Below are 67,050 nucleotides of genomic sequence, written 5' to 3'. Positions count from 1 at the left end.
ATGCAAAACGAATTCACTCAACCACTCCATTCAGCTGATAGAAAAAATGTCATACTGTTTTTTTCTAGGTTCTTTCTGGCTTGGTTAGTTTGAAATAAAAAAAAAAAAAATGCAGGAGCAAATTAGGCTTGGGAGCATGAACTTGAGTGACTGCAGACACTTACTGAAGTTTACTTACTCAACTGACCTGAGTGCTGCAGTGCGAGGGAAAAAGCATTACACTGTACAGGAGCTCCTTTTTGTGGTTCTGTAGGTTGGACATGAAAGAGTACCTTGGGCAGGTAAATCTCACAGAAAGGCTGTAGCCACCAGCTCTGCTCTCATCCCTTCATGGTGAGCACCATCAAGCCTGCTGGAGGGCTTTCCCAGTCCCCTCGCTCCAGCTCCCAGCCTTGTCCAGCCACAGACAGGTTGTTCCTCCTGTGCACTGGAGGAGTCATGTCTGTATTTGTTCCTGTGGAGGAACAAGTGGCACACTTACTGCAAACAGATCAATCAACAGTTGTCACTACATCTCAGTCTTCAGAAATTTGTCCCTCTATTTAAGCAGGACCAGCTGAAAGGTATGTAGTTTCATTTCTGCAATGTCCAGCTGAAGTGTTCTATGAGGACCTGTTAATTCATGCCTCGCATCTTACTCTGAACAACCTGGGAAGTATCATTCCCATACAGTAGATATGGAGACAGATTAAATAAGGGTGGAGGGTCAGGAAGGGATCTGAAAATGTTAGGTTCTTTTTCCAGGAGATACGTTATCTAACAGGAAGAAAAATGTACTCTGCTAAAATAAAAGAATGCGTGCAGGACTTTCGTTTCCAACTATTGTTCAAATGTGTGTTTGAAAGCTGGGAACCCTGTGTCCAACAGTGAGCTGGAAGGAGTTGAATGGACATGCTCTGCGAAGAACAATGTTAAGTCCATGCTAATAGCGTAGCGAGAGAGGAGACCAGTGCTGGAGGATACAGAAAGGCCCCCGAAGGAACAGAGATGAGCAAAGCAGATCTATTGCTGGATAGCTGTGGAGTGAGTGTCCTCTGTAAGAACATAGCTGGAATTCCTTCCGTTTGGGAGTAGCCCCTCCAGAGTACTAAATAACTTGGTGTGGAGTCATCCTAGACCCCTCATTGAGGACTCATGGTGTTTAAAAGAAAAATGAGCTATTAGGAGGCCAAAGGATGGTTGGAGTGCAAGGGGTGAAAGGAGCTGGCAGTCATGTGCTGGTCATCTGCTTGCTTCAGCATTGAAGGGAAATAAGAAAGTATGACTGGGATAATCAAAAGCATGGAGAAATCTCCTTTGAAGAGACATGAAAGCGAATGGGACTGTGGTAAAGCTGAGTAAGAGGTGATTTCGCAGACAGGTATCGGAGGAGGAGTATGCTAGACAAAGCTGAGCAAGAGCTGCTCTTCTTCCTGACCTGAAGTGTGTTTCTCTGAGACATGAACAAGAGGGGAAGGAGAGTCCATAAAAATTATTATTATCATCATCATCTTAATTTAACTGGTGTTTCATTATGGAACTTACTGTCCCAGGAAGTAATTTACTTTTAACAGTTTGGACAGTGGCTTGACGCATGTAATTATCAAGCATTACCATCATGTATGACCACAAATTTGCAAGAAAGAGAATTAAACCTCATGATTCAGAGCTTAAGTTAATCTCTGGCTTCTGAAGACTGGGTGAACGAGGGTGTATGGGGCCAGAGAGGCTCAGTCCATGGCTAGCTACCACAGGGGCACGTACTGCCTTGAAACCACAGTGCGCCCCACGTCTGGTACAACCCCGCAGGCTCCCTGCTCCTGCTGAAGAGCAGCAGCTCCCTTCCACCAGCAAACAGGCACACAAACTTCCCCCGGTGTGGTACGGTGCAGTGCGCCTCCTGACCCCTTTCTGTTGCCTAACTGTCCCTGTGGGACAGCTCTAGCCTTGCTAAGGTGGCCGTAACATCCCACAGCCTCCTGTCCCTACACCCTATCCATAGCTGCCAGCTTCTCTCCTGCTAATGGGGGAGCACTTCTTGTTCAGTTTTGGCTGGATCGGTGGCACTGTGAAAAGAAACGTGCTGTGCTAGAGAGATGCATTCTGCTGCTTTGTAAATATTTGTGATGAACACTTATCTCCTCGTGGATGGCTGCGTAGAGCAGTCAGGGTTGCATAAACACGGTGTGGAGCAGATTTCTGGGCACACATCATGGACACGAGGACATAGCCTGCAAATCAGGAGAGTAATCAAAGCATGGGACCCGGGCGGGTTCCTGGAGTCCTGCTGATGGATGGTGCAGGCAGGGAAGAAATCTTAGCATAGTTATCCCAAGTCTCACTGCCTGTGGAGTAGCGTGGAGAGGTTTCTCTACTTCCTTGCATCATTCGGGCCAAATTCTAGTCTTGATAAAGTCAGGGGATCACTCTGGGAAGTTGTATGGTCCTGCATCCCCTTTTCCTCACTATGGGTTTGGGAAATAGGCACAGTAGATGTTTTTAACTTTCAAGTGTAGTAGATGTTGCGTTGCACAGGGTATGTAATCCCTGCCCTGGCACCCAGGCAGGGGCCTGTGAATTTCTTTCTCTTCTTATCTCCTGCTCTGCTGCCTCAGGACATGACTGCAGCCTGGGTCATGCTCTGTGACTGCTCCCACCACTGTGAGCAAGAGGGCAGCGGAGACACCCCCGCAATAAAAAGCTTCCAGGCAATGGGGGCTGTAAATAACGCAGCTAAATTACTCCTTGCTTTCCAGGCTGGTTATGGGAAAGGTGGTTTTACCATTGCATATGGGGGGTGTTTATTAATAACGTCAGAGTTGAGACCTGGACCACCTTTCTCCTGGCTGCTGAGATGCTGAAGCAAGCCCAAAAGACGCGTTGTGCATCACCCCATGCAGGGAAAAGAAAGGGAAAGTTTTAACGTGCATCTGGAGCATGGCTACGGGCTGACAAGTGACTCAGCTCAAAAAAACTCAAACTGCCAAGAAGTTCTGACTCCTGCCTGAGTCAGGTCTCGTGAGAAGGAGGCCCTGGTCTGCTGCTCTAGGAAGCCCAGCCACCCTCCTTCTGCCGAGGACCTTGCTCTGAGAAGTGAGAGCATTTAGGAGATCAGCATGTGTGATAAAAAGATTTAGAAAACATGACCTGTAAGGAAGGGTGGGAGGAAATGCTGCTGTTTAGTCTAGGGGTGATGGAGGGGACGCAGAGAACTTGGGGTTTTAAAAATAAGCTCTGTGTTTTGGGAAGCTTTGTGGTGGGTGAAGCTCTATGGCAAGGCCATGAAGGAAAGCTCTCCATAGAGTTGGTCTCACCATGATGGTGTAGCCAGTCTCAGCTGGGGTCAGGGACAGGCAATGAAGTGTTGACCTTTCCATTTCCTCTTGTGCTACCTTTCCATGTCTCTGTAACAACTTGAAAATGCCTTTCTGTTGAAAACAGGACTTGAAAGTCTTTAAAATGGGCCAAGTGCTGAAGCCTGCTGTTCTTCCTGGGTTTCAGGGCAGGGTTAACAGCCCAGGAGCTAAGAGATACCCACCTTCCAAAACAGGTCCCTGTTCTTAAGCTGGGCACCCCATTGCACTTCTGAGAGTGAGCAGAGCCCTGTGGATCAGCACAGCAGGAGATCACAGCCCTTGGTCAGGCACTGAAGAAGAGAAAGGCCATCCTGGTTTGCTTTCTACTTTCCTCCTTGAAGCTGCTCAGCTGCTGTTGAACGTCAGGTCTCCATAAGGCTGCAATCGGGGATCACGTCTGCTTTCTCTCCCAGCCTTGTTAGTGAGCCAGTGCTCTTAATGCTGTAAAACATGCCCGGATTCCCGTTTCTCTATAACACAGCATGTGGAGGCAGGACCACGCAGCATCCTTTACCTTTGCTGTTGCTCAAGAGCATCCCACTAGGGAATCTATATTTACTTTGTAGTTTTGCAAATGCTTGAAGTCTAGGAAATGTTTCCCAATTCTGAAATTTTTGGCAGCAGAATTTGTTTCTCTTCTCTCCCAGCCTCACGGGGAAACTCCCTCTTTTTGGGCAATAACATAAATGGTTTATGCCTGTTGTTTACAGCTGATGGGATCTGGTTCTTGGGAAAAGAAACACATCACGAGTTGCTGTGGTGTGGCGAAGTGAGAGATGCCAGCTTCCCACACGCCTCAAGCCCAGCCCCTGTCTCCCACCTTTGCCCCGTGGCAGCAGTGGCAGGTGCAGCCAGCTTTTAAACCAGGGTCAGAGGGAGAGAAGAAATACATTCCCTTGGCCCCTCTCCCAGCAGGGACAGAGTAGTGTAGCCAAGGAATTCTTTCCTCTAAGAGAAAGCCCAGGCGTGAATCCATGTGAGGCTCAGAATAAGAGAAAATAATCTGCCTCCCACATGCTCGCAGACTGATGGCCTCTCTCCTGGTGTCTCCTTGCAGCAGAGTTCATAGTGGCTCCTCTGCAGCCAGGGTGGGTGTGACACCCTGGTGGGGCAGGAGAGTGGCTGAGAGCAGGGCAGCAGCCCAGGAGCAAGCGGGAAGGGACGGCGGATGGACCTGGAGGGAGAAGACAGGAGGACGTGCTACTGCTTCTCGCTTGGCCCTGGGCCTGTTCTCTGTCCCGGGGCTGGCTGAGGAACAGCAGCTTCTTCTGCTCCTCTTCTCTGCCTGAGACCCGGAGCCGCTGCACCCCTGCCCCTTCCCCTTCCCCGGGCCCCTCCTGCTGGCTTTCTCCTGCTGCAGGCATTTGGTCTCCTGAGTGTGAAGGGCTATTTGGGAGAGTCTCATCCTACATTCCTCGTGCTTGAGGCCTCTCAGAGAGCTCCAGCCAGTACAGTCACTTTAAAATGCAAACCAGACAAAATCTGCCTGAGTTTGCCAAAGGCTGAAGCATCCTATTTGTTTCAGGAGATGCTAATGCTGGTGATTTCACTGCTGAGCGACTTTGCAGCATTTTCTGCCACCCTGCACGCTGCCAAGAGCAGCGAGGAGCCCGGGAGCTGGGGGATGGGAAGCTGCAGGTGAAGCCATGGGGTTTAATTCGTTTGGGGGAGAAGGTGCGTCAGGGTGATGTGACACTTCGTGCAGGCTAAGCAGTGAACGCAGGTAGAGCACTTTTCTCTTTAATAAATAGCTAAAACCGCTCATGCCTTTACTTGAAAACGTAGCTGTGTTTGATGAGCCAGCACAGCGTAACCTCGCGTGGGCAGCCGGATTTCCCAGGGCTGGGTGCAGCCAAGGGCAAGTGATCACTGGGGCAGGGCATGTCTGCAGGCTCCGAGGCTTTGTGCTGGGAGCAGCAGGAAGAAATGGCAGGGAAGGAGGGCACCGGCGCCCACGGCAGCGTCAGAACAAGCCGGGAACGTGGCTCAGCACTGCTTGGAGCCGTGGGCTGAGCTGTGGGCCCCGGGCAGGCAAAACCCCAGCTGGGCTCTGCACTTTCTCCACCAGCACGTGGGAGCACGCTGGAGAAGTGCCACCCGCCTGCCTGTCTCCTCCAGGCTGGAGCGGTCCCCTCAGGCTCTTTGCCCAGCCCGGGCTGTGGGAGGTAATTGCTCCTTTGGGAAAATTTTGGGGAATCTGAGCTGTAATTGCCCCAAAGCCTCTGCTGCCTTTCGAGATCAGGTCGGGGCCCAGGCCATGCCACCCCAGCATATGTGTCTGTGCTCCATTGACGAGGATTTATTACACAACCAACCCTCTCATGTAGCTGCCACCAGGAAATTCCCCACCATAGCAATAGTGGAAAAACATGTACTTATAATACTGTAGTGTACTTCAGCTGGTCAAATAAATAATAACCCATATGGGAACTGAGTGTGATTTTTATTCCATAATCTTTCCAAAGCAGGATTGTTATTGGAAGCTTCTATTTTTAAGTACTTTTCTCAAGCATCTCCCATGAATTTTTCATTCCTTCTGCGTGCTGCAGGTCAGTTCCTCCTCCAGCAAACCCCTCCCTCTTTTCCCCACAGCTCCTGGGGTCAGCCTAACCTGATGACTAAATCTTTCAATGCCTGACCCTGATTCTTACTAATAATTTTTTTTTTTAAAAAAATGCAGTGTTTTTCGCTAGCGGTGTTGGTTTTGGGTGGGTTTTGTGCTGGGTTGAGACTTCTTGTGCTAAAGGCTTTAAGGCACATCTTGTCGTTTAAAGACATACTGCCCTTAGGACCTGGTGTCGTTCAAGCAATGGCTCCGTCCCAGCAGGATGTGATCTGTGGAGGAGGATCAAACTGTTAATATTAACAGCTTGCTTCCGCCCGGATTAATGGGATGGTTGAACATGCTCCTGAGAGCTGCGCTGCCTTGGGTCAGGAAAGCCAGGAAGGTGCGACTGTGGATGTGTCCTACCTAGTGTGGGAGCCCTAAACTTGAGAAATCAAGCGGGAACTGGGATCCAGGAAGACTTACACCTGCCTTTACAGGCAGCTTCTGCCCCTCGTCCCCATCCACATCGGTGCTGTGCTGACAGATGCTGGCCCTCCCCACTGGGGTTCAGCTCTGTGTAATGGTGAAAGGGTCTAAACCACATAAACACGTGGGAAAAACAACTTTCTTTGCCCACATGGTTTTTATACACCAAGGAGCTCGCCCGGCTCATACAACACCCAGGCCTGGGTGTGCCCCAGGGTCTTACGCTTAAACAAACTGTGCTTCTTGATCATTCCAGTCAATTTAAATTTGTGCCAGTTGCTGGTGCAAATTGTCCAGAGCTTCCTCCCAGAGCTTGAATAATGCTGAGAAGGAGAAAGTCTGGCTAGCAGGAGAAGTCCTGGCTTGTCTGCAGGTGGTACCAGGCTTGTGCATATTCCTGCTGCTCAGTGAGGCGTGCTGGCTGCCTTGGCAGGGAAAGAAGGTGCACGAAGAAAAAAGTTCTCGCTACCAAAGAGCCCATGGGCTGGTTCCTCAGCTGGTAAAAACTGGAGCAGCTCCATGGAGGGTGTGATGTGTTGGTGAAGGGTCTGCCTTCCTGCCCTAGCCCCAGGCTCCCGGGAGAGCTGGGGAAGGGGCTGCTGGAGAAAGTCTCATCCCTGCTGCAGGGCTGGTCTGGTGCTTGCATCACTCCGCTCCTTGGGCACCAAGGTCTTCTCCACTATGGATTTGCTCCCTATCAGTTGTGGAGAAGGGAGATGGGAGTGTTTGGGATGTGGCTTTGCCATCAACTTCTTATGCTTGGCGTTACGGGGTTTACAAAACTCTGCCGAGCTCCAGAAGACATGAGTGGGGTTGGATACAGTTTGGTGGCAGCACAGGGTGGGGTCCAGGGTGAACAGTGTTCTGCAGCGTTACTGCAGTGTTTGAATCCACATGGCTGCTGCGCGTCCTGGTGTCCCCATTCCCACCCCCGGGGAAGCAGCCTATCGGAGGCATTCACCACCCGCCTGTGGAGCTCCACGCCGGGCTGTGCTGGGACTTGTTCTGCAGCCGCCCTGACGCCAGGGTGGTGGTGACCAGCTGCAGGTACCTCTCCCTTGAAACCCAGTGTTTGGGGTTTTCAAAGGCTCAGCTCTCTGCACACTCGGGTGTCATGGGGCTGAGCCAGTGCATCGCAGTGAGCAGCGCGGCGTCTTCGGGTTTGCAGCGTCAGGGCAGAACAGCCGTGGCAAGGGAAACTCAGAGGCAAACGCAATTTGCAGATCTCCGTGCTGGGAGGGAGATTGTGTGCTTGAAGGGTCTTTCTGGCTCTGAGCTCTGCCCTGCCAGGCTGGGAGCAGCACAAGAGTCTGGACGCAGGCAGGCTGGGTTGGAAGGAAGGACGTCTGCTCTGAATGGGCACAGGAAGACCTCAGCCCTTGGCTGGCATGACCACAGCACACGTCTTGTGTCTGAGCTGAGCGTGGCAGGAGCAAAACCTCTTGCACAGCACTGATCCTGGCTGGAAAGCTGCCCTGGTGTGACTCTGCACTGCCCGTTTGCTGGGAATACAAGAAATGGTGTAACCCTCCCTTTTGCAGGGGCAGAGATGAGAGCTGGCATCCCTTGGCTTCTGATCAGGCTGGTGGGATAATGCTGCCCAGATGGAGGGGTGACTGTTTTCTTTCTTAGCTTGCTCCCCGAGCAGGAGCCAACCCTCCGGCTCTGCCCATATAACCTGACTTATGCTCGCATCGACGATGCTTCTCTATCACCTGGGCCCAGGGCCACTGTGCCCAGAGCATGAGGCTGCCTTAAATTCACACCAGCAACCCAGGAAAAAGGCCCCTGTAGCCCATTCTCTGCCACCAGCATCCCATTGCCAGGGACAAACCTGTCTATGTGCAACAGGGTCTGTAGCGATGGGACTGGAGCCTGGTCCTGGGCTGACTGCGATGCTCCTCTTGGGTTACTGTGAACCCTCTTGAGTTACTCTGAACCCTCTTGGAAAGGGCAGGATTAGTTTTGCTCAATGGCAGTTAAGAAGTTAAAAATCCTTGAAGAACAAAACCAGTCCTAGAGGCACGAATGCTTCGAAAGATGGTTTTATAGATGACAAACTGTTGTACTTCATTCACTGATTTTTGAGGCTTTTTTGTGGCTTGAAACAAATTTTTATTCCAACGTGTCAGTTAATTAAAAAGCTGCTTTCATCCTCAAAGCATTCATTTTCCACTCAACCTCCAAGAATTTTCATTTGCCTGAAATAAGTATTTCCTTTTTTTTTTTTTTTTTTTTTTCATTTGTAGAGCAACAGAACCCCAAATCCAGCCCTCCAACCCTTACAAACTCGGAGAGCTCCTGTCAGCCCCGACGCTGCCGGCTCACCAGAGGTTTGCTGCTGCCAGCACTGGGGCCAGGGCTGGAGAAGAAGGAGTTAAAGGTTTGCACTGGAAGAGCAGCCCAGCTGCCTGCAGAGGCTTAGATCCCTCTCCTTCTTCACCAGTGCCTGATGGCTGGGGAAAAGCCAGCTCCAAATTCAAATGCCACTTGCTAGACCGAAGACAACATTACACCCGACCGCCCTGATTCACCCTCTCGGAGAAAACCACGACGAGCTCTCTCTGGGGCCAGGCAGGCTGGTGTTTATTTCTATTTGCAGCTTTGGGGCTTTGCAGTCCACGACCTGCCCGGTTGTGCCTCCCGGCTGGTCACTCCGGGAGCTCCCTTCCCAGCCGGGGGAGTGCAGGAGCAGCCCAGACCCCCGGGTGATGGGCGCTGGTGGGGCAAGGGAGGGCTCTGTCCCCTTTGCCCCATCCCTCGGCAGGTGGCTGTGTAGGGGAGGGCTGGCTGCCTCTGCCAAGGGAGCGCTCAGCCCGCACTGGGCGGGACTGGGGAGTACTGGGAGCGCTGCCACGGAGGGGTGGGCTGTGGGATCGGGAACGGAGGGAGCGCAGGAGCACAGGGCTGGATGCGGCTGAGGTAGGTGCCTACCTTCTTCAGACCCCCTGCTTCTTCCCAGGGCTGATTGACTGGTGTCCGCGGGTGAGCAGCGCCCGGCTGGGTGAGGGATGCTCTGTGGAGCTCTGGGCACCAGCAGGAGGGGACAAGTGGCAGGGGGCTGGTGGTGGGCTCTTTTAGGGAGGCAGGAGGTCGAGCTGTGGCCACACTGAGCCTTGCTGTGGCCCACACGGTCGAGGGGGCTGCATCCCAGCTTGGGACATCCCATCCCCACGGAGCTGGTGGCGGCTGGTGGCAGCCTGCTCCGCGTCCCAGTCTGGGCTTCGCTCACCAGAAGCTCTGCCGCATCGGCCTGGAGGGCTGTACAGGGGCTGTGGGCTTTTGCTGAAGGAACAGTGGTGACTTGTGTTGTGTTTAAACGTGGCTCTTCCTGCCCCCTCTCCCGCAGAGTCCCCTCACAGCCCAAGCAAGATCTCCACTGGCTGCGAGTGCTGCAAGCAGCGAGCGGCACCTTCCCCCAAAATGATGGAAAACAAGGTGTTTATGTCATTTACGTTCTACAGCACAATCTTGATTTTAAAAATGTATGTTGTCGCCATCATTACGGGACAAGTGAGACTCAGAAAGAAGGTAAGATTCAGCTTCCTATTCCTTCTTCTCCCTTTCTGGCTTTTTCCTTGGGTTTCTGTGGTTTCTCTTTCTTCTTTTATTCCTGTAAAGGCCAACAAAATTTTCCTGAAGCAAGCTGAGTTTTCTTTGACTTAAGTTAAAAGCAAAACATGTTTCATAGCTGCAGCAGATAAATATCTCGCTTCTCTTTGGCTCTTTTTGTTTGTTTCTACCATCTGTAGCTTGCTGTTTATAATTTCTGAACACTAATCTAAACAGTAATTTCAGATCTAAAATGCCATGCAGGTGAGCTGCTTCTGGAAAGAGACTGTTTACAGTTAATTTGCCGTGACTGGAAGAAAAGAAGGGGGAAAAAAAGGGTTTAAGAAGAAATCATTGCAATGTGCTGTTTTCTTGCGATACAGCAGAAAGCTTTTGAGTTTTCGGAGGCTGAATGGTTATGTGAATGCTCCAGGAGAGCAGAAAGTCGTGGGGAATGAAAACAATAGCTGGAGGAAATGGTTCTTGGACATGGGGGAAAGTACAGGGAGGATTGGGAGCTCTGTATGCCATCAGGAGATGGGGTTAACTGGACATTTTATTGCCCACAACCTAAAATGAACTTGTGGCAAAACTCAGGTGTCTGTAAAACCTGTTATAAAGTATTTGAGGAGTTCCTGACTGCATCAGTGGAGCGGGAGGGAGAGATTTCTGCTCTCAGATAAAATACAGAGAGATATCCCTGTGCTGTAGCATCATTGCAAATGATGATTTGCCTTCTCCCCTTGTGTTTCCAAATGATGCTCCAGCCCTGGGACAGTCTGGGCTTGTAACATGATTAAATAAAGCACCAGAGTCCTTTCCAGGCTGCAAAGTGAAGCTGTCGCGTGTAACCAGGTCCCTGAGGAACAGCTTCTGAGCATAGGTGGGGAGGCTGTATAAATCATTTTTATTTGTAAATTTATTAGTGTAGGATCCGATTTCCCAGGGGCTGGTTTCAGTCACACAGTATTACTGCCAAAAAGCCAGCCAGGGAATATTCTTTCTCGGTAGGGTGAACTAATCTGTCAGTCCCGGTTATCTTTTGGATGCTGTATTCAGTGTCTGCAAGCTCTGTGCCAGCAGTGATCTCATTTAGTAGTTGGCAAAGTCTCCTTTAAACGGGTTTCACATGGAGAAGTGGACTGGGATCAGGCTGGATCCCTCAAAGCCCCCGTTTTGGGACCTGCTCGGCAGGCAGAGTTGGGTTTTTCAGAGGATAAGGAAGACCCTTTGGGAGGCGCAGGGTCTAACCCCTAGGACGATGCACAGGGAAGTGCAGTTGCTCTTGTGTTTGTGAAGGGTGCTGAGAAACCAGGGCAGGAAGAAACCCCCCCAGGTCTTAAAGATTAGGGGCAAAGCTTCTACCTGTGAAGTCCCTGAGAACGTTATAAGCGTATAGATTACAGGGACTCTCTCTTGCAGGCGTTTGCAAACCCAGAGGACGCGTTGCGCAACGGGGGGCTGCAGTACTACCGTGAGGACCCCGACGTGGAGCGGTGCCGCAGGCGAGTACCCGGCGGTGCTGGCATTCCCCCTGCGCTGCAGGGCTGTCCCTGGCAGCTGCCGGCAAAGCAGCAGTGGGAAGCTAAAGGGCTCATTAATTAAGTAATTACCTAGGTGGGTTGAAAGCCTGGAGCTCTGCTGTGGGACCCTGCACGCTTGTGCAGTTTAATCTTTAAAGGGAGCATGGTGTGCGCTGGAGCAAGGACACGTGGAAGGACCTGGGTTTGGGTCCAACAGCTAACTCTGGCACAACTAAACTCATTCCTAGATGCTCAAAGTCCCGCAAGCCCCTGAGGGTTTGTCCCATACCCACACCCAGAGGGTCCTCATGCCCTGCTCCAACAGGACCACGAATCCCGCCAGATTCCTGCACAGCTTGAACAGGGAACTGTGTGACTGGTCCCGGTGCTGTACGCAGCTGCCCTTTTGGGGGATTTGGGAAGAGGCTGGACATGACGGCAATAACTTCTGCCTCCCTAATTAGGAAAGCTCTGAATCTTCCCCCTCTCCCATGGTGCTCACAGTACTTCAGAGGTAAAACATTTGTTGATGCAGTCCCAGGCTTGGTTTGCCGGCCCCCTTACCCAGAAGGAAGTATCCTGAGTGTTGGTGACGCACAGGAAAGGGGCTGGAGCCATGCCCTGCTGTCACTGAGCCCTCAGCTGCCAGCTCTGCTGCGGGTGGGGGACTGCACCGCTCACTTCTCGCCGCCTGCAAGGTTTGCTTTAAAAAACACCCAGTGCCACCTAATCCCAAGGCTTCCAGAGGGAGGAGGATAGCAAATGAGCTGTTTTCTTGCTAGGGGAAGAAAAATAATAGTAGAAATAATAATCATAATCCTCTTTTGATTAGTCAGAAAAGACAAACTTCCATAAAAATAAATAACTGGAGCTGCAGCAAAGACCTGGGGAAGTCTGGGATCTGACTTGTGCAGTTAAAGGACTCGGAGTCAGTCCTTGCTGATCTGTTCACAGCCCTGGGGAAGACAGATTAAACCCAAGGTGTTTCCCCTGAAGAAGGGTGATGTTGGGTTTTCATCCCAGGCGTTATTGAGAGGGGAGCAGAGCCATGGCCAGGCTGTGGGGTCTGTGCAGGGCAGGGGCAGAGCACGAGGGAGGTTTCCCCCTCGCCTATTAGAGAGGCCCCCAGCTGCACCTCAGCTCTTTTCTTCCCTTCTTCCTCCCTGCTCTTCAGTTTGTCCTTCCAGCCCTGCTGAACCTCCGAGTCCTCAGGGCTTGTTCAGACGGGGCCAGTGCGGGGCAAGGCGGTGGGTGCCCGGCAGATGCCCCCTCCCAGCACGGCTCACACCAAATCAAACTGCTCATCACCGCTGGGGTGTGGGAGGGTTTTGTGGTGGTACCTGCAGAGGTGTCACTGGCTTGGGAAGGCAAGTAGGGCCCTGGACTGGGCTGGGAAGGGGCTACAAGAGGTTGAGCCTGTCCTTGTGCCTGGGAATGGGCTGGCTGTGCCCGGGACCATCCGGCCAGGAGGAGCAGAGGGCTCCCTGCAGCTTCCCTTCATGCTGCCGGGTTTGGCAGGGAAAATGTGTCCTCCATGTCCAGGCTCTGATCAGCTCATCCCCACCAAGTTCTTCTGGCATTGCTGCTACAACAGGAGGACTCATTTTAGTGTCCTTTCTAGACCAGTTCCTCCATACTGTCCCAAAATCGCACACAGAGCAGCTGAAATAGGGTTTCCAGCAGGCTCCTTGGCATGCTTATCCCCCCTTGCTTGGGAACGTGGTCCTTAAACTAGGGACTGCTCCCTATGGAGGTGGAAAGAGCAGGTAGGAGAAAACCCCTTGCTGTCCTGCCTGCTATGGGGATAATGGGATGCTGAAAGCCCTTGGGGTAGCTCTTTTCTGAGTACAACAGGCTGTGCCTCCCCTTCATGCTTCAGCAAAGCCGGGGCTGGGAACGGCTCAGGTGCAGTATTTACCTGCAGGTGCCCTGGCCCTGCTAAGCCGGTGCCTGGCCTGGGCTCTGATGTGGGAAGGAGGCAGCGAGGGATGCTGGTGGGGGCTGCGTTCAGCACACGGGTCATTTCATGTGGCGTGGTGATGGGAATCAGCTGCTGGACCCAGAGCTTCCATTCGTGGCCCCATCCTTGGGCATTGCAGTGAAGAGGAGGAGATTGGGGCAAGCTGGGTGACCAGAGCACTTCCCTGCCTCTCCTGCTCCATCGCTCAGAGACCAATCCTGCCTGGGAGCAGTCACCCTCCAAAAACCTGAGCTCTTGGTGTTGAAAATTCCTGATGGAGAAGCTTTTGGCAAAGCTTGGCCTGAAGAAATCAGTGTTTTGTGGGGCAGTTCAGAGGCAGACAGTGGGACATCTTCGCACACTATAGACCTGCCTCTGGGGGCAGGCAAGGGAGCTTCAAACACAGACCTCTTTCTTTTCCAAAGTCAATTTTCAGCCAGGTCTACCCCAGCCAGTGTCTGCACTTACGAGCTGTGACTGAGCATCGTAAAACTTCCCAGCCACTTCTCAGCTTGTGCAGAAGAGCGGCACAAGCATCTTGGCCTTTACTTCAGGGAAAAAAAAAATGCTTACAATTTTCTCTATGCTTTGTGAACATTTAAATGTCCTGGGGCACTGGAATGGGGAAGCAAGGATGGCTCTTATACAGGCTTATCACTGCCTCTCGAACCTTCAGGGAGTCACTCTCCAGCCTAGATCCATCCCCACTGACCAGGGTGTGACCTGAGAGTCCCCCCGTCAAAGCACGAGACAGAGCTCTGTGCTGCAGAAAGCGGCTCTTACATCGCAAGGGAACAAAAGAAGGAGAGGCAGAGGCGGTGGGAGGGCGAGGACAGCCTCGCTGCTTTGGGGACTGGTTTCCCTCCTCCTAAGGATGGTACCTGGGGGAGGAGGGACACAGCCTACGCTCATGGTATGGCTGGATCCCGTTTCGGTACTGGTGTGGGCGGTGGCAGGTGATGTTGTAACAGACAGGCGGGCGCACGTTCAGGTGGAGCACAGGGTTTGGCCCTGCCAGTGCCAGTGTGTCATCGCATGGCCACAGCGTCCCTCCAGCCTGACTACTGTGCAATTAAAGAGGCGCTGCTGGCACAGCGGGGGGGTGCAGGGGGTGCTCAGGGTGCTCCTCCCTGGTCCCCTTTGGATGCGCTTACGGAGAGGGGCGAAGGCACAAACCCTCCCGTCCTGGGAGTTTCTCCTGTGGAGAAACCGTGGTCTGGAAACTGCCTCGTTGTTGTGTCGTGTGGTCCCATCTGGGGACGGACCATGCTGGTGCTGCACCAGCTTTGAGCTTTTTGCAGCTTCATGGAGTCTTTGTTTTGCTTGGTTTATTTAAAAGCTCTGACCCTCAAGCTGTCCTCTGTTACAGCAAAGGTGTCCCAGTCACGGAGGTCAAGCTTCAGGAGCGCAGCATCCCAAGGGAGAGACCCCAGGTGCAAAATCCTGCTGCCTGTGTGTGTAGGGGGATCTGACTCTTTTGGGGGCTGTGTCTGCCCCGTCCAATGGAGGAGAGGGCCAGCAGCACCCAGGGATGGGCACTCTGGCTAGAAGGGATGGGAGACAGCTGGGAAGCCTGGTGGGAAGGAGCAACCTTATCTCCCTTTTCAGGGCCCACCGCAACGACATGGAGAACATCTTTCCCTTCCTCTTCCTTGGAGCCGTCTACTCCCTGCTGGATCCCAGTCCCGCAGTGGCCAGGATTCACTTCTTCATCTTCTGCGTGGGGCGCATTGTCCACACCATCGCCTACCTCCTGCAGCTGAAGGCGCCCACGCGCTCCGTGGCCTACAGCGTGGCACAGCTGCCCTGCTTCTCCATGGCTCTGCAGATCCTCCTCGCTGCCACCCCGTACTGGTAACGCCCAGCGAGACCGACCAGCCAAACCCCCTTGTCCTGTGCTCTGCTGGTTTCCCCGGCTGGACCGGGTGGTGCGTGTGCGAGTGTGAGTGTGCACGTGTGTGTGTGTGTGTGTGTGGGCACGTGGTGTGTCGCCAGGGAGGCCACCTGCACACCCAGGATGCTCAGTGCAGCCTTGATAGAGTCCTCATGCTATTGAAATTGGGTAGGGAAGTCACCAGAGAGAAGGGGCACGTCTCCCCATACAGCAGGAAAGTGAGGTGGAGGCAGGTTTCTCTTGCCCCTGCTAAGGGTGGGAGGGGGAAAGCACCCAGACTGCCCCTCGAGGAAGGGGTTCATTTAAAGAAAGAAGGTTTTCTGCCCCAACCGCATTCAGAACTGGGAAGGGGAAGATGTGCCCTTTCCTCTTGGTCACAAAATACCCCTTGAATCCGGAAGGGAAAATCATGAGGGTCCCACAAAGTCTCCTGGTCAGCAGATGTGGGTGGTAGCGCAGCGGGGCTATAAAACAGCCTCCCTCCTCCTGGCCAGCCCTGTGCGTCCGTGGCAAAGAGGGGTCCCTTATGTTCCCTTTCCCATGAGGACAGGAGGCAGGTGCCAACATGGAAGTTGGAATCTCCAGGGTGACATTATGAAGCCACCGAAGCATTCAGTGCTCCCAGCGCCACCTCGTCTTGCGCCGAGCCTCGCTGCAGGCAGGAGCCTGCCTGGCGCAGCAAGAACGCCCCGCAGCCGGCGTTCGGCAACTCCCGGCCAGCAGCAGCCATGGCTTTTCCATCTGTCTCGCCGTGGCAAGATGCAGAGGAGCAGCCGGCAGGAATTGCTTACTCTGTAGAGAGCAGGACACAAAGCTCTGGGACTTCTGGAAAGATTGAGATGCTCACACGAAACAGGGGGTTTGCAGTTTGCAGACAGAGCTTTCTCCCAAGGGCGATACCTGCGTTCACGTGCTGCTGGTGCCTGAAAACGCTCCCAGGGCAGCAAACCAAATTTCTCCCTCTCTGTAGCCTTTCTCTGGCCGCAGAATGGCCGTTGCTATTTGGGGAATGTTCCGTGACTGCTTTGGGGGTGTTTTCTTTCAGCTGTTTCCTGCTGTCTGCTGCTGCCAAGCCGTGCGCAGCCTGGATTAGCTGGTGTTTGCAGAAAGCTCTGGAAATGAGCAGAGTGGCTTTGAAGCACCCTGCGGGAGAACGCTGCTGCTCTGCGGTGTTGCCTGAAAGCCGGCGTGCTGGAGATGAGAGGCTGGGACCAGAGTGTCGCAGGATGACGAACCCTCGTGAGCTCCTTTGCCTTGCAGCTGGCCCGAAAGGCCGAGGGGCGACAGCAGCACCCAATGGAGCGCCCTTATGGAGGACAAGGCAGGAGGAAGCCTCTGCCGTTCAGTGCCTCCTCCCTCCTCGGAGGGCAACACAGAATTTTACTAAGATCACAGAGGGAAACCAGAATGAGCAGAAAATAAATTCCCCTTCCACCTGTCCTAAGCTCTAAAGCTGTTGCCTTAACCCCGCTGTCCTCGGAGCTGTTGTCACTGAAACCTCACTGAGCACCTGCATGCACAAAGCACAGGGTGAAACACCAGCTCTGAGCCCTTGCCCAGCTTGGGTAGCAGCTTCTGTACCAGTAACTCCTGACCCCAGTGCAGATGTGGCCTCAGGCTAAGCTGTTTGGTGAGGTTTGGAGTGCTTTGCGTTCCCGTGGCGGATGCAGGGCCCACCGCACGTGGAAGATGGGTAGGACTGCAGGTTCAGCAGTTTGCTCTTAGCCACTTCTCATTTACACAGCCTCGACAGATGTCTGGGTAATATGCAGCCCTCTTAACATGCCTTTCTGCCTCACATGGTGCACAAGGTCTCAAACCCCTGTACATTTCTCTGCTGCTGCACATGCATCCTGGTGGCAGGAAGCAAATATCCCCAATAAAAACAAATCATTGTGCTCTGATAGATCCTTCTTTTGGGAGCAGCAGTTGCATCTGGGTAGCAGCTGGATCCAGCCCCAGCAGGATAGCTCCCCAGCTGCAAAGCGCTTTGCTAAACCCCACTGCAGAGCCTGGAATGCCCTGGGACTCCTAAAGACATGCCCCTTTCCTCTCGACTCACCTGCCCTGCACAGGAAGGTCTTCTCCAGGTGTGCAGTATTTGTGCTGATCCTTTAAATTCAGAGCAGCCCTGCTCAGTTTTTCTCCCGAGAGTAGCAGGTTACTACAAAGCTGGGTGTTCACCCAAACCTCCTCCACCCCAGCTGCCCCCAAAGCAGGCTGGTGGTATGAGATGCTTTGTCCCAGCAAGCTTTCCTTGCACCCTGCCTGCGCTCAGCCAGGCGCTTCTTGCCTGCGGAGCCAAGCTGGTGTTTAAATCCTGGAGGGCTGGAGATGTTCAGGTAAGATGTGGTTGTTCTCATTTCTGTGATTAGGGCTTGCAAAGGAGCTGCCTGTATTTTTCAAGCTCAGCAATCCCTTCTTTTTGCCGGTAGGTTGCTGGGAAGCAAATGCCTTATATCCCTGGTTTTCCCCTATTTTCTTGAACTGTTGGTGTTTGGAAGGTGCTGCCCCGTTGGTGCCTGCATCAGCTGGTTGAGATGGACAAAATGGCTCCACTGGTAGTCTTTTTTTTCTTTCCCTCATGCTTTTTGCTTTCAAATAAGAAAGGCTGCAGCTTTATAAAATGGACTCCCTCCAATACATGTTGCCGTGGTTAGAGATGTGGCTGGGACTGAGATTTTGGCGTGGAAAGGAAGAGATGGCAACCCCCCTAGCCCCTGAGAGCTGCCAGCTCCTTCAGCCTCTTTGAAACTGCTTGTTTGGTGCCTGGGGCTGATGCCCTGCTCGAGGAAGCTGAGGTTACATGCAGAGCTCTGCTTTCTTCTTTTTTATTAAAAAAAAAAAAATAAACCCTGCTGTACTGGCTGCAGGGAAAAGCTTGGGAACGTGAACTCTCCTGGTTCCAAAAAAACAAACAGAAAAAGCCCACAAGGCAAACTTCAGAGAGGCCCAACCATTGTGCTTATTTTGAAATGCTGCGGAGGTTTGTGGGAGGCAGGACAGAGCCCGGCTCTCGGCTGCCTCGCCAGCCCAAGCCCCGTCACGGCTCTCCCAGGACCGAGGTGGCCAGAGCCACTGGCTCTCCCCTGGGCACAGCCAGTGGTGTTCGCTGTGAGCAGGGCAAGCGATGGGTTAAAGCATCCCCTGCCTTTTCCCAAATAATATCCTAAAGCCCAGAGCCCTCAGATTCCTGCTTGGCATCAGTGCAGGGGAAGGGTGTGCCCAGGGGCTCCCGCAGCTCCAGGAGAGCGGGGACAGTGGTTGCATCTACCAGTCTCCGGGTTTTTGGGGGGTGTGTTGTATGTGCCGACGATTTGGTTTTCACACCTGGCTCTGACCTGAAATGGTAACACCGCGAAACCCACCTGGGACTGCAGGACAACGGAGTTTGGTGCTTAAATATTTGACCATGATTCACACTGCCAGGATGTGTCCTCCCTCTGCCTTGCTGAGCCCAAGGTGTCTGGAGGTGGGGGAAACGCAAGCGGAAACCCAGCACAAGCCACTTCCCCTCCCACACGCTTCCAGGCAGTTCAGCCCCAGGATCCCTCCTACCCTGAGCTTTGGGATTTTAGCCCTTCCTTACCTGCCTGCGCCGCTTCCCGATATCTCCTGTTCATCCAGGCCTTCCCCCGGTGGGGTCTGGGACCAAGATCCCCCCCCCTTGGGCATCTCTCCTGTGGCACAGGTCGCTGCCTTCTCTGCCCTCCTAAAGTCCCCCTTTTCTTCTGGCAGACGTGGGGCTCTGCCGTCTCACGCTGCGGGGTTCTGCCACACAAATCCCGTTATTCCTCTTGAGGAACTGGGATTCCTGTGGCTTGTAGGGACAGCGAGAAGAGCCTGTTCTGCAGGTATGAACATCCCAGCGGTTCGTCCCCGCGGAAAAGATAACGGTGTTTCCATCCTCCTCTGCGGCATACACGAGGGCGAAGTTGGCACAAGGAAAACTTTATCCACCGGGTTTTTCCCTTCCCGGCTCCGGAGCCGAGCTGCGAGATGTCCCCTGTCCGCGACGTGGGTGCCCTGCGGGTGCGAGCACCGGGCAGGGAAGGAAGGTCCGGACGGGGGATCCCTGGCCCCGTGGGGGTGGCGAGGGGTATGGAGCAGAGGACCACGATGGGGTGGGGGGCTTCGCTCCGCACCCCGACCCCGCCGGGCTCCCGCGGGCGGCGCTGCGCTCCCCTGCGCGGGGTTGCAGCACCCTCGTGTGGCTGCGGGCACCCGCTGCGGGGGGGACCCTGCTCCCCCCCACCTTCTGCAGGGGTGCCACGGGCACCCCAGCCCCGGTGCTGGGCGACCAGGGAGCTGTCAGCAGGCCCCGGGGGGCGGTTTGAGATGTTTGGGGCGGAGAGAGGGAGGGATGCTGGTTGGCATCCCTCGGGGAGTGGGTTGAGGAGGAAACTTTCGCTTCCTCCCTCCTCCCCAAATTTACAGAGCGTTACACCCCCGGCAGATAGATACCATCCAGCTGCTCGAAAGCTCCTCTGCTGCCTCAGGTTGGGGTTTGGAAAGAAGAAGCATTGAGCAAAATATCAGGTGCAGGGAGGAGGTGCTGGAACGCAACGTTTGGGGTGACCATTGCATCCCCCAGGGCAGGAGCAGCTCACGTGCTGGGAGGTGACATGTCACTGTCATATGTCCATATATTTCTGCAGCTCGTAGGTGGTGCCAGCAGAATTTGGAGGGTCTCCGGACCTTCCCGTTGCCACCAGAGGGAGAAGGGCTGAGCGCAAGTGTAGCAGGAGCGGAGGATGCTGTAACCGCTAGATGTCTGTGTAATTCATTCTGGATGGGGATAACCAGGCTGTCATCCCTGCGAGCTGGAAAATGTGAGCTCTGTTTTGTCTCGCTGCTGTGGCAGCCGTTGCTGATGACAATATAAAATTGTTCTCATTAAAATATTGCAGGGGCAAACTTCAACTTTTCATCGGTCCGGAAAGCCACATGCAAGTGTCGGGCTGTGGGCTTAGAAACAGGGGAAGGGGGTACAGGGAGGTCCTTCTGTCAGCACTTTGGAAGTCAGCTGGCTGAAAACCAACTGTTTTGAGAAAGGAAACACAATTTGCAAATAATGTTCTTACAACCTTCACCCCCACCTGAAGTTGTACTCAGGGAGGGAGAAGGTGGTAAGAACATTAGGAGGGAGACCAGCTCTCCTGAAGAAATCAGTTCTGGTGATGGATGTGTCCGTGACACACTGCTTCCTAGGAGGAAAAATCCCCTTGTGCTGGAAGAGCAGGAGAGGTAGCACACTGCCTTTGAGCTCCTCTTCTTTGGCAGCCTTTCCCCTGGCACATCGCTCTCCTGTGGAGTGCAGGCCCTGCCAGGGGAGCAGCAGCTCTCCGTGCTTCTCTGTCTCCTGGTTTGCAGACCCCTCAGAAGTAGTCCATCAGGTCCTGGGAGCCGGCAGACCATGGGTTGAGACCTTCTGCTCTAGCGGGAGCTGACCTGAAGCTGGGACAGTTCAGGCAGGAAATAAGTGACATATTTCCAGCAGTTAGCAGTAATGAGTCACTGGAAGAATCTGCCCTGGGATGTGCAAGCTCTTCGCTTCCAAGGGTCTTTTGACTTGGGTCTGGATGCCCTCCAAAGGGATGCTCTGCATTGGCCACATGCTGAGGACATGAAGATGCTGCTTGGGTGATATTCTCTGCCTGGGGCTAGGCAGGAGGTGGGACAAATGACCTTAATGATCTAAAAGTCACTCATTGAATGAATAAGTGGTTACAAAGCAGCAGCAGAGCAGTATGATAGGGATGGTTAAGCTGCTGGTGTGTGGGACGATGGGTGCTGGAGCAGGCCAGCATGGCTTTGAGGGCTGCACATCCCACAGATCAGATCTGTAAATCGTGTGTGGGGTGCCCCGAGTCCCAGCAGCCAGTCATGGTTCTGGGCAGCAGCACGGCTCCAGGCGCTGAGATAAGATCTCTGTGTCTGCCTGGGGAGAAACCTGCTGCCTCCGGGATGGCACCAGGAGCTCTGCGGCTGCATTGTGGAGGATCCACGCTCCTTTCAAGCCGTTCAAGCCACCCCATGGTTCCCCTCTCCTAGAACTGAAAACAGGCTGGGAAGATGTGAAAGCTCAGGCAGTCAGTGGGCTTGGGGTGGTGTTGAACACAGCGACTTGCTCCCCTTCTACTGGGTGCTGCACTGAAGTGCTGGGATGAAACGGGATGAGCCTTGCTCCCCTCTGGGGAAAGCTGGGATGTGTTGCTGTAGGGGTCCTTCCCATGGGGTCCATGGGTCACAAAGGCCACTGGTGATGGGGGGCACAGTGGTTGCTGCTGGGAGGGAGCTGATCCTGTGGGCTTTTGTGGAGCTGAGCTCCTCTGGGTGAGTGGGAGGGAGCTGTGGTCCCCCTGGCTGTGTAGGGGTAATAGGGGATGGCTTGGGAAGAAGGAGGTGACACCAGCGTCCTGTAAGCAATACCACGGGAGCTGGCTTGAGAGGAGCCTGCTGCAATTCAGCAGATTAAGGCAGATAAAACAAGGCAAACCCAGGGTGTCCCTTCTCCACCCAGCCCTCCCTGCTCCTGGAAGTCATCAGGGCAGCAGTTTTCTGCACAGGCAGTTGAAACTCTGCCATGTTGCACTGACACAGACCCACCCACCATTAACTTTCTAACACTCGCTGAATAAACCTCATACCTTTGATCTCCACCATATCTTGGGGCGATGGATTTCAGGCTTTAGTTGTGCTGCAGGTTTCTACAACAGCCGTGGGGACGCTTTCTGCCTTGTTTCCTAATCCTTTCCTAGCAATTCCTGCCACTTGACTTGCTGCTTTTCAGTCTGAGTGCGCGCTCGGTGCTTTCCCCTGGGCACGGTTTCACACCTCTTGGCATTGCATTACCTCTGCTGCTTCACAGCTCAGCACCATGGGCTCCTGGAACTCTTTTTGGCTTCGGCTGCCCCAGATTATTTAGTATTGCCTTTGCCCGACCACTGCTTCCCCCTGCTTTTGGGTGCTCTGTGCCTACTCTGCACCTGTGGGCTTCTGCTCCCTGGGAAGTGCTCTGCCATCCAAGATGTGATGGTTTATTCCTACCCTTTTGTTTCTTATCTTTTAGCTAGTTGTCTGTGCAGAACTTGACCCTTCTTGCTGCTCAACCTCTGTAGACTTGGAGGAGAAAAGCCCCGGGTAGCCATGTGCTGCTCTGGTCCCTGTGTGCGTTTCCCAGCTCCCCTGCACTGGGCTGGTCAGGGGCTCTCCCCAGGAGCCCTCCTCACAGCATCTCCTACTGATCCTGGCTTCTTGCAAATCTGCTCAACTGCAAGGCTCTGAGTCCCCAGCAAGGCTGGGCTGCCCTTCAGGTCCCATATCTTCTCACTCCTGCAACCTGGCTCTTTGCCCCTGCAGCTCATCAGTGCCCAGCCTGCAGCTCACCGGGTTAATGCCCTCCTTGGGGCACAGGATGGAGTCTGGAAGAGCTGGATTTGGTGCTGATTTGGGCTCCCAGTGCTTGTGCTGCCCAGCCCTTCCTGAGCCTGTGCGCTTGACGGAGCAGCATCTGTCTGGTTGCCTGGATGTGCCTGCAGTGATGATGTGGGAGACAATCTCCTTACATCTCCGCTGCATCCAACTCTCTGAGCAGGTCCAGACCTTCATGTCGCCTGTTTCCGGATCCCAGGGCTGTGCGATGACTTTCTGGTGGTCTCTGCTGGGACCATGGATGAGTGCTTGTCCCAGGAGGGTGGGACATCTGTAGCAGATGCTCATCCCTGATGTCTGTGGAGCATCAATTAGTGTTTACAGGTTTCCACCCCCCATTTCCAATGCTGGATTTGACCCGATAACCTAGCAGCAAGGAGCTCTGCTGCCTCTCCTGGCTACATCCCATCTCAGCCCGTTCCCTTGCTGCTGGAGGGAAAGGTGGGTGCTGCTCCCAAGGCCGTGGGTGTGAATGGGGCCAGTGTTAACATGGGCTGCTGCTTTGTGGGGAATTTGTGAGCTGCCCAGGGTAGACTCTATAAGCTCTGCCACTCCCAGTGGTATTTTAAAGGGGGAAAGCAAACAGAGTCCTCTTCCCTGACACCCCCTCCTCAATAGCCCACACTCATTATCCCAGAATGAAATAAGGTGAATCTGGCAGGGCCCTGCAATTGGCTTTATGCAGGGACCTTCATTAGGCTGTTTTCTGTGCCCCTTGAGTTTCCACCCTCTCCAGGCATCAGCTTGGGGTTCCCCAAGCCAGAGGAAAGCCCAGCAGCTCTGCTGTAGCACCGTGGTCCCTCTGCCCTGTCCCAGGTCTGTGGGGCCTCAACATACTCCCCCCTTGCTCCTGCAGCTTTCCCAGGGCATGGGACATGTGGATCACATGCTGTTGGGGAGCCTGAGATGAAATCCAGGTCTCGGGGAGAAGCTGTGAGGTGCCACCATCACTCAAGATCATGGCTCTTGTCCCCTTGCCGAAGGCAGTCGGTCCCCTGACTGTGCTGCTTGTCCAGGGCAGGTGAGGAAATCCCAGTGGCAAACGAGGAAAGAGCCGTGTCCCCATCACGTGCACAGACACGTTTCTACTCAGTAAAATATTTATTCCTCCATTATTTCACAAGAGTTGTTTTTACAAAAACCTTACAAAAATTTCCAAAACACAGACATGCAGAAGAAAAAAAAAAATCCACCGTGGATCTTGTTACAAGTAATTGAAATGTACAAATAGAAAGGGCGAGAGGGAGCTTAGATTACAATAATCCCTCCGTCCTGCTACCCCTCCGTGGGTGCAATTTGTATCTCGTCTCGGTGAGGCTTCAGCGCTGACTGACAAGCTGCGATAAGCTGCCAAGAGCACGGCGAAGGAGGGGCCCTAAGATGAGGAGCGAATGTTTTCAAATATATATATACATATAGATATTTAGTGAAGAAATATTTATTCCCTGCTTTTTTTAGGTTTACAGAAACGGCATCTGCAAACTATTAAATGGGTTTATTTTCATTAATGCTCTCAAAGAGGCAGCGACATTTATATCCCTGTGGTTTCATCTTGTATAACTGAAAAAAGAGCCCTGTGCTTTCCATGGGAATAGGACCCCCCCGGCCCCCTCCTCCTGCCCCAAGTGATGTTTCTCATGGCTGATAATCTGATCCGCAGGGGATCCCTCTTCCCCCCTGGCCTGGCATGTCTTGGCTTTTGTAAGGTCCTTGTGCGGTGTCTTGCTGTGGTCTGGGGAGCGGTGTGCTCCCCTTCTGGCATGGCAAACGGGGGATGCCAGTCTGGAAGTAGGGATAGGGGGCACAGGGTGGGTATTTCGGGTGACTTTGCTCCCTGGGTGAGGTGGGCAGTGTTGGTCATGCTGTGCTTCTTCCCTGCCCACCGTGCTTGAGGAGGAGGAGGTGGTGGCTGTTCCCAACTGGGGGGGCTTCACTGGGTGGAGCAGAGAAAGCCAGGGCTGGGGGCAGGCTGGGGGGTGCTGGTTCACCCCCAGCCAGAGGAGATGTGCTCCTCTCCTGGTTCTCCCATCAGGCCTCCAGCTCGGGGTGCTGGGTGAGCACCCCCCTGGGGTGAAGCCGAGGGTCCTGGTGTCACAGTCACTGGGTACCACGTGCGGCTGCAGTGAGAGCCCCAGTGGGAAAGGGAGAGGATGCTTCTGGGAGCAGTGGGGACTTGAGTGGGCACACGTGTAGTTGGGATGCGCTTGGCCTTGGTGTCACGCACCGGAGGACGTTTATCTGGAGGAAGTACCTCAGCAACTGCTGTATTCATCCTCAGATCTCCTGCTATGGTCCCCAGCAGGGCTAAGCCCTTCTAGGCAAGCAGGGCTGGTGCCTTCTCTGTTCAGGCCACCCGTTCGAGGTGGTGGTGTCCCTGCACTTGGCTGGTGGCTCTTTGCAGTGCGTGAGGAAAGGGCGATCTGGTTTCCAAAGAGTTTTGTCCACAGGGTAAAACCACCATCACTCCGGCTCATCCCCCATCGCTGCAATATTGGCAGGGGAAGGTGGCGGGTGCGTCCCTCTGCAGCTGAAGGACTGGGGTGGTGTAAGCCTGCAGCAGGGCTGCTCACCCTGCGTCCATCCCCCTGCACATCCCACCTTGCAACTTCATTAGGCTGCACGGCAGGGTGGGACGAGGGGGAAAACCATTTCCTTTCTGCAAAACCAAAAAAGCCCACCCCCATGGAGTCACCAGCCCCAGACCCCCCCCCACATCTGCAGAGCTGCCGACGGGGAGGCTGTGCCTCCGGAAGGCAAAGCCTGCTTTGCCGTTGGCACGAAGTGCTGGGAGCCGCCTACTCAGCTGAAACCAAACAGCTTTTTCCAATTTTCTCTTTCCCTGGGATGGTTCAATGACCTGGGGCTCTGCGGAATTGCTGGCAAACCCACCGAGGCAGGGCAGCGGTGCCTGCTGGGGGACCAGCAATGCTCCCCCCAAGCTTGCAGGAGAGCTCACAGGCTCTGAGCGGGTCTGTCAAGATGCTCCAACCCTCCTTGCCCTTCTGGGAAGGGGCAAAGCCTGATGCCATCGACATAGGCAGCTCCTAAACGCAAGCAGCGCGGTACAGGGGATCAGCTGGGACCAGCCACAGTAGGGGCGAGCCGTCGGCTTCCCAAAAAGTCTTTCCCAAGCACCACAGCTGGGGATGCACAAAGAGGTGAACGCGCGGGTCAGCTTCGGCGCATGCGGTTGGGCACCGCGAGTCGCAGCCCGGCAGAAAGGGGGGCTCGTGATCCTCCCACCACTGCGTGCTGTCCCTGCGGGAGGAGAAGACCCAATAACTCTTTGGCTCTCTGGGCGAGATACCCAAATTGGTCAAATCCAATAGTCCAAGATCCTTCCATGTTTGGAAGCAAATTCTTGTTCCCTTGGCAAGTCTGTTTGTCCTCGAAGAGCGCGTGGGGGGTATGTGTGTGTATATATAGCCTTTATTATAAGGGTGTGCGGAAAAGCAAGTTTCTAACCAAGTTTGCTCCATATGTGGCTATAATTATGTGCCACTTCGGCCTGGGACTGACTCTACCTTCAAAAGGGAAGAGAAGAGGGGAGGAGAGGTGCTGAGACGTTGGATGAGTGGCATGTGGGTTGCGCGGGTGGCAGATTTGTCCTGGACCGGCACAGGAGCTCCACGCTGTATCCTGGATGAGGCCATGGGGTGGGCTTTGCCCTGGTCAGTTCACGGTCGGCACCTGGTTCTGATGGAGGCTGAACTCTTTGGCTTTGAGGCGCAGGCTGGCGATGCTGTTGGCCATGTTCACCCCTTGGGTGGGGGTCGCGGTCCCGCTGGAGCTGTAGGAGGGCACAGTGCTGCAGGGAGGGAGCAGGGGAGGAATGAGGCATGGCCCACGGAGGAGTCCCCGTGCCCTGCACAGTCTTGCCGGCTTCCCGGGCCAGACTGGCGGTTCCCTCTTAGACATCTCCCACAAGAGCAGTCAAGGCTTCAGCATTTTTATGTGGCTGGATGCATGTGGGAACCCCTCAAACTATGCGCCAGGAGGCCCTGCCTTGAGCTTTTGGATGAGATGGCTGGATGCGGAGAGCTGGGAACCAGAAGGGACCCATGCCACCTCCCGTGCCGAGATGTGGGAAGGGTCAGCACGAGGCCAAGCGAATCCCTCGCGAGGACCAGGGCCCCCGCTCCGGCCCCTAAAATGCAAGGAGGCAGGGAAGGCTTGCTCAGCAGCGGGCAGGGGATGCTCAGACGGGGCTGAAACGGATTCCCAAAGCAAAGCTGGACGAGCTCCTTTCGGCCCTGTGAAACTCCCCGTGTCCTCAGCAGCGGCACAGGGCTGCGCTCCTGCGGCGGTGGGGCAGTCCCTAGGCAGCCTGTCCCATGGCCACCTCCTCCCCAGCTCCTCCAGCACCTGCACCTACCTGTACGGGGAGGTGCTGGTCCAGGAGAGATACTCCGGGGTCAGCGCAGTGGGCCGTGGCGCCATGGGCTGCTCGATGGCTGCTTCTTGGCTGTAGGATTTGAGGAGTGATGCCGATCTGTTGGCCAGCATCGCCCTCTCGTTACGGCGAAACTTGGCTCTCCGGTTCTGAAACCAGACCTGTGCAGGAAGGGAAGGTGGTCAGTGAGGGCCGGGTGTGAGCAAGGATGTCCCAAGCACCCGTCCTACCAATCGCAGTCACGTACAGGATGAAAGGAGCGAGGGGACAGTCCCTGCTCCCGCCTGGGGACAAGGCAGAAGGTGTTGGTTTCTCCCACACAAACCTTTGCTCACCTGGACTCTCGCCTCGCTGAGGTTGACCCTTCTTGCCAGCTCCTCCCGCACGAAGGCGTCGGGGTAGTGCGTCCTCTCAAAGACCCTCTCCAGAGCCTGCAGCTGGCTGCTGTTAAAGGTGGTGCGGTTCCTCCTCTGCTTCTTCTTCCTCTTGGCCGCCCCGCGGCTCGGGCTCAGGCTCTCGCCTGGGGGGAAATCACAGAAGAGGCCACATGAGAGCCAGACCCGTGCAAGACCCCACAGACCCCACATGGGGACCCAGCCGGGCTCCAGCCCTCCTGGGGGTCTGCACTGCCCTGCTCCATACCAGCCGTGCTCCCTGCAGGCACCTGGGACTCTGCGGGGAGCGGCACACTTGCAACCCTGTGGTGTCCATGAGAATCAAAACCTGTTTCAGGAGCTGCTGGAGCTTAGGGTTAAGCCCAACATTTGCAAAGATCTGTGGTGGTTTTGCATCTGGCTAAAACCACCCAGACCTGATCTCGAATACCAGTATCACTGGGTTCTGGGGCAGGACTTGACCTCAGCTGCTGGGACTGCATCTCACAGCGCCCCCGCTGCAACGGGGACACTTCCACAGGGTGTCTTGGGCTTGGCTCTTGCTAAGGGTTTAAGTCAAGCTGTCATGGACAGCGATGGAAATTCAGCACCAAAACACCTCTGAGATGTGGGTCTCAGCTGCCACCTCGAGCACCCCCTGAAGCCCTGGCTGTGGCACATCCCCAAGGTGACGCAGGATGGCAGCCAAGCAGCTATCTGCTCATCCAACCCTGGTGTTCAGAGCTAGGAACAAACGCCACCACGTCTCGCAGAGCTCAGCCTCCGCAGTGTTTATTTCTGGCTTTGCTGGCTCATGGAAACATGAAGCTGAGGGTGTAGTTTGGTTTCTCAGTATTGATCCTGGGCTTTCAGCCAGGCTGAGATTAATCTCCTCTTTGTTACTAATATCATCAGGTTTAGGCAAGCTTATGAAGTCTTTTTTGTGAGATACCCAGTCAGCTGCCTGCAACGGCTTCATGGGGAACACGTCTCGCTGTCGTTCTTCCTTATGGAGGTACTGGTTAATTATTCTTACTGTTAATAAAGCATCTGGATCCAATCTGTACCTACTGGTGGGAAAGTATTTTGGAATTATTTGAAATGTTAATGGTTTTATGACATTCTGATTCATAGCAGGGTTATATTGGGGTTTTCTGCTCTATATCATTGCAGAGGCCATGATGGCAGGAATTACCACTCCCTGAATAAGCTCAAGAAATAAATACTTGCTAATAAGCTATCTTGATACTTATTAAATAGATGTGCAGTGTTTTCAGATGATACTTGAGCAAGTAACAAAATCTACTGGAAGGGATATTAACTCTCCTGCTTCAAGACACTACCAAGCTGTTGAGCAGGAGGAAAGTAAAGGTTCCAAAATCTTTAAGGCCAGAAATTCCTTCTTGGAGCTTAATTTTGAATAATTCAAGCCATGAATCCTCCACCAACAAGTTCTCCATCAAGTCGCTAAGGTCCCTTTGGACCTGACCATACCACTCTCAAAGGCTGTCCCATCCCAAGAGGAGCCATGAGGACCAGACAAACCCCAATATCTTCTAGCAGATTGTCCCTGGGACTAATTGCCTTCTGCCCAAAGCAGGGTCCAAACTTAGAGCTACTGCAGAGTTTCCTCACACCCTTCTCTGAAAACCATGCTGCTGGCTGATACCACCAAGAGTGTCCCAGTGCCAAACGCGAGCCATGCCAGGGGATGTGGCAGAGGAGAAAGGGTTAAATTTATTTCCATTGCTGGCAGTGGCCTCCTGGAAGAGCAGATGGCTTCTCTGGTGCTTTGCTATAACGAGGACCAGTGCCAGGGCCTGGGAGCGCTGGGTGTCTCCAACTCCCCAACACATTAAGGGATGAAGCGTTGGGCTGGGAGGGGGTGCAGGGGTGGGACCTGGGCACCACCACCAGGCCCATTCCCAATCTCGCAGGCACGTGTGGGGATGCTGCACCATTTTGACCATGATGGGGCCAAACTGCTGGGACTGTGAGGCGAGGAGAGCATCCCTGGATGGGAAGGGGAGGAAAAGGAGCTCCACCCATCTCCTTACTGCAGCCACCGGCATTTCTCTGGGTCTTTTCTTGTATCCTAGGTGCACTTGGACCTTGGTTGAACATCCGTTGGGCTGGAAACAGCCTGTGTTCTTTGGGACATGGCCTTCTTGGTTGGGTAAATACACGATGGACAGCATGGTGCCTGAAATACGTGCGGGTTTGAGGCCCTTTCCCGGGCCAGGAAATCGCAGGCTGCCCTTCACCGCCGTTCGTGTTTAAAGGCTCACAAATAAAATTCTCCAGATTCCCTCCAGCCCTTGTTCCTGCAGCTTCAAATGTTCTGCCAGTCTCTGCTTTCCAGTTGCCCCTTTTAGTTAAACTCCTTTTTTGGTCCTGTTTTCCTTCAGCGAGCTAACGAGCCGATGGATTAAAATACATGAAGTCCAGCCATGGTTGCCCCTGAGTTTTCGAGGAGCCTGGGACCAAAATGGGAACCATCAGGCTGGGAAGGAGCTATAGGATGTAACAGGGTGAGAGATGTTTCCTTGCGGGTTTATGACCACCCCGTAGGGCTTCTGGAGAAATTATAGACCAGGGCTTGGTTCAAAAAGTGCCATCACCAAGGGCACCCACTGCCCATCACCAAACCAGCAATGACTTCAACAGAACCCTAGTAAAATGTATAAATAAAATTTACAACCCCGCTTGGGTTTTGTCCCCGATTTAAAATCTGGCTATAGGACTTTTCCATAAGTGATAGCTTCTCTCACCCACTCTAATTTGGCTGAAAGCAAGGAGGAGGAGGAAAGGTTTCTTAAATTAACTCTCAAACCAGCACCACAGGATCTGGCCCCGTTTCTGGCTGGTTTCTATCTCCGCAAACCCGTGGAGGCAAGAGCTAAACAGCTGCGGGAGCCAGGCAGTGCTGAGCGATTCCCTCAGGGCTGGCAGGCATACTGGGATGGAGATTTAAGACTGGAGCTGGGTCAGGATGTGTCCAGGTGCTGGTGGTGCCTGGATGGTTGAAGGGCTGCACGCCCTTGGCTCTGTCTGGATTGGGCCATTTTATTCAGTTCTTATTGCTGGTTTTAATGGAGGGAGCTTCTCCTGCACCACAAAACCCTGTGGGATGCTCCAGGGAGCTTATTGGAGGATGCTGGTGGTCAGACCCCCTTCCCCACCTACTGACACCTCTTCTAAAACACGCTGCCACCCCAGTGTAGCTCAGAGCTCCCCGACTCCCCATGGAAACCTTTGCTTTCCAGCTCAACTCTCTGCTATGTTCATTTTCCATCTCCTCTCCATGCTGCAGGGAGGCAGCTCCACGCCTGGGGCGCCTGCCGCAGTCCCCTTCTCTGCTCAAGGATGCCTTGGTAACGGATCAACATCTTTTCCCCATTAGCTCAGGCATCGCAAGCTTGTGGGTCCACATAAATGCCACCCTAATTGCTGGCGGCGCGCATCTGACAGGTTCACAGCGTGCAAAGTCGGGCCGGATCGCTTCTATCAAAGATGCTTTAACAACCCCAAATCAGCTTTCCAAAAACGGGCACCACTAAGTGCTCTGTGGCATTGGTGAAGGAACAGGGAAGGGGATGGGTTGGGTCCCCTGAAGACCCCCTGCCATCTCACTGCCACCCGCCCGCGGGAATTGGATTTAACCAGGTTCACTGACACCTTGAGGGAGGAATCGGAAACTGGTTCCCTGCCCCGATGGGCTCCCAGGAATAAGAGTTTGTAATTGCACAAAGTTAAAAACCAGCTCCCCGCTGCCGTGCGCAGGGAGGTTACGGAGAAAGCCGAACCCTTGCCTTTGTCAGTTATAATTTGGGGGTTCTCTTGCAGAATGGCTGGAGGCATCGGCTTGATTGTCCAACCCCGAGGTCAGAGGGGACTCCTGAGCCATCCCCCCCCCCCACCTCCGCCTTCGGTCTATTTATCTTCCACTGATTACAATTTCCTCTAAAGGGAAGAAAAATGCAGGGGAAGGGGAAAACGGGAGGGGATAACGTTACCGAGTAACGAAAGATGACATGGGGGGGAGGATGGGGAGAGGGAGGCGCAGGGCTTTGCGCAGAGCAGGACGGGCCTGGTGTGCTTCACCAAAAAAGCCTTAAATTGCCCCAGTGTGTTAGGAAAGACACGAGTCTTTCCGCCCATGATGGGGATGAGTTTTGGCGTGCTGGATGCAGCCTGGGTGACCCCCAGCCTCCTCTCTGTGATGCCCAACCTCAGGCCACGCTGCCTGCCCGAGAGGCAGCACTCTGCCCTACGGATGCCATGGGGTGCTGGGAGTTACCCCAAAACCCTTCATCAGGCGGGAACACCGACACTGGCAAGCCTGGACCGTGCCATGGCGGTGAGCCTCCCTGCCGCCGGGAACTGGGGAGCAACTGGTCCTGCCCCGTTTGCAAAGCCAACGGCCCCAGTGCCACCGGGTCAGAGCTGCGCTGGTTCAGCTGAGCGCCAACCAAGCCCGCTATTCCGGCTCTTGCTTTTCCCCCCTGTGTTTCCCTTAGTTTTCCATAGGAAGGACTCGGCGGGTGTCAGCTGCCGAAGCCTGGGCGCTGGCCTTGCCAAGGGGGGCCCCCACGCTGGCAGGGCCCCCAGCCTCCCGCACAGCAGCCGCCGAGTGCTGTAAAGAGGTAATTTTCACTAGATTTCCACCGAGGCTTCGGCTTTGACTTACGACCTCCATTAGCGAGCGATAAACGCCCCCCGTGCAGCTGTGATCCAGACCTAACCAGCGTTTAGCATCCCAGCCGCTCGCACGCTGGAGCCCTGGGGAACGCGACGTCCCCAGGCAGGGATGCTCCGGCGGGGCAGCTCAACCCTCGGGGTGGCTTTTGGTGATGGGCACCATCGCCAACCACGCTCACTCTCCCGCCGCGGGGTGACTCCCCTCTGGGCAAGCGGTTTGGGGGGTTTCTTTGCAAAATGCTCATCCCAGAGCATGGTGTTCGCCCAGCACCATCCCCGCGACCCGGGATGGTGCCCTCGGCCAACTGCAAGCCTGTTTCTCCCCCAGATGATGCTGCAAAATCCACCACGTGCGCCGCCACACCCTGGGACAGGTTTGGGGCGCAAAGACCCCCCTTTTTCAGACACCATGCCAGGAGGCAGCGAGTTCAACCCTCTCCTGCAAAAAACCCAGGCTACATCTCCTCCAACGTGTTTCATTTTCCATTGCGCCGCAGACCCCGGAGCCCCGAACAGTTTTCTGCCGTTAAATTATTTCACGCGTTCCATTTATTTGCGAGCAGTTTGCCAAAGACCTTTTAAGCTTTAAATTTTTCAACCCCCCCCCCCCAGCCAAATGATCAAATCTGCCATAACATTTACTTCCCTTCTCTGCCTGGAATGGCATTTTTTTTCCCCCTTTTTTTCTTCTTGGGTATAATTTAAGGGTTGAAATAGCCTGGAGGGAATTAGCTGTAAATTCTTCCTAAGACAAATAAATTCAGCCCTCTAAGTTTCTACGTTTTTCAAACTGTTGAGAGACATTTTGGGTTTGTTTTACTTGAAATAATGATCGTGGCATATCTGACCCTCAGGCTGCGGCCGGCTCTAACCAAATAAATAGCTTTTATTAATTAAGGTTTATCCTTAACAAATAAAACCCCAATTTGATCTCGGCCGGCTGAATTAGCAAAAATAAACAACGGGTTCTCCGGGCACTTGATGTGGATTTAACAAATTAACGCTGGGCCTTCATCAGGGAAGCCGCAGGGTGGTGGAGGCCTTTTACAGCCAAGAAATCCTTTGGAAAAACAATGTCTTTCATTTCTCCCATGGTCTCTCTCGGTAAACATGTGGACTCCCTTCATCCCTTTATATACTCGAGGGAAGCGAGGAGAGCTCCGGCGATGACGTCCGCCACAGTTTCATGTGCAATTGTTTAACTTGTTCCTCTAAATCATGCGATGGAGAGGAAGCATTTCCCTTCGGATGGCAGTGAGCAGCGCTGGAGAAAAGCTCTCTGGTTTGGGAATTGCCCCCCCGTGGTGTCTGCCCACTCCAGCTCCTTTTTATCCCTGAGCCTGGGGCAATTCGGAGGTGCACAGGCAGCCAAGTGTGGCTGAATCCCCTTTCCAGAGGCTACTGCTGGCACTGCCCTGTCTTGGGACATGGCTGGGGACAGCCTGGGAGCCCTCAGGGTTTTTACCTGCCCACATTAGGGCTTTGCAGCGAGGAGGGCTGGCAGGAGGGATGCTCTACGGGCCAAAGGGGACCCTGGGGCTTGTCCACGCTTGCGGGCGCAGGTGGCACAGGGTTTGTCACGGAAGCGATGGTGGGAGCTGCCTACGATGCTACAGGTCTTTAATCTCCCCGAATCATCTTGGGAAGCCCGGGGGGCTGAGAAGCAGCTGGGAATTTGCCCCTCCATGTGTGCTGGGTTGCCCAGCTGCGGTGCCTTTCCTGCACCCACCAGTGAGCCCAGCCTGGTTGTATGGGGCCAAGTGGGGGCAAATCCATATCGGTGCAACTCTGTTTTCTGGATGGTTTCACCCCACTGCCCAGAGGAGAAGCCCCTTGGGGCCACCAACCCCTGCTCACTGGGTTCCAGCTCCAGCTTTGCTCAGCACCATGCTGCGAGGTCCAAACCCATCCCGGGAACAACCTGTGGGCACGGGGGGGAACGGGTTATTCCTGGGGAACTGGGGCTGCCAGCCCCTCCCCGGGCTCCCTGCTGCCAGGAGCAGGCTCCGACCTCCTTGTCCTGACCTACCTCCGCTCCCTGCTCCCCCTTCAGCATCGGGAAGACCCTGGGAATGCCGGAGGGTCTGGGGTGGGGGGATTGAAGCTGGGGGGGTCCAAATGTGCTGAGTCCGTAGGAAACTTTCTCAGCTCAAGTGGCGTACATGAAAAATTTAAGAGAGGGGCAAGTCTCAGCTACTGGAGAAACATTACAGCGAAATGTTTCCGAGGATGTTTCACCTCATTAATTGTGAAAAAACTGAAACGCTGACACGTTTTTACAGGCTGCCAGTTTTGCTGGGGGAAAAGTGTCTCTGTTAAAAAGGAGCAGCAAAAGCCTGGACCAAGAAAGAGGCCAAGGCTGTCCCGGGAGGGCCTTAGCCTGCGCTCACTGACAGGCAGCAGCAGACTGTTTTATGGTTATAGAGCTGACGCTGCACCAGCTAGAAACCACCCAACGCCGCACGGACACCCAGTTTTTGGGAGGATCCTGCCGGGTGGTGCTGCGGCCCCGGGGATGCTCCATGCGCAGCCTGCACCCCCTGAGCCCAGGAGGCTTTTCCCCTTTCACCCCCAGAAGCCGCAATCGCTGCTCGGAGGTGGTGCCGGGGACGGCGTGCGGTGTCTGAGTGCTCATCGCAGCGTGTCCAGCTGAAAGCCCGAGCGAGCCTGGAAGGTCCTGGAGGGCTGGCTGAACCAGCAGCATCCCTGCATCCCAGCGGGGATGTTTCCAACCTGTGCTCGTAACCTGATGGTGGCACCGAAGCCTTTTTCGGGCTCATCCCCATCTTTGGTGCATGTGGTGGGAACATGATGCTTAGCTAGGTTTCGGGACAAGAAGGAACCTGGAAAGGAGGAGCCCCATGTCACGGGACGCTGCCTCTCTTAGGGATGATCCCAGCCCAGCAGCAGCCACCAAATTTACTGGCGAGAGCCATGAGTGGATTCAAAGCCGGCTCTCCAGCAAGGGCGGCGGTGATTTATCTGCTGCAAAACCCAAGGGCGCAAGAGGGACAAGATCAGGTCACAGTGAGGAGGGGAGGAAGAGAGGACATGAAAGGGATGAAGGAAGAAGGAGATAAAAAGAGGGGAACCAGATGCTGGAGAAGGCAGGTGAGGACCCAGCTAGCTGTCGTATGCTGTGATTCAGAGAGGATGCCCTGAAAGTTGAAAGCTGGCGAAATCCATGGGGCTGTAGTTGTCTGCCACAGGTAAATCTGACATGCCCAGCGCTCCCCGAACACTTCACAGCCTTTCCCACCACACCAGAGGCTCCTGCCTCAGCCAGAGGCTCGTACACAGCCCAGCACGGTGCTCGCCCAGCTGGGGCAAGGCCCTGGGAATGGTGTTTTGGCACGACCAGCTCCTGCGTCAGCGGAAGTATTTAATGAATTAATTGCAGCCGCATTCCCCGAAAGAAGAGGCAGGGTTGGTGGGATGCTGTCAAGCCTCGGGAAGGGGCTGGGGAACATCTTTGGCCACAAAGCTCTGGTGGGAGAGGGCTGAGCAGCACAAGACATTCCCCCCACCCTCCCAGGTGGCTGGGGGAGATGGTGCCATCATCTGCCTTTTAACTGGGGTGGGAACTGCTTGCCTGGGGTCAGATCTTTGGAGAAAAGGACACGAACGGATCTCACTGACAGGCTTACAAGCTCCAGGATGCACCTCAGCACCCTGGCCCTGACGCTGCACCAGGATCCAGACCCCAGCACCACCCAGAGCACCATCCAGAGCCTGGCACCATCGGCATCCCCAGAAACAACTGCTCCAGAAATAGCCTTTAAAGCCGTGCGACGGTGTTGGCGCCCGGCGCGGGGCTCGGTGAAGATTCTTGCTGTGCTTTCCCAGCCGCCTGGCTCCCACACGCCCCGGGAACCGAGACTGGGGCCATTGTGCAGGGCCGCAGGGCTGAGACTCCCTGGCTGCACCCGCCGACGGGTGGCACCGGCCCAGGGCATCCAGCCTGGGACCTGAGGTGCCGAGCACATCCCTCGGTCTCGGTGATCTGCGAGCGAAAAAATTCCCTCCCAGGACCGTGCCCGTGCGGCGGGTGACCCCAGCCTGGCGAAGGGCTTTCAGGAGCTGCCAAGAGCATCCCGTGCACTCGGGGGGGGCTGCAACCGCAGCCCGACACAATGGGCTGTCCCGGCTCCAGCGCCGCCATCGCCTCCATTGTGTCAGGTCTCCACAGGGACAGAGCCGCAGAGGAGCCGAGCGGGGGATGTGCCAGGGTGCTGCTCCCCACTGGGTACCCCGATTTTCCCCCCACGGGATGGCAGAGCAAGGAGGAAAGCCTCCCAGGAATGGTCTGTCGTCTGCCTGAGTTTGCCAAGGATGGTGGCCCTGTGGAGGTCGCTGCCGGGCGCCTCGGTGGGATTTGTGTGGTCGGGGTCTGGCCAGGGTCTGGCATCTTCCCTGCTTGTGGCAGGCGAACATGCAGCTCAAGGGGGTTCACTCCCCTCTGCGGTCCCCCTTTGCCTAGATGGGCTTGGGGTCACACAGGGCCTCCAAAAACTTGGGGATGATGGTGCTGGTCTGGGATGCCCGCTGCAAATGCCAAAGAGAGAGAAGGGGAGACAGGAAAGATCCAAGGATGTGGTGCCACGGCTTCCAGCTTCGCCCAGGGATGCTCGGAGAGGCCGTGTCACACCAAAGGGCTCCCCGGCAGATGCTCGTGGCAGGAGCCACTCGGACGGGCGAGCCGAAGCCCTCACGGCACAGCCAAGCGCCTCGGGAAAAGGCACCGCGGCGGGTTTGAAGCGCCGAGACGGGCCAAGTACAGAGCAGCACCGACCGACGGGGGAGCAGGAATTTTAATTTTGTTCTCCCGCGAATCTGCCAGCCCCTGCGGTGGAGGCCCGGGGACCAACAAAAGGCGCTGGCTCTCCCCCAGCTGCCGGCGACTGGGAGCCTCCCCAGCGAGGAGGCATTCACTGGGGGGGGGGGGGGGGGGTTTGCTTTCATCTCCCAGCCAGGAGAGCGTCTTGGGGTGGGACGAGACCAGCACTCGGGCTGGCCTGCCCCTCGCACCGCTGTAGCACCCCGGGATGCCCCTGGGGATGAAGCCCCCCAGTACCCACCCGGGATACGGGCTCCCCGCTTTGCCAGCACCGGTTATGCCGTGCGTTGAAATAGCTGAGCGCGGAGAGGGGCAGCGCCGGTGATGGTTAACAGATGTGCGGACGGGCTTCTGCGGCGCGGGGAAATGGCCGGCCCGGGCCCCCGCTGCCAAAATGCTGGGGTTTGGGTCAGCCCCAGACACCACAGTGAGGGGCTCTGGGCAGAGGAGACAGCCACGGTGGCTCCCCGCAGCCATTGGTGAGCGGGATGCTGGGACGGATGATGCCAGGATGGATGATGCCGGGACAGACAGACCCCACTGTCCTACGTCGGGGCTGAGCACGGCCAATGCTGCTTCTCTCCCCGTCCTGAAAATATTTAGGCGCCATTTGGTGCATCCATGATGCAGCCACGGAGGTGCCAACATCCCTCACGCCTGACACAACAGGTTACACAGTTTCCCAGCAGGGCATGGGGCACGTGTAATTAATTAACGTTAATGAGACTTGTGTAAGCGCCGGCCCTGAGAGCAGCACCCGCCTGCGCCTGCAAAGCTCCGCCAAAACCTCGGCTTTAACTGCAAAGGGGGTTTCCCCAGGGGGCTGGGAAGGGAACGGGATGGCGGGTGTCTCGGACCATCACGGTGTCGAGAGCTTGCTGGGAACTTTTGCGTGGTGTTCAAGCAATAAAACTAATCAGCCAGGGCTGCATAGCAGGAGCGCTGCGTAGAGGGCTGGCTCCCAGCCACGGACCCCTGGCATAGCGATCCCAGCCTTCCTTTCCCCCCGCCCCTTGCCCCCCAAAAAAGGTGGTTTCTTGAAATTTAATAAGCAAAAGCCCGTAGCGAGCCAGCCCCAATGGCATCTGGCACTGAAACCCAACACCAGCCCACCAGGTTAAAGCACAGACCCCATTCCATCAGGGCCATTGCCAAGGGGGAGGGAAGAGGATGGGCAGGGACTGGGGGGGAACGGTGGGAACCCCCATGGTGTCCCCTCCCGCCGCCTCCTCCCACCGTCCTGGCTCCCCAGTTTTTGAGGCCAATTGGGCGTTTTTCACACCCAGGCCAAGATGCCACCAAGCGCCCATTTCGTCAGCGAGCGCTGGCACCTGCTGTGAGCCCGACCCACAGCTGCTGACCAGTGTCCCTGGACTGGGGACACCAGCATGCTTGGCCAGGGCATGGGATGGGCGCGAGCCCCCGGCCGGGACCCCATCCCACCACCGCTCCGAGGAGGACCCTGGTGGGTGCCTGCACGCACAGACAGCCCGGAAACCCTTGCCAGTGAGCAGCATCGCTGTCCTCCAGTCTGGTTTTCATTTGAGGTCGGTGGCCTCTCGCCAAATTTATTGTAAAACATTCATTTTAATAAGTGGCTCGTATCTTTTTTTTTTTTAAACCCAGCCCGGTTAACCGTTTCCAGGTTAAAGCAGAGCTGTGCGTGGCGGGGACGGTGGGGATGGCAGGGATGGTGGGGATGGCAGGGATGGTGGGGACAGTGGGGATAGGACAGCAGGCGGGTTGCTGGGGGCAGGTGCCAGCCGTGGGGAGGACACCAGTGACGCCAAGGCCCCCAAAACCCAGACAGGAGCAAAGTAGGGCACACGCTGGCACTGGTGGTTGGGGTCCAAGGGTGCAGGTCTCCAGGCACTCTCATACAAATCCCGTTAAAACTTAACCCCCGATGTGTAACAGGGTCGTGTTGAACATGCGAAGGGCTTCGCGAACTGGACGGTGCCTGGTAGTTTAGTTTTGACATTTGTTTTAGGTTTTATAAACCTCTAATACTAATAGAAACGCTTCAGTGTCTTTTAATTTAAATGAAAACAGTTATTTTTTTAATTTAAAAATTCCCCTGAGGTATTTACAACCCCCAAATTACAGCCATGTGGCCTGCCCAGCTGAGAAAGTGAAAACGGTGAGGAAGGAGCGTGGCGGCCGCCCCAGCCCAAGCCGAGCCCAGCGTGGCCCCAAGCAGCACCGAAACAGTGGCCATCCCCACGTCACCCATGTCCCCTCCACAGCACCCCATGGACGGGCTCTGCTTCGCACCTTTGCTGGGGACATGGGACCCCAGTTCTTGGGGCAACCAGCCCCCCCGAGCTGCTGGCCACAGCTGTCCCTGGCAGGATGGCATCCTTCTGTCTTTCTGCCTTCTTTCTGTCCTCCCTTTTTCATCCTTCCCTCTCCCCCCTCTCCCTTCCTTCCCTCCCTCCCTCTCCTCGCCCCACGTCAGGCTGCAGCGGGCAGAGGCAGGAGCAGCCTCACAGCACCGCTGGGTTTGGAGACAGGAGCTGCCCCTGCCCGTTGCCCCGTCCTGCGCCCTCCTCGGCCGCGCTGCTGCCGCACCAGGCTCTTTGCTCCCCAGCACCCGCCCAGCGCTGTGTGCGGGGTCCCCCGCGTGCTCCCCTGCAGCACCACTGCTACTCGCACCCCCTCACACCCCTGCAGCAATGCAACCCCCCCCCCCCCAAGCCATGCCCTGCATGTCCTGGGGTACAACACAATTCCCCTGCATGACTCGGGGTACACTGCCACACTCCCTCCTGCTGCTATGCCCTGTACAGCTTGGGGGGGTCAATGCAATCCCCACCCCACCCAAGCGACACACTGCATGACTTGTGGTACAACACCGTCCCCCTGCGCGACTCGGGGTGCGACGCAACCCACACACACACACACCCCCTGCAGCGCCCTGTACACCTTGGGGTGCAATGCAACACCTCCCCCAAACGCACCCACACCCACTGCGATGCCCTGCACAGCTCGAGCTGCAGCACAACACCCCCCCACCACCACCATCGCCCTGCACGACTTGGGGTGCAGCCCACAGCGCGGGGCGGCACAACCTGCTGCCCCAACCCCTCTGCTCCGGCTCCGTACCTGGGCTGCTCCCCGCAGCCCCCCAGGTTGGGCTCCCACGCCTGCGAGAAGCGCCCGGGCTCCGTCCCCTCCCCGGTGCCCCGCTCTCGCCAGCGCTGCCATGTGCTCCCCGCCGCTCCCCCGGCTCCCCTGCCATGTGCACTCCAGTTTCCTTGCGTGTGAAGCCTGCAGCCTCTCAGATTCAGTGGCTGGAAAGGATGGCGCCTCTCCACATCTGGTTCAATGCGCGAGCCTGGCGCCTGGCTTAGCCACAGTCTCCATTCAGAGACACACAGACTTTAATAGACTCATACAATTCTTCCTGATCTATCACTGCAGCCGCAGCTGAAAAGCTGCTTTATTATACGCACTCCAAAGGGGGATGAGGAGGGAAAGGGGAGGGGGCCAGCGGCTGGCGCTGCAGCTCTCTGAAGGCTCCCAGCCCGCCCAGAGTCCCCCCTGGGACCTGAGCTGCCCCCCACAAACACACCCCGGCCCTGCCCTGGCTCCTGGGGGGCTGTTCACACCCACCCACCCACCCCCCTCCCCCCCAAGTCCCGGGGGTGAAGGAGCGGTGCTGCGGCCTCGTTACGCCTCCTGCTCAATTAACGCCGGTGGCCCCCCCCGAGCTGCCGTTCGCACCCCGGCAGCGTGCATGGCCAGGCCAGTCCCCAGCAGAGCTGCAGGGGAGGGGGGTGGCAAAGCGGACCCCTTCTGTCCCCCTTAATGTCCCCAGAGGGGTGTCACTGCCCCTCCAAGCTGGGACAATTTCTGCCAACCCCCTCCACCACCAGCATCCCATTTACCTCCCAGCTCCCTCTAAGGGATCCACAGCCAGAGCTGCCCGTGGGCGAGGGGCTGCCCCACGGGCAGGCACCGGATGCCCTCCACACCCCCCCGCAATGCCCCCAGCAGGTCCCAGTGCTGGGACTGGTTTTCCCAGGGGATGCGCAGGGCAGGGCAGTGTCCGGCGAGGGATGCTGAGCATGGATGGGGCTTTCCGTTACACCGTGGGAAGGCTGGAAAGCATCGCCCACAGCCATGTGTCCCTCGGGTGAACGCAAACGTTGGGAACGCCTCAGGGGTGAGGGTGGGATTTTTTTTCTTTTAATTCTCAGATATTTGGGGGCACCCAGTGAAAAAACAACCCAGTTCTGCAGTGCCGGAGCAGCATTGGCCAACAAACGTTGGAAAACCACCTTGAGACCCCAAATCAGTCCTTCCTCCTCAAGAGGGCTTGCTTCCCCCATCCTCCCTGACCTGGCTTGGCATCACTGGCCCAGTGCAGGCACCAGGACCGGACAGGGGGTGGCTGCCTCTGCCCACCGCGCTTTCACCCTCTTCCCAGTTGCTTTTTCCAGCCAGGAAAAAAAAACTGATCTGCGATAACCCTGGTCTAAATCCTTGCCCGGTCCCAGCTCAGCCTGGCCACAACCCGCTGCCCCAGCATTATAAAGGATGCTCTGAGCCTGCTCCGTGGCTCAGGGTTCCCATCCTGGGAGGATAACTCCTTCCAGCTGCTGCTCATGCTGCGGGGAGGGGACGAGGTGCCAGCCTGGGGACACCAAGCCTCTGCCAGCCCCAAAGCACCCAGGTCCCATCCTGCTTCAAACCTCATCCCTTCAGCTCAACGATTTTACGGCTCTGGGGGGAGTAATTCCCTGTGGCTGGAGGAAATCAGATCCGAGAGAAGGGGTGATCAGCCCCACTCCCTGGGAGAGAGGAGGGTTTCTAACGAGGCAGCCTCAAAGCCCCAAATCATTTCATCAGCCTCCCAGCTACAGACACACGCCCAGGCTCTCTTAAAATGCTGATTCGTTGAAATTCGCCCATCTTGGCTGCACGGAGTCGAAATTTCATATTTTTCCTGTGAATCAGCCCCGTTCCCTGAAATAACAGCCCAAAAGGAGAGGGGAAATAGTCTTGCACTGAGCTGTTCCTGGTCAAGCTAGACATAACAGCCCAGGGGGGCACGGGCAAGGTGTCCTCTGCACCCCAGCACCCTCCCGGGCTGGGCATGGCTCTATCACGGGGTGTTTGAGCCGCTGCTGAGGCTTAAAGCACATCAGTAGGTGCTGCTGGAGCTGCCAAGGGAGTGGGGCAAAGCCCCACATCCCCACCACAGGCAGGACCCTCTTGCTGTCCCCTCTGGACCCTGTCGAGGGGTGGCTTTTGCAGCTCTGCCCCATGCTCCTGCACCCTTTCCTGGCTGGAAAGGGGGGTGGGAAGGAGCATCCCCTGCAGCAATGCCTGTGAAAACCCAGCTCACTGTGAGTGCCAAAGGGAGAAGAATCCCAGCAGCAAGAAGTGGGGGGGGGGAAGTGATTTTCCTGCTCTCCTGGCCCCGCCAAGGCTGCTGTGGCTCTCAGGGTCCCCCAGCAAGAGGTGACCCATCTCCCCAGACCGTGCTTTTAATTTTTTTTTTTCTCTTTTCCCTCTGGCAGCAGCTCCCCCGGTGCAGATGCGAGTGTGTGTGTGGACCCCGCAGAGCCCTGCAGAAAACGTGCTGGTATGTATTTCCCTGTGCCCCTGGGGAGGGATCGGAGCAAGCAGGGCTGCTTCCCGGGGCTGCAAAAGCCCCCACTCCAACCCAAAGCCCCCCGAGCTGGGGTGGGGGGAGCTTGGAGCCCAGGTGGGGGTGTTCAGCCCATTCAGGGACAGATTTTCCCCAAATTGGAGCCCAGGTGCCACCAGTCAGTAAGAGCCTGACTGCGCCCAAGGGCACAGAGCATCCTCCCGGCGCACAGGGAGGAGCGGGATGGTGTGAGCGGGTGTCACGGCAGGAGGAGCGGGACGGTGAGCCGGTGTCACCCTTCAGGGCTGGAAGGGACAGGGAAGCAGTGGTACCAGGGTGGGCCCCATGCCAGAACCCCCATGAGACCTGGGGTCTCCCAGCCATGACCTCCACTCCCGAGTCCCTCCCTGCCTGCGCCTGGCAGCGGTTTGTGCTGCTCTGTCTGGTTTTGGCAGGGCTGTGACCTAACTCAGCCTCTCGTCCTGCCCGCGCCACGGGAAAAACATCGCTCCCATCCCCTCTATGTTTTTTGGATGGGTGAGACCTGGGGAACAAGTTTCCCCTCGTCCATGGGACAGAGGACCACGTGAAGGACAGTGGGTCCTGCAGCAGCGACACTGGTGGGGTCTCCAGTTAGGGAGGTGGAAGCCTGGCTGCAGGGGTCACACTGCAGGCTGGGGCTGTCCCCTGTCCCCTGCGGCACCCCTGCAGAGTGGGTTTCTCCCCACAGCCCCTTTTTTTTTTTTCCCTGACTGGGATATGCTGGGCTCCCTGCAAGCGGCTGGAAACCGTCTGGGCGAGCTGGGACACGTCAGGCTCCCCATCCATCCCTCGCCTGTCGCCAGCCTCGCACTAAGCGCAAACAAATGTGGAGGGCTGGGAGGAGGGCTGGGGCGGGGAGCTCCCGCCTGGATTAATTGACGCTTACTCAATACGCGCGGACGGATGCTGCGCCGGGGAGCTGCCAGCATCGGGCACTGGGGAAGTGCTGGTCTTGGGCGCAAGGTCCTGCTGTGATGTCCCCTCCCTGAGGACCATCTGCCTCCAGCACCCCCATGGGCACCATCCCTGCGTGGAGAAAACCCCCTTGTCTTGGGGTCTGCAGCCCTCAAAGCCCTGCAGGCAGGGAGATATCCCCAAGTAGGCGCTGGGGACAGTGAAGGCGATGAAGGAGTCGCTGGAAGTCATGGCCGTGCAAGGACGGCTCCTGTCCCGGTGCCACCCATCCCGGCTGCGCTGGCCTTACAAGGACCGAAACGGCTGGCCTCCCTCCCTGCTTCGGATGTCACCATTCCAGGCTCTGCTGCGCAGGGACTGTCCCCACCAAGGGCCCTGCGGGAGGTCCGCCAGCCTGGGACGATGCCACAGACAGGGGCTCCTCTGCCCAGGCACCCTCAGCTCCTGCTGTTTTGGGGAGCAGCAGGGGACCATGGGTGCTGTAAATCCTGTGTCCCACCCTTGCTGCCCAACGGCGGGTCATGTCCCACCCCGGTGCATCCCAACCTCGTCCCCAAGCTGGGGCACACAGGTCCCTGAGCAGCTGGGACCTCTGCTGTCCCTCCCTTCGGGGAAGAAAAGCACAAGAGCCTTTCCTTAGAGAGCTGCAGCCATGTCCATCAGACACTTCTAAGCTTCTTCCTCCACCATACGGGCTGAGTTGGGGTCCCGACACTCCCGTCCCTCCCTGAGCAGTCACCCAGAAATCACGGAAAGCCTCCCAGCAGAGGGGCTTGGGAGATTTCCAGCGCTTTTGGGGCCGTGGAAAGCAGATGGGTGCTGGAGAAAGGGGTTTGGTGGGTCTGGGGTTATGGGGCAGAGGGACTTCGGCTGGCTCCCCATGCCTGCGTCCCAACCGCGCTGGCCCCAGGGGTCTGTGTTGCCCTGAGCCAGGCACAGGGGGTTGGCCAGGAGTTAATGACACTGATTTTAATTTCAGCCGAGCCACGTACGTGCATGGATGTCCCAGGGAAGGCAGATCCCCACAGGCAAATCCCAGCCCTTTTTCAGCAGCATTATGTTACAGGGCTGCCTCCTGTCCCCGCAGCTGGAGGGGCTGAGGTGTCCCCCACGCGGCAGGGACAAGAGGCATTTGGGAAAGCAGAGAAGCGCAGCTGAAATGTCTGCTGCGAGCCAGGACCAGCACCGCCCCTGGGCTGGGCCACCATGGGGACATCAGCCGGGATGGCTCTGCCTCTGAGAAGGTGCCCAAGCCCTGGGAACACCTCAGGGCTGCTTAGGGCAATCAGCCACCACTTGACCCCAAAAGCAAGCCCCTTCCCCTTTCCCACTGTGTAACCAGGTCTCTGCCCCTCCCTGCCTCGCTTCTCCCTTTTCAACTGCCCTGGTTTATGTAATTAAAACCAATTTGTTGTAACATCATCTTAATCTCCTCTGCCCCCTCGGGTGCAGCCTCTTCTCTCGCTTCATCACTGCTCTGCTCAGCATCTGCACAGCCCCAGCACAGGTTGGAGGGTCCCGGCTGCCCCAGCGGTGAGGAAGGGGCCTCAGGAGCTGTTCCCCAAATGGGATGCCCGGGGGCTACCACATCTCCCCATTCCATCGCTCATTCCCGCAGGCTGCAGCCAAATGGGCAACATGCGTCTGCCCCGTGCCGGGGGATTCCCTTGGAGCGGTCGCGGTCCTTCCTCCAAGCTCGGCCGCGACAAAAGTGGCTCTTTCTGAGTTTTCAGCCCCAAAGCGGCCGCCAGAGCCAGCGCCCGACTCCCTCTCCCATCCCCAGGCGGCACCAAAAGTAAGTTCATTGTTTGAAAAGCCATCAGTCAAGGCCTGCTGGCTAAAATTACCCTCCTGCTTTATCATCTTGAGAACATTAAGGGCTGTTGTTAACAGATGTTTCGCGTTACACATTATTTGTTAGTCTAATGAAAGGAGGTGAACAAGCTTTCAAGACCTCAGAAGTTGTGCGGAAGGTTTTCGAAGGGAGGCTGCCGCATTGCTCCAGGGGAGAATGAAGATGAAGATGAGGATGGGGATGGGGATGAGCCCTTGCCACCCTGTTGCTGTTTCCTCACTCTTGCCTGGCTTGTGGGATTTCTGCCTCTTAATTTTTGGGTGCCGTGAGAGCAACGTGTTTACTTGTTTTATTTATTTATACTCGTCCACCCATGAGGATGTGCTGGGTGCCCTCAGGGCCAGTTTGGGGCTGGGGTCAAAGCGGGGCTAAGCAGCCCCCTCGGCTGGAAAGGGAGGGATAGCTCTGGTCCTCGGTGCCAGCGGGAAGGGACATGCCAGCCCTGCAAGGGACTAATGGAGGGGCTGCTCCTGGAGAGTAGACGTGCCCATGGCCGCGGACAGGGGGCTACCCCCAACCACACTCCCCAGCTGGCAGGGCTGTGGGACCAGGGGTGGTAGGTGAGGGCAAGGAGAAGTTGAATCTCTCTCCGCAAAGAATAAAACCCTGCCCTGAGCTTCTCCGGCTCTGCCAGGCTCAGGAACAGAAGCCTCCTCCTGCTGTGACCACCTGGGGAAGGGGGAGAAGGTTTTGTTGAGGTCACAGTCTGCTGAGCACAGCCTGGGGCTGCCTAAATCACCCCCGCACCAGCTCTGCCAGCACAGCCCCCCAGACCATGGCAAGCCCTGCCCGGTGGAGGGGGTGCCAGCAGCTTTGCAGCAGGCTCGGGGCTGCTCTTCCTTCAACCCGCTGCTGCGATGACCCTGATAACGGCTTCCCGGCCGGAGTGCAGAGCCGCGTCCTGCAGAGAGACCCTCGGGTACTGGGATCCATTTGCACTGATAACAAACCCACGGCCACCGACCTGTGGGGATCCAAACTTGCAGCCGGCAGAAAAAAACCCACGGTGGTGAAGAGGAAGACGAGAGAAAGCGCTGAGAGGCTGTTTGACTTTAGGATGCCAATAAAAGATAACGTTACCAGTAAAAGTTCCTCTGCTGTCATCACGCTGATGCCAAAAGCATCGCAGATGTGTAGCAAAAGGCTGATGCTCGCAAAGGCAGGGCATTTGCCTGGTATTTCAAGTCTCTCCATCTTGATTTAGGAAATTGCTTCGGCAGCGGCAGTGGGTAACAGCTCTCACAAGTCAATGTTTGCAGGCAAACAGGTTTTCTTCTCCGTTTCCTTGTTCTCTTCTTGCTCGCTGCTCTCATCTCCCATTGCTCAGGTATTTCTCTCTCCGGGTGAGATCAGGGAGAGAAATGCTGCTACTCCTGGACGGGTGGTTGGAACATCCCAGATGTTGACGATGTCTTCATCCCTGCAACCTCACCGAAACAGGTGCTAATGGGAAAAATCCCCCGTGGTCCAGTGGTGCTGGGATGAGCGGCCCAAACCCCACAGGTCTTCTGCTCCAGAAGGAATGGGCTTTTAGGGTGAAAAATGGGCTTACGGGGATCAGCCAGCCCCCTTGCTTCTCTCTCTCTGGTATTTGCACCACTCCCAGTTACCACTGAGCCTCTCTGGGGTGCATTAGGAGCTCAGCAGGGTGGAAGTTTCTTTGCTGTTTTGCAAATAGCCCTGTGAGACGAGCCGGCTGCTGCAGGCTGGGCTGGGTTTTCAAAAGCTGCGCTGCCCGCACACGGCATCCTGTCCTCCGTACAGTCCCATCAGTGAGCAAAGACCCCCCGACAGTCCCAAAGGCAATGCAAGAAGTACAAACAAAACCCAAGGGAAGGGGAGGGAGGATGGAAAATAACACCAAAAATACCAGATACCATCCCAGAAAGCAGCGCCCAGCCTCACCCAGCCCTCAGCACCCCAGGCAGAGGCAGGTTGGGGGTTCGGGGGGATTTCTCCGTGGAGGAAGGAGGCTGCGCAGGGAGTGAGGTGTGGGCGAGAGAAAAATGCTTCAGACCTGCACGGAGCGTGGAGCTGTGGGAGCGGACAGAGGGAGCACCCTGCATGGAAGGAGGGGTTCCCACTGGGAGCCCCTCACCGTAGGTCTGGGCAGCCTCCGGGGTGGGCTAAGCCCCCTTCACCGGCTCAGCTTCCCCGGGTGGGCTCTGCGCTCCTGGCCAGACACAGCTCAGGCCCTTGGCAGGGCTGTCAGCACCCCAGGGCTGTGCTCCAGGGGCTGTAGGAGACAAGCCTGGGGCACCTAAGCCCAGCGGGGGGGCAGCTTTGGGGCATGCCGCCCCCAGGGTCCCCTCGGGGTGGGCACCCCACTGGCCGTGGGGAGGCGGCAGGGCTGCACCTCCATGCCATGCTCTGCCTCCCTTCTCCTTCTCCATCCTCGTCTCCCCAGGGGGGACACCGAGCTCCGCGGGGGGACTCTGGGAGCCACAGAGACTTGAGGAATCCTCCTCGCCATCGCACCCGGGTACCGGAGCCGGGATGCGCCGGGGCCGGCGGAGCGGCGCGGAGGGATGCGCGCAGCCCGGGGCGGGCGACAACTGCGGAGCACCCGGGCAGGCGGAGCTGTCCCGTTAAAAAAGCGCCTCCTGCCAGGACCGAGTGCCACGAAGCCGGGTCCCGGGTCGGTCCCCGTCCCCTCTCCCAGCCCCGGCTCTGTCCCCGCCGGCCGCCGCTGCCGGTGCTACCGGCCCGGAGACGCGCTGCGGCGGGAGCCGGGAGAGGGACCCGCTGCTTCCCAGTCCCCACCGGCCCCACCGGGGCGCCTCCACTCCCCGGGCCCGGAAACCGAGGCGGGGAACCCCGGGGGAAGGGGGGGGGACCCCGCAGGCCGCGCAGCCCCGGGACGCACCGGCTGTCCGAGACCGTCCCGTACGAGGCACCGCCGGTGGCGGCGGGGAGTCAGCCGGTTCCTCCCCTCGGTGCGGTGGCCCCGGGCCCCCCCCTTCGGTGCGGTGTCCCTCTCCGCTAGTGTGGTGCCCCTGAGCCCCCTCTCCCCCGGTGCGGGGTCCCTGTTCCCCGGTACGATGTCTCTGTCCTCCGGTGCGGGGTCCCTCTGCCCCCACCGTCGGGGTGTCGGCACCCCCGCAGCTCACCCCGACGGGGTCACCCCTCGCCTCCAACCGTCCCTCCGGTCCCCCCTACCCCGCCGCGGGGGGACACCGACCCCCTTTGTCCGCCGAGCCCAGCGCTGCGCACCGGCCGCCGGCTCCGCAGCCCGGCCCGGGGCAGGGCGGGGAGGGAACGACGGCGGCACCCCATCCCCAAAAGCTGCCCCAAATCGGGGGGGACCGATCCCGGGGCGGCGGGACTCACCGTCCTGGGGCGCTGCCTCGCTGCCGCTGCTGCCTCCCGACGGCTCCGGCACGGCCTTGCCGCCACCGGCGGGCGGGGGACCGGCCGGGGGGGTCCCGTTCATACCGGCCGCCACCTCCTCCAGGTCGAGGAGGTGGCTCACGCTGAAGTTTTTCCGGCTTTGAGGATTTTCGGGCGGCTCCGGGCCGCGCACGGCGCTGGGGGCGAACGGCTTGTCCATGGCGAAGGCTGGCGCCGAGTCCATGGCTCCCACCCCCAGCCCGCAGCCCACCCCGAGGTGCCAGGCCGCTGCCCGGCCCCCTTCCCCTTCCCCACCCCCCCCCACCCCCCCCCCCCAAAAAAAAAAAAAAAAAAAAGGAGAAAAAACTATAATAATAATTTTTTTTAAAAATGAGGGGAAAAAAAAAAAAAATCACGGCTGCCCTGTGAGTCCGGCTCCCTCCCCAGCCCCTGTTCCGCCTTGTGCTGACGTCTGGGGAAAAAACCACGCTCCCAGCCCAAACTTTCTTCCCCTGCTCTTTGCTCTGGAGCTGTTCAAACAAACGCCCCTGCTCCGAGCCGAGCGGGGCGGCCCCTCGCCCCCCCACCCCGGCACGGCGACCTGCCCCCCTGCCAGGGGCCGAGCACCGCCGGCAGCCAAGCCGCGGAAAAAGGGGGGGACACCTCGCTTTTCCCCCCCCTCTTACCCCATCCACATCATCCCACCCCCCTCCCCAACCCCTGCTTTAAGTGCTTCTATCAACAAGTGTAAGTGGCTGCGCTCCGTGGGGAGGGGAGTGGGCGGGTGGGGGGTGGGGGGAGAGGGGCCGGGTTTCCCCAGCCCCAAATGAGGCTGGAGGGAGAGGTGACCCGCAGGTTAGCGGGGGACACGGCCCCCCTCCACCTCCAGCCCTCCCGCCCCGCCCTGGTCCCCATCAACCCCGGAGCAAGGTCACCTCTCCTGGGAAAAGCCTGGCTCTCTCGTCTTAATGAGATAATTACGTCCTGCACCACAGTTAAAAACTCATAGGCTGCTTCCCTTGGGGTTAGAAAGAAACCTCCCTAATGAAAACCAGCCACCGGGAGAGGAAAAAGGAGTTTTTCCTCTTTAAAAATTATATGTATATATTTTTATATATATATATATATATATATATATATATATATATATATATATACGGAGGAAGCGGTGGGAGGGAGGGGGGCAGACCCAGCGGCCAGGGCTGGTTGCTGGTGTCCAGCGAGGGCTGGGCAGCGATGGAAGAGGTGAACGAGTGTGATTCCTTCCCCTTGATCCCAGCGGGGTCCCCTGCCCACCGCTGCGGGCCCACATGGACGGGGCTTGGGCGCGACACCGGGTTCGACGCGACATCTCCGAGCCGAGATCGGCCGCCGCAGCCCAGCTCGGAGTTCACAAACATCCCTGCTCCGGCCCAGCCAAGGGAGGCAAACCCCTGGCTGAGTTATTTTAACATTTGTCGAAAGCTTTTCTTGCGCTCCCTTCCCCTTCAAGTCGGAGGCGTGCAAGATTTTCAAGCCAGCCAGTGCTGCCAAATCTGATCTTCCTGACGGGGAAGCAGCTTCCCAGAGCTCTCCAGCTTGGAAGGGGTGTAGCTGAAGGCAGATTTTGGCTCTCTCTGACTCCGCGGGGGGCTCCTCAAGTGTGCAAACAAGCCAACCTCCCTTCCCCCCTCCTTTTTTTTTTTTTTGGGGGGGGGGGGGGGTTGTCCATTTATTGGCTCTATTGGCCCAATTTATTGGCCCTAGAGGCACTTTGGGAGTCAGCTCTGGCGCCTGGTCCTGCCCCCCTTGGCCATGTAAATCATGGGCTGGTGTCACACCGCTTTCTGCTCCCGCTTCCCTGGGGACTGCTCCCCATGGGTGGGTGTTTCACCTCTGCTCAGCACCCAGCTGGATGGGTCCCCAGAGGTACAGGGTGCCAGGGCAGTGCCGTGCGCTGCACTTACGCACTCAATGCGTGTATTAGAATATAGGCTGCATATATTGCCATCAGCCCTCCCAGCTGCCCCGTGCTCTCGAGGAGGAGACGCCTGCATCACCCCTGGGACTACCAGGCCCTGGGGGACCCCGCACAGCCCCGTGTCACCCCTCCTCACCCAGGTACCCTCTTAATCCTGCTTTTTTTCCACCATGGTTGCAGGGACAGACCCTTCCCAAGATGGGGATGACACCATGTCCCGGAAAAGCTGCTCAAGGACCAACCTGGGGGACAGAGACACCCCCTTGGAAGACAGTGACCCGTGGGAGATGCTTCCTGGCCAGTTCGGGCCAGCAGGGGCACTGGGCCAGCGAGGGTCCCCACCCTTCCCCCAGCATGTCCCCCTTGGCCCCGGAGTCTGGGAACATCTTGCTGTGATTATTTTTGGGGGGGGGGGGGCTGCAGGGCGGCTGGTCTTGGCCCATGAAGCAGCCCCAGCCCCATTTATAACCCTCTTCCTCCTCCTTGTTCAGGGCCAGACCTTATTCTTGAACTGTCTGGCTTTTCCAGGGGAGACAGCTTTCCCTCAGTTCGTGGCATTAAATAATTAAATGGAGGGAATAATCGTCGGTGAAACCCCCTTGGGTTCGCACTTCCTCGGGCCCTGTGATTGCTGATATTTTTTGGGTGAAATATGACCTTTTTTATGATCAAAGGGGATCAGAGTTCCAAAGGAAAGTAAAAAAAAAGAAAAAAAAAAGGAAAAAAAAAAAAGAGGGCAAGCATTTTCTTTTTTCCCAATCCTAGCGGTCTGGTAAAGTTTCTTTAGACATGCAAAGATTTACACACCTTTCTGCAGGGTGCCTTAAATTACCCTCCAACTCTTTACACATTTCCATGAGCAGAGCAAGAACAGTAAGTCATTGAGAAATTAACTGGCCTTTCAGTAATATCCCCTGTCGGCCTTTCAGAAGGAGAATGTCTAATGACTTTTTTGAAGTAGAGGTCAGGGTTTGCTTTTTTTAAATAAAACAATCTGTATTAATGCAATTTCCTTTTTAGCTGTAGGATTTGCCTTTTTTTTTTTTTTCAACATCTTTTTTTTTTAACTCCACCAGCCACACAAGGCATCTGAAGCAAGACCCGAGTGTTTGAAACCCACTCTCCTGGCATTTCCTAACTCTCTTGTGCAAACTCTCTATTTTTTTTGTAAAAAGTATGTTTTAAGTGATTAAAACTGGACCTTGGAGCTGGCAAGGTGACTCTCAGCCATGTTTAGGGCAAAGCACGGGTGGTTTGGAGACGAAGCCAAGCAGGTTGGCTTTGCCTGACGATGGGCGCCTGGGTTTTGCTGAGCTGGGTGTGTGCTCAGAGCCCGGCTTTGCCGAGCCACAGCTGTTGGGCTGATGGACCAGAGTGGCACCAAGTTTGCAGGGCCATGCCAGGCTCCTTGGGGTGAGGATCCATCTGGCCAGAGCCTGCCAGGTGTGCAGTTTGCAGCCCTTGGGGTGAAAGGGGCTCTTTTTTGCCAGTCCTTCACCCTCCTCTCTCTTAAAAGAAAAAGAAAAAGGTATTTTTTGGTGATCTCGCTTTGTGTCCTCCTAGGGGTTTCCTGATATTTCTCTCATGCTGTGATAACATCTCACGCTTCCACAGCGCTCGCTGTGGCACGGGTCCGGGCGTGCTCTGCCAGCCCAGCCCCCCTCCTCCTCACCCCCCGACGGTGGCAGTGACTGGAGTGGGACAGCGCAGCATCCCTGGAGCACGGCTTGGGCCGGCGCTGCTCCCTTCGGTACCCGGCTGCTCATTCTCCTTAATATTCCCAAAATCGTGCCCTATGGATATTATCACACAGAGAAACTGGGCTGCCTTGCCCACATCCCCCACGGGTGGAAGGGTTTTACTTACCATGGAGCTGCACCCCTGCCCCACCGTGAGGAGGAGGTTCGGAGTAAAGAGCAGAGTATGGGAGATGGTGGGGGCTTGATGGTTCCTGGCCAGGACCCAGTGACTGGCTTTTGGGGCCATGCCCAGCCCCGGGTCCTACCCGGGGCTGGGGACCAGAGCATCCCCATCCTGCCCCCGGCACTGAGGGCATGGGGCCGGGCAGGGGTCAGGACAGCCCTGCCCGCAGGGGTGACGGCTGGGGGCTCTTGCTGGAGGACTCCCCCCATGCCCAGCCCTGCCGCTCCCGGCACGAATGGCATTTCTGTGTCTGCTGAGCAATTCTTCTCTCTCCCTCCATCCCTGCCAGACCCTGAAGGCGCAGCATGCCCTGGGCTAACTCCTCTCCTCCTCCTCTCCCCTTCAGCTCCCACAGCTCCCCCCGCTCCCTCTCAGCTCCTTGTCTCTGCGGTCTGTGGCATTACAGAACACCCCGGCCAGGCCCTTGGTGAAGGTTTTTCTCCCAGCTTTCTTATTCCCTCTGCTTCTGCCTCTTTCTTTTGCTCTTTCTTTCTCTCCCTCTCTTTCTTTCCCTGCCAGAAATCCCAGTCCCAGATGAACCAATACTCTGTGGCTCTGCTATTTCCCTTTTATTCCCCCCCCCCCTTCAACAGCGAGATGGGAAAAGAGTGAACTAAAAAAAAAAAAAAAAAAAGAAAGAAAGAAAGAAAGAAAAAAATCAAAGCTGCACATATTGGATCCAGATGTGCTTACAGCCCTTTCCAGCAATTTAATTAAATTCCCCCAGACAGCCAGGAGGATTTCTTAATGATCAAATTTCCCTGGCTTTCCTCCTAAAATGCCCCTCTTTCTTCGGCTGGCTGTTGCTCTGTCTCCCTGATGGATAGCCAACTCGCATTCTTCCTAGTCCGCCCCGCCAAGGCGATGGGGAGGAATGGGGCAGATCTCGACACTGTTATTTTGGCTGGGCACTCAAACGCCCCGGCTGACCTCACCAGCGATGTCCCTATTTGCAAAATGGATTTTTTCACTCAAGAAATGTGGGGACGGGGAGTCACCTCCCCAGAGGCCATGGCTTGTGGCATGATCATGGCAAGCCCAGGGCAGGGATGCTCCCGGGAAGGGGTCCCATGTGCCCGATGCCTCACCAGCCTCACCAACAGCCAGAGAAGGATTTCAGCCCTTGGGTGTCTGGGCTTGATACCTCCCAGGGCTGGGTTTGGGGTGGGTTTAGCCCCACACTGCACCTCCAAAGCCTCCTTTCCAGCCAGGAGGCAGGGTACTGGGGTGGGGGCAAAGCCTCTGTGGGGCTCATGGGGGCTCAGCTGGGCTGATGGGGCACGTTGGGGCAGCCCGGGGTTGCCTCTCATGCCCAGGGCCAAAACGGCTGGGGTCAGAGGCGGCTGGCAATGGGGTGACCCACGCTTGCCAGCCCTCCTTTCCCAGACCATGGTGGAGAACGCAAGGGGGAGAGTTTCCCCCAAAACAGTGTCTGATGGAGGGCTGGACCCTGCACGGTCCCCACCAGTGCCACACAGCTGAGGACAGTGACTGTGCCCAGCACTGCCACCCCAGCTGCGGAGGGTCCAGGTTTTACTGGACCATGGAGGGTTTGGGCTTTACTGGAACCATGGAGGGTCCAGGCTTTGCCCAGATGCTGGTGGCAGCAAGGAGGCACTCAGGACCAGAAGGAGGGTCTCAGCTGCCCGGCCCACCAGACCTGGGGTCCCCCTCACTGGGCTGTGCTAGTTTGAAGCTGGTTGACACGGGCATAAAGCATCCTTCATGTGGAGGGAGAAATTCTCACTCCCTGTTCCTCCTCCTGCTGCTTTTCCTGCCCAGGGCACTTGGACGGGGTTATTTCCACCTCCACTCAGGACGGCGTGGGGATCATCCACGCCATCTGCCCAGCGAGGTGCCACTGCATGGTACCAAGTCCCCGTGGCACCGGAGCCAGCAGCCGCTCTGCCAAGGGCTTGGGACACGCTGCCCTGCCACGAAGGTGGGCTCAGGGCTGGGGCGCCTCACCCTGGCACCCCACTTTGTGTGGGGAAGGGAAGGGTGAGAAACGGGGGGGGGGGGGGGGGGGGGGAGTGTGACAGCATGTCAGAAAAATGCCCAACTGGCGAGGCCTCCTCGCCCCCTCTGCCCCCGGGCCACAGCTGCCTGCTGAAATCTGGAAGCGCTCCGCCAGAATAAAATAAATACGTAAATAGGAAACCCAAGGCGGCTTCAGTTATTGCCGGCCCTCCGGAGCTCCCCACGCCTGGAAATTCCACCAGAATAACAATAAAAATAATGATGATGACAATAATGCTGATAAATCCCGGCCTAACGCTTCCCCCACCGGCTTTTGCAGCAGGAGAGGGTCTGAAGGTGCCGCGGGCAGCAGCCCCCAAGCCCCCCTCCCCAGGACCCCCAGTTCCATGGAGGTGGCAACTGCTTGGTGCCAGCTCCGTAGCACCCTGAGCTTGCCCTGGGTGGGTGTGAGCAGCCCCGGCGGTGGGTGCTCCCCGGGGTGCTGGGTGGGGGACTGGGCTGGTGCATGGGGTTGCACGACCGCATCACACCCCCCCCCCCCCCCGCCCCAAAACCACCCCCACGCCCCCCACCCCCGCCACTCCCACGGGTGGCACAGCCGGACCTAAAGCCATCGCAGGCCCTGGGAGGGGATGGAGCTGCGTGCGTGTGCGTGTGCATGTGCGTGTGCACACCTCGCCCGCGCACCAGCTTGTGCGGGTGTGTGCGCGCCCCCGCGCTTGCAGGTGTGCACCGTGCGCGTGCGAGCAGCCGTGCACATCTGCGGGGCTGCGCTGGTGCGCCTTAAAGGGGGGGTGTCCGTGCACGGGGGGGGTGTCCGTGCAAGAGGGGGTGCCCCGGGGGCACCCAGGCCGTGCCCGCGCACGCCCCCCCCCCCCCACCCGGGCGCGCTCCCGCTGCGCCGCTCCCAGCCGCGTGCTGCCCCCTGCCGGCCCCGCCGCAGCCCCGCCCCCGTGAGGCCCCGCCCCCTCGCGGGACTCCGCCCCCACAAGACCCCGCCCCCATCGAGGCTCCGCCCCACCCGCCGCCGCAGCCGGCTTCCGCTTCCGGCGGCGGGGCCGGGGAAGGTGAGGGGCGGCGGGTCTCGGCTCCCGGGTGACCCCCGTGAGGGGCGGGTGGCTGCTGGGGCCTCCGGTTCCGCCCCACCGGCGAGCGTGGGGGCCCTGCGGGCACTCCCGGGCTCGCCCCGCGGCTCCGGGGACTGCCCCCCGCGGGGTGCGGCGGCGTTCGGGGCCGTCTCGGAGTGGTCCCGGGGGCCCCTGGCGTTGGCCCCCCTGGGGTCCCGGGGGTTTTACGGGCCTCTGCGCTTGCCCCCGTGGGGCGCAGTGAGGTTTAGAGGCCTCTCGGTCGCTTCCTTGGGCTTGCCGCCCGGTGCGCTGGGGGTTGGAGGCCACGGGGCTGGTCCCTGTGGGTCGCAGGGGGTGATGAAGCCCCCGGTCTTGCAGGGGCTGCTCGCCCCCCCCCAAAAACAGGCAGGGGTTTGCCCGTCGCAGGCGTCCCGCTCTGGCCGCCCTCCCCCTGGCACCCTCAGCGTATGGGGGTTTATGGCCGAGCCTCCGCAAGTGGGGTTTGGCCGGAGCCTGGGCTCCGCCTGGCGTGTTTTCTTCCTGCGCCCAGATAGCGCCAATTTACGGCTCTGCGTGCTGGAGATAATTTGAATCCACCTCCGTGGTGTGTGGGAGGAGATCCCTGTGCTGGTCTCTTTTTGAAACACTTAAGGAGGGAGGGGAGAAGGCTGTGGGTTGTGGTTTTTTTTAAAATGCAAAACTGGTAGAAAGTCTTGTTTGTTTTAAAAGGAGGGAAGAGTCCTTTGGAAACCAGGCAGCGCTGGAGTCCTGCGGGGGGGGAAGACACCACTGCCATGCTGGAGGCCCCTGGACAGCCTGTGTTCAGAGCAGAGCACGATGCCTTTCCTGCACGGCTTCCGCAGGATCATCTTCGAGTATCAGCCCCTGGTAGACGAGATCTTGGGGCTGCTGGCGATACAGGACGCGGAACGGCAGAGCGCCCTGGAGAGGTAACTGGGGCAGAGCTTTGGGGCTAAACGCCCACGTGGTGCTTTAGGGAGTGATGGCTGGAGCTCCGTGGTACGGCCGAGGTCAGACACAGCACTGGCTGAGAGCAAACCCCAGTCCTGGTGAGCAGCTCATCCCATGGGCCCTCCTCTTGGCGCTGTTCTTTGGGAGCGGGGCGGGTGGAGCAGAGCAAACACAGGGTCTACGTGTGCTCCCCAGGGACAGCCCTTTCTGCCTTCACCCGTGGCAATAAAACCTAAACTGGGCCTCAGCTGCGACCCTGATGCTGCTGACCCCACGGCCAACCTGTTGGTGACAAGACAACAGGGCAGACCAGGGATTTCTCTTCTTCCCTGGTGCTGCTTTGACCCTTGCACACCCCTGAGGTGTGTGCCGTTCAGCTGAGTAACCAGTCGGTTTTGTGTGTCTCAAGCCCTGCCTGTCTGGGCAGCGACAGGAGCCAGCTCTCGGCTGTGAGACGGGTCTTGGAGAGGGAGACCCACTCCCCGTTTTACCAGGAAGGTGTGAGCTATGCCCTGCTGAAGGTCACTGAGCTGGGGCTCGTCCCCGCCGCAGAAATCCTCCTGGAGTTCGGCGCTGACCTCAGCTTTGAAGGTAAGGCTGGTGGGAAGGGGGCTGTGCCTGGCCAGGAGGAGCCAGCTGGTGGGAAGTTGCCCTGGGAGGTGGTGACAGCTGGGGCAGAAAGAGGGGGTGCTGCCAGCTCAGACCCCCCCCTCCTTGCTGGGATAGCTCGGATGTGCCTTATGGCAGCCCTTGTCCGAACCGAGCCGCAGGGATGGACTGGGGGATGCCCGGGGGCTTGGGAGCCGGTTTGCAGCTTTGAGGGCTTTTGCCAGAGACGGAGCCGTTGCAGAAGCAGGACCTGGGGTGTCGGTGACAGCTCTGGTTTCACAGGCATCGCTGTGTTCTCGGGGCCCTCCCCAGCTGCCCCCTTCCACTTTTGGCAGGTGTTCTGGGGAAGCCCTTAGTTCTTTCTGACTCTGTGCTTTTTGTCCTCAGATCCAGTCACGTACTACACCCCCCTGCACATCGCGGTGCTCCGCAACCAGCCGGATATGGTGGAGCTCCTGGTGCACCACGGGGCCGACATCAACCGGAGAGACCGGGTACGTGCTTAGCTGCCTGGGCCTGGCCAAGCTGAGCCCCCTTGAGACTGAGCTGCAAGGAATTGGTGCGTGGGGACAGCCCTCCCTGCTGCCCACCTCCTGGGCTTCACCGCATGCCGCTTCCCCCGGTGACCTCCTGCGCCCGTTGTCCGTAGCGCTCCGCTGCTGTGGCAGAAGTTCGGGTTGCCTTTGGCCGAGCAAACCCACCTCTGCTGTGGAGTGATGGGTGGGAGGAGGCTGGGGTGGACAAACCTCTCCCTGGTGGTGGACGTGCCAGGGAAGGTTCACTTTGGATTTGGGGAATGGGTTGAAATACGCTGTTATGTTGGCCATGGTGAAGCCCCAGCCGCGACTCTCCGCAGGCACTCGCCAGCAGCCTTTAATACTTACTAGTAGTTTTTTTTTCACCTTGCTCTGTGCAGATCCACGAGAGCAGTCCCCTCGACCTGGCCAGCGAGGAGCCCGAGCGGTTGCCATGCCTCCAGCGCCTGCTTCAGCTGGGGGCCGATGTCAACGCAGCTGACAAAAACGGTCCGTGTGCCCTGGCCGGCTCCCCGAGCCTGGGTGCTCCCCGCCGTCAGCCCTCAGGGCTGGGCTGGAGCAGGGCACGGGGTCCGGGTCCTTCCATCCTGCTGCTGCAAGTGCTCTCTGGTTACAAACTGGTTTGGAAGTTGGGTGCAGGCTGCGGAACCTCCCTAGCGCTCTGTTTCCTCCTTGTGTGGTGGGTGGCTGCGTCAGGCGCAGAAGGGGGCTGAAACCAGCTCCGCGCAGCCCACGGGAGATGGGGTGGGGCCGTGCTTCCACGGCCCTGTGGTGCCCACGTGCTCTAAAACTCGCTCTGCTGTGGCGCATGTCCCCTCTGGGGCACCACCAGCCCCGTCCGTGTGGCCTGTGACCCTGCCCCACAGCCGTACGCCATCACGGGGACAACGTAACCCTGCCAGAAGGAGAAGGGTTGTCTCTCTCCGTGTCTGACCATCTGGTTGGTGGGGTGGGTTGTTTTCTTTCCTGCCTTTTGGGGTGTCACCCTATTGCTCCTGACTGATCGATTGCTCCGTTGCAGGCAAGACGGCGCTGTTGCATGCCCTGGCCAGCAGTGACGGTGTCCAGATCCACAACACCGAGAGCATCCGTCTCCTGTTGGAAGGAGGTGAGGGCAACCTTCTCCCCTCTTCACACACAACATCTCCAGGCCTAGCGCTGCCTGGTTCTTTGTACAGCAACAGGCACTGTCCTCTCAAGTCCTTTATCTTCCCACTGGAACAAGAGTAAAGCCCAGCAGTGCCAGAGTTAGCGCTGTCCTGGCCTCACTGTCTGCAACGCTGGTTACGTTCTCTGTCCCTTCCTCCAGGCGCCGACGTCCAGGCCACCACCAAAGATGGTGACACCGTCTTCACCTACGTTATTTTCCTGCTGGGAGAAATGGTGTGCAGCAACACTGAGGAGGCACAGGTGATCAATCGCTTCTGCTTTCGTGTCACACAGCTGCTGCTGGCTCATGGTGCCAACCCCAGCGAGTGCCCAGCCCCCGAGTCCCTCACCCACCTCTGCTTCAAAAGCTTCAAACGCCACTTCCCGCTGCTGCGTTTCTTGCTGGAGTCAGGTGCTGCCTACAACTGCTCCCTCCATGGTCCCTCGTGCTGGTCGGGCTTCCACATCGTCTTTGAGTGCCTCTGCTCACACCTCAGCGTCTCCGAAGATGACAGCTTCTCTACAGACCTCATCCAGAAGGGTCAGACTCTGCTGGAGCTCATGATGGCCAGTTCACAAGCCATCCAGCTGCCCAGCAACTTTGAGGTCAACACCAGCAGCTGCAGGTACCACGGGGAGAAGATCAGGACTCTCTTCTGTTCTCTGAAGCAGCTGGAGCGCTCCCCGCAGGCACTGAAACATCTCTGCAGGGTGTTTATCCGGCAGCGCCTTAAACCGTGGCCAGTGGATGTCAAAATCAAGGCTCTACCTCTTCCAGACAGGCTGAAGTGGTACCTCCTCATTGACCACGCTGCTGCTGGGCACGAGGACCTCTGAGCCTGGCTAATGCCTCTCCGTCTCCCCGCTCCACGGTCGTGGTGTGCCCACAGCCACCAAATCTCTGCTCTGGGCCGGTTTTCTCCGCAAGAGGTGGACTGTCCACGTGCCGTCCACGCGCCCGCGGCTTGGCCGGTGCTGCCCACGGCATCCCTGTCTGCTGCCTTTTTTCGGCGGGGGTGTGCTTTGTTGAGCACGACGCTGTGCACGTCTCTGTGGAGGCTTTGCTGCTCTGAGGCACGTTGTGGGGAGGTGGGCAGACCCCCGTGACTCCCTGGGCACCGGGGAGCTGGATACTGGGGCAGAGAGCTGGTTCGTGTGGGTTTTAAGAAAAGGCCTGGCGGACAGGACCAGTGGGGCAGTTGGGATGGTGGGACTGGGCAGGCAGCCTGTTCCCTCTCTTTCCAGCCTTGCCAGGCCTGGAGTGGGTGAAGCACCGTGCCTTAGGTGAGCGGAGGAATCGCGAGATGCCTCTGGGTGCTGGGAGAGGAGGTGCTCCTTGTGCCAGGCCGTGTCCTGGTTTCCTGCCTCCAGGCCTGGTGGTGGGAGCAGCCACGGTGGAGGCAGGTCTGGCATCTCCACGTGGGTGCAGAGGCCTCCCTCGCTCTCGCAGGCTTCTGAAACCAGGAACGGGGCAGGCATGAGGGGGAGTGGGGCTGGCAGCAGCGGCCGGCTGCTCCGCACCCTCTGCGTTTCTGCTGGGAGCAGCACCCCATCTTCCCAACGTGGAGGGCCATCCGCCAAGGACATCTTAGAGGTGCTGGGCTCCAAAACAGACAAATGGATGTTTCTTGGCTTTGTGGTGTGTCCCTCTGCAAGGATGAGGAACAGGCAGCTAACTGCGCAGTGCCTTGTTTCTCCCTCCCCATTCCTTGGCTCTTTCCCTTGCTGACTGCTCCCAGGACCGTGGTCTCCAGTGCCTCCTTCCCAGGATCAAGAAATTGCAGCAGGACTCGGGGGTTTTCTTTCCAAGCTGCTACTGGGACCTGCAAACGCTGGGGCTGCACGTGGAGGTCCTGTGTCCCAGCCTTGCCACAGTCGTCTGGCTCCCCCTTCTAGGCATCTGCTTCCTCGTGCCGTGCCAAAGACTGGCCGCAGGCTGAGCCCCCCCACAGCTCTTGTTGTTTTGGTTTTTGTTTGTCGTGGGGGACAGATGCAGAAGAGGATGAAAAGAGGAAAAAAATCTGAGTAGTACAGTTTGTAGCAGGTGGATCTGGGATTCACCAGTTCGGCTGCAGAAGGGTTGTCTCCCCCCATTGCCCTCCTGGCAGCATCTGAGTTTTACCTTCTCCCGCCCCGTGGAACTGGAGCTGTGCATCTTGATGAATGGATGTTTTTATTAAAAAGAAAAATAAATACTCCCCTGGTGTCTGGAATGGGAAATGAGCAATTAAACCAGGCCTTTTATAATAACGACAAGGGGCTCGTTTCTCCTGCGGGAGTAATGGGGCGGAGGAGAGGGCTCTGCGGGGAGGGGGGGGATCGCGTGAGCCCGGCTGGAGGATGGGCTGCAGTTGGGGTCTGCGCCTGGGCTCATCCACCAGTTTTGGCTCAGTTGTGCTGGGTTAGGTGGGCACGAGCCAGCAGCCAGGCGCAGGTAGATGATGTGGAGATGGCTGAGGAGGTGACACGAGTGTTCAGAGCTGGGTGATGGTGTGGGGTGTTGGGGGAGCAGCTGTAGTGTCACAGCATTCGAGCGGGAGGTGCTGGGCGTCACCCTGAGCCTGCGGTTAGCAGGCTGGGGGGTCCAGAAGCAGCTCAGAGCGGGTTCCCCATTCACGCCCAGAGCACACCAGCTCTCTCCCAGGCTTTGTCTGGGTTACCCCTATCCCTGGAGGAGCACGTGGGGAAGTCAGGATTACATCCAGCTCCTCCAGCTGCACACGAGGGAGACCTGCTCAAGGGTTTAAAGGAGGGGCCCCGCAAAGCCCCAGAACCCGGTGGTGCCTCCCCAACCCACCGCAGGGCAAGGGCAGAGATTTCTCCCGTTTGCCTCACCCAGCTTGTTGCTGTGAGCAGCAGCAAGTTCAAGAGCAGGAAAGGGTCAAACACCCAAGCAAGGAAGGGAGCCCAGGCCTGCACAGAGGTGCTCTGAGCTAAGAGGAGCCCTGGGCGACTGTGGTCAGCAACTTGCTGGTGCCCACGGAGCGTTCCTCTTGCAGGGGAGACCCTCTCGCTCCCGTACAGAGTCCCCGAAGGTGGCATCAAGCCAACGCTGCGTCCAACAAAGCCCACGTGGAGAAGTGCAACAGCAGGAAAATGTATTTGGCAAACACCTCTTTTCACAAACAGCAGCAACTTGGAAGACAAAGCCCCGTCCTTGCCACCAGCCCCGGAGAGAGGGAGTCACAACACCCTCGCTGCCGTCTGCCACCCCGCGGTGAAGGCACGGGTCCTCACCCCTCCCGGCCCTGGCAGGCACCACCGTGCTGGCCCGTGCTCCGAGCTGGCCCTGGAGAGACCTTCTCCCACCGCCCTCATCTCATGGCGAAGGTGTAGACGTGGTAGATCTCATCGGGGAAGTTCTCCTGGCGCTCCTCGGCCAGCAGGTGCAGCCCAGCTCGGCGGATGATCTTACGGACCACGTCCAGGTCCCGGCAGACGCTGCTGTCCACATCGTCCATGATCACGCCTTCCTGAGCCATGTTGTCCTTGATAACCACGATGCCGTTGGGCCGCAGGCCGGCACGGCACCGCTTCAGGAAGTCGGAGAGGTGGTTGTCGGTGAGATGTCCTGGAGGAGCAGAGCAGGGGTTAGAGGGCTTGGGGTGACCAGGGCAGGAGACTGGGAGGCTGCGGTTGGGATCTCTCCTGATCCAGGCAGCCAAATACTCGAGCCATTTGCAGGTGAAACCTTTAACTTGGGGGTGTCCAACTTGTGTCCCACGGGCTCTGTCCAGCTCCATCCAACCCATACCTCTGCCCTGGCCTCTGAGGGCCTGGGGGAAAAGCCCCCCGCTGTGCAATGCCCTTGTAGTGCCCACAGAGGGCAGGTCCCCCAACCCAGCCTCCCACCCACGCTGCGATGCTCATCCTTCACGCAGACCTCAAGCTGCTCTCCCCAAAGCTTTCCCCAGTGCGTGGGGCACCTGCCCCTCGGGGGAAGCTGGATGGAGGACAGGCTGGCGAGACTCCCCCCACATGCGCATCGACCCTCACCGATGACCCACTGGATCCAGATGACATCGTAGGAGTTTGGCTCAGGGCTGAAGTCCTGGAGGCCGCAGCAGAAATAGTTGCGGACCCGCCTGCCCTCCTCTCCCAGGTAGCTCTTGGCCTTGGTGAGGAAGTCTTCTGTCACGTCCACCATGTCGACCGTCTTGAAGAGGGGCAGCAGCAGCCGCTTGGTGATCCGGCCGATGCCGGCCCCGCAGTCCAGAGCGCGGGTTGTCCCCGTCCGGTTGGGGCCATCCTGGAACAACAACCGTGAGGGGCTGAATCCCACCGCGAGCTACCACAGAGGCAACCGCGCGGGACGGGGCTGGGGTATGGAGGACCCATTGGAGGGCAAAGCTCTCCCAGCGCGCACGCAACGGAGGGTCCCACAGGGCAACTCCAAGAGCAGAGCCCAGCTCCGTGCTGGGAGAAGGATGGGCCCTTGGGAGCATGACAGACCATGCCACCTACCCGCAGAAACCTCTGCAGGAACTTCCTGGAGCTGTTGATGTCGATGCTGGAGATGTGGCCGTAGCCCCCCAGCATGCCATCCACCGTGGCGGGCACGTCCTTCCAGTACTTCTCTGCCTTGGAGTAAAACTCAAACTCGTTCTCCACCACCTCGCTCGTCATGCTGGCCGAGGGGCACGTGCCCACGTGGGACTCGCTGCTCCTCCGAGACAGGGGAGAAACCGCCGGTCAGGTCCGAAGGAGCCGCAGGCACAAAGCCCCCCTGAACCAGGGAGGCAGGCGTCAGCTCTGTGAGTACCCCAGTTCCTATTTATCACCCCTTCCCCCTCCCCAGGGCTAGTTTAAACCCTAGAAACCTTCAGCTGAGAGCAAGAAAGAACAATGATCTAAATCCTGGTATTTTCTGTAGGCCAACAAGCCCAAAACCCTTCCTGGGCAGGGATGCCTCAGCCAGACCAGACATCCTGGAGCCTTGCTCAGCTATACATCCAATTATATTATTATTTTTTTAAGGCTGAGACACCCTTTTCACCTATCCTGCCTCTTCTTCCCGTCTTAACGTTTTACAGATTACATGTTTATCTGTGGCGACAGCCCCATCAGTCACCTCCAATTACATCTGGAGTTGCTAAAAGTTATCCTAAGCACCTACCTGAGGATTGTAAATCTCAGCCGTGACCGTAAGTTAGATATTTGCAATATAATAAAGTCAAGGTATAATCAGCAATACAAGCTATAAATCCCCCTCAGGCCTCTCGTAATTCAAACCACTGTGGATTTGATTAACTGTGCTGGGGATTAGAAACTAGATTTAAGGTGGCCAAAGGGTAAATTCAAGGACTTCAAACACCTTTACAAATAAAGAAGTATATAGTGTTTGTGGCTTGAATTTGCTGGCAAATATCCCATTAGGCACAAAACCTTTTCTATGGCAGCTTAGGCAGTTTTGGTGGCCCCGCGTGGTCTCAAACAGCCCGGGGACGGAGCAGGGGGACGCAGCGTCTCACCTTACAGATCACCGGTGGAAATCCAGTTTGGCTCGGTGAGGCCGGGAGCCGGTCTGCGCTGTGATCTAGGGGAAGAAAAGACGGGATTTTTAGTCCCAAATCAACCCTCTAGTCTTGCAAGTGTGAGCAAGGCCAAATTGCAGCCCCAGGGAGCTGGAGGCGAGAGCCGCCCTGACCCCACAGGCACCCTCCCCGGGGCAGTTGCGGGGCAGAAGCCGGTGCTGCCCCATAGCTCAGAGGTGGCAGGAGGCTGAGCCACGGGGGCAGCCGGTGCGTGGAGGGTTTTGGCCCCGCTTTAGGCAGCGCTACTGTCCGATCTCATGGGTTGGGAACCCAGGTTCGCCCTTTCGGCAGCGTCACCCCTTCCTTGGCCCTGGGATCATCTTGGTGACTCCCTGGTGACATTTTTCAGGGTGTCACGGGCCACCAGCACGGGTCAAGATCACCCAGTGAGATGGCTCTACCCAGTGTGGACCCTGCTGCTGGCAGCTCCCTTTCCTGCTGCCCCGAGAGCCCCCAAAACGTGGCAGCTCCCCGCCTGACATGCAAGTAAGTGCTCACTCCACAGACCTCTGCACCTGTGGGGGGGAAGGTCACACCGGCCCTCCCCACTTTTGGGGTGTGTGTGGGGGGTCACCCCAATGTGCGGCCCATTCCCCCACCCCTAGGGACACTTGCAGGCGGGGGGATGGGGGTGTTGGCAGGGAAAAGGGGTGCGCGGGCATAGGCGTCCCCTGGACGAGGAGGGGAAGGCTGGGGTGCGACCGCCACGGGGGGCACCGGGGGTCCCATCCCGCTCGGGGGGGGGTGGGGGGTGGGGGGCTGGGTGTTACACCAGCCCTGCCCGCGGGGGTGCGAGGGGGCGGCTCCTGGTTCAAGGCCTAAACCAGCCATTTCCCCGGTGCCCCCCATCGGGGCTGCGGCCCCCCCCGCTCCCCGCGATCCACGGCTGCGGCCCGGGTCCCCCCCCGGGAGCCCCGCAGGCCGCCGGGCTGCAGCTCTGCCCGCCGCGGGGGCCGGATTCGGCCCCGACAGTTCCCCCCGGCCCCTCTGCCTCTCCCCCCCACCCCCGCCGCTGCGGGCACCGCACGGCGGAGCGGCCCCGGGGGCGGGGGGGGGTGCCCGGTCCCGCCCGCTCCCTCAGGCCGCGACCCCCCGGCTCCCCGCCGGTTACCTCAGGCGGCGGCCGCGTTCTGTCCCGCCCCCTCCGTGACAGGCGGCCGCCGGCACCAACCAGACGGCGGCGCTCGCAGTGACGTTCGGGTGAGGTCACCTCGGGGGGGCGGGCCCTTCCTCCCCGCGCTCCTACCGGCTGTCCGCGGGGGGGCGCCCCGGGAGGAGGAGACACGACGAGGTCCGCTGTGGGGCGGACTGGGACAAACTGGGACGGAACTGGGGGGCGCCCCGGGGGGGAGCCGCGGCGAGGGCCTGGGCGGCAGGAGAGGCCCGTCCCGCCCCGCTGCGGGGCCCGGAGCCCCCGACGTCTGCCGACACCGCGTCGTGAGCGGCCACGGGGCTCAATGCCGACCCCCTCTCCCCGGTCCCGGGGGCAGCGCCCCACGGCCCTCAGCCCGGCACCGTGCGGCTGTCGGGGCGCGGGGGAGGGGGGCACAGATGGGCGCAGCCGGCGCTGGCACCGTGATGGCGGGGCCCGGGGCAGGGCGGCGGGGTCGGGGTGACCAGCACAAGGCAGGAGACGGAGGTGTCAGGGTCGGGCTGCCCGCTTGCCCCCGGCCCGGTCCTGCTGCTGCCCCGTCCCTCTCCCGCCGGTGTCCTTGTCCCGGTCCCCGTCCCGGTCCCGTCCCGTCCAGCCGTTTCCCGCCGCGGCCACGCGGGGGCGCTGTTGTCCCGCCGTTGGCTGCGGGAACTTCGCTGCGTCCTGCGGAGGGTGCGGGGGGGAGAAGGGGGGGGGGGGGGGGGCTGGACCCGCACCCACCCCCTGTGCCCACCCCGGCATTGACCCCCCGCGCCTGCCCTGCACCCCGCACCGGGCACCTGCCCCCCCCCCCCCCCCCGCACCCCCCCCCGGCACTTACCCCTCACTTATCCATCACCCACCTGCACCCACCTCCCGCCCCCGGGGGGGGGCACCGGGCCCGCCTCCCCCCAGGCGATGTCCCCGAGCCTCCCGTGCCCCGTCCTGCCGCACCAACGCGGGGAGCTGAGGCCTGACAGGCTCATCACAGATGTGCCCCCCCCCCTCCCCCGCAGCCTGGGATGCAGCTGAGACCCGTCCCCTTTGGGAAATCTGCCTCCCTCCCTCCCCCTCCCCTGTGACTGGTCGAGGGGCAACAGCCCACCCCATCGCCCCCCCATCTGTACCCCCAACCCAGACAGACTGGGTTCACCCCCCCCCTCCCCACTCCCGTGGATGGGGACCCACGGTGCCTAAGGTCTTCAGGAGGGGATTGCTGCAGGGACAGTGACAAAACTGGGTTGGCTGCAGCCATGTCCCTGGGGAAAGGAGGCTGGTGAGGGTTCTCTGGTGTCTAACAGGGGGTGAGTCCTTCCCTCCGCAAGGCACCGGCCTCTCTCTCACCTTCCCTCAGACACCAACTTGCTCAAAAACCTGTAGGAACGAAGCAATTGGCAATGGGGACAACGC

At 57.8% G+C, this 67,050-nt stretch overlaps 4 protein-coding genes across 7 annotated transcripts; 2 read left to right on the top strand and 2 right to left on the bottom strand.

The window, feature by feature from the left end:
- The first annotated feature begins 9,792 nt into the window (after positions 1-9,792).
- On the top strand, positions 9,793-15,262 carry PTGES (prostaglandin E synthase). The gene is made up of 3 exons (XM_009957388.1): positions 9,793-9,900; positions 11,344-11,426; positions 15,013-15,262. The coding sequence occupies exons 1-3, from the start codon at positions 9,793-9,795 to the stop codon at positions 15,260-15,262; spliced, it is 441 nt and encodes a 146-aa protein (XP_009955690.1).
- Positions 15,263-26,404: 11,142 nt separating this feature from the next.
- PRRX2 (paired related homeobox 2) lies at positions 26,405-49,022 on the bottom strand. The gene is made up of 4 exons (XM_086475734.1): positions 48,779-49,022; positions 27,461-27,645; positions 27,108-27,286; positions 26,405-26,540 (listed from the first exon to the last, which is right to left on the bottom strand). The coding sequence occupies exons 1-4, from the start codon at positions 49,020-49,022 to the stop codon at positions 26,405-26,407; spliced, it is 744 nt and encodes a 247-aa protein (XP_086331860.1).
- A 7,479-nt stretch (positions 49,023-56,501) lies between these two features.
- On the top strand, positions 56,502-59,844 carry ASB6 (ankyrin repeat and SOCS box containing 6). 2 transcript variants are annotated; one of them, XM_009950196.2, is made up of 6 exons: positions 56,502-56,658; positions 57,090-57,271; positions 57,677-57,783; positions 58,206-58,314; positions 58,847-58,933; positions 59,135-59,844. In XM_009950196.2, exons 1-6 carry the CDS (start codon positions 56,546-56,548, stop codon positions 59,809-59,811), a joined length of 1,275 nt encoding a protein of 424 aa, XP_009948498.2. In that variant the 5' UTR covers positions 56,502-56,545; the 3' UTR covers positions 59,812-59,844. The 2 variants fall into 2 exon arrangements, with proteins under 2 accessions (XP_009948498.2, XP_009948499.2); XM_009950197.2 differs by lacking the exon at positions 58,847-58,933.
- A 2,242-nt stretch (positions 59,845-62,086) lies between these two features.
- NTMT1 (N-terminal Xaa-Pro-Lys N-methyltransferase 1) lies at positions 62,087-65,645 on the bottom strand. 3 transcript variants are annotated; one of them, XM_086475748.1, is made up of 5 exons: positions 65,620-65,645; positions 64,446-64,510; positions 63,439-63,700; positions 62,971-63,223; positions 62,087-62,545 (listed from the first exon to the last, which is right to left on the bottom strand). In XM_086475748.1, exons 3-5 carry the CDS (start codon positions 63,598-63,600, stop codon positions 62,289-62,291), a joined length of 672 nt encoding a protein of 223 aa, XP_086331874.1. In that variant the 5' UTR covers positions 63,601-63,700; positions 64,446-64,510; positions 65,620-65,645; the 3' UTR covers positions 62,087-62,288. The 3 variants fall into 3 exon arrangements, with proteins under 3 accessions (XP_086331874.1, XP_086331875.1, XP_086331876.1); XM_086475749.1 differs by having other exon boundaries at positions 63,439-63,634; XM_086475750.1 differs by lacking the exon at positions 65,620-65,645 and having other exon boundaries at positions 64,446-64,606.
- Between the last annotated feature and the right edge of the window lie 1,405 nt (positions 65,646-67,050).

Source organism: Leptosomus discolor, chromosome 19 (genome assembly GCF_034619465.1).
Source record: "Leptosomus discolor isolate bLepDis1 chromosome 19, bLepDis1.hap2, whole genome shotgun sequence".
In the NCBI taxonomy this organism is placed as follows: domain Eukaryota; kingdom Metazoa; phylum Chordata; class Aves; order Leptosomiformes; family Leptosomidae; genus Leptosomus; species Leptosomus discolor.
The sequence above is the reverse complement of the archived record's forward strand: the minus strand, read 5'-3'. Positions and strand labels throughout refer to the sequence as shown.

What these genes read in the sequence shown, in the direction of transcription:
- PTGES (XM_009957388.1), top strand. Translation starts at nt 9,793, where the DNA reads ATGATGGAAAACAAGGTGTTTATGTCATTTACGTTCTACAGCACAATC. An exon ending in AAGTGAGACTCAGAAAGAAG is followed by an intron (nt 9,901 to 11,343) that starts GTAAGATTCAGC and finishes TCTCTCTTGCAG; the next exon opens with GCGTTTGCAAACCCAGAGGA. An exon ending in GACGTGGAGCGGTGCCGCAG is followed by an intron (nt 11,427 to 15,012) that starts GCGAGTACCCGG and finishes CTCCCTTTTCAG; the next exon opens with GGCCCACCGCAACGACATGG.
- PRRX2 (XM_086475734.1), bottom strand. Translation starts at nt 49,022, where the DNA reads ATGGACTCGGCGCCAGCCTTCGCCATGGACAAGCCGTTCGCCCCCAGC. An exon ending in CGAGGCAGCGCCCCAGGACG is followed by an intron (nt 27,646 to 48,778) that starts GTGAGTCCCGCC and finishes ATTTCCCCCCAG; the next exon opens with GCGAGAGCCTGAGCCCGAGC. An exon ending in TCAGCGAGGCGAGAGTCCAG is followed by an intron (nt 27,287 to 27,460) that starts GTGAGCAAAGGT and finishes CTTCCTGCACAG; the next exon opens with GTCTGGTTTCAGAACCGGAG.
- ASB6 (XM_009950196.2), top strand. Translation starts at nt 56,546, where the DNA reads ATGCCTTTCCTGCACGGCTTCCGCAGGATCATCTTCGAGTATCAGCCC. An exon ending in CGGCAGAGCGCCCTGGAGAG is followed by an intron (nt 56,659 to 57,089) that starts GTAACTGGGGCA and finishes GTGTGTCTCAAG; the next exon opens with CCCTGCCTGTCTGGGCAGCG. An exon ending in CCGTCTCCTGTTGGAAGGAG is followed by an intron (nt 58,934 to 59,134) that starts GTGAGGGCAACC and finishes CCCTTCCTCCAG; the next exon opens with GCGCCGACGTCCAGGCCACC.
- NTMT1 (XM_086475748.1), bottom strand. Translation starts at nt 63,600, where the DNA reads ATGACGAGCGAGGTGGTGGAGAACGAGTTTGAGTTTTACTCCAAGGCA. An exon ending in TCCTGCAGAGGTTTCTGCGG is followed by an intron (nt 63,224 to 63,438) that starts GTAGGTGGCATG and finishes TTGTTGTTCCAG; the next exon opens with GATGGCCCCAACCGGACGGG. An exon ending in CTGGATCCAGTGGGTCATCG is followed by an intron (nt 62,546 to 62,970) that starts GTGAGGGTCGAT and finishes CTGCTCCTCCAG; the next exon opens with GACATCTCACCGACAACCAC.